General features: G+C 44.1%; 1 protein-coding gene and 1 pseudogene across 1 annotated transcript; both read left to right on the top strand.

Annotated features, from left to right (window-relative positions):
* The first annotated feature begins 14,335 nt into the window (after window positions 1–14,335).
* On the top strand, window positions 14,336–52,770 carry LOC148519706 (protein kinase C delta type-like). Its single transcript, XM_088476198.1, has 9 exons — window positions 14,336–14,648; window positions 26,587–26,684; window positions 31,924–32,094; window positions 32,851–32,942; window positions 35,007–35,069; window positions 41,771–41,900; window positions 43,981–44,136; window positions 44,826–44,954; window positions 52,716–52,770. Exons 1-9 carry the CDS (start codon window positions 14,336–14,338, stop codon window positions 52,758–52,760), a joined length of 1,197 nt encoding a protein of 398 aa, XP_088332324.1. The 3' UTR covers window positions 52,761–52,770.
* A 5,013-nt stretch (window positions 52,771–57,783) lies between these two features.
* LOC148519705 (uncharacterized) lies at window positions 57,784–58,699 on the top strand (annotated as a pseudogene).
* Window positions 58,700–72,089: the final 13,390 nt, after the last annotated feature.

The raw sequence follows: 72,089 nt of genomic DNA, 5'->3' as shown, positions 1-72,089 counted from the left end.
TCTCCCCGTAAGCAGTGCCCCCAGTATTGCCCCTCATATAGAGCCCCCAGTAGTGGTCCCCCTATGCAGTGCCCCTAGTAGTAGTCCCCCCCTTATAGCGCCCCTAGTAGTAGTCCCCCCCTTGTAGTGCCCCTAGTAGTAGTCCCCCCCTTGTAGTGCCCCTAGTAGTAGCCCCTAGTAGTAATCCCACCTTTGTAGTGCCCCCAGTAGTGGTCCCTCCCAGAGGACACACACGTAATAAAAAAAAAAAAAACACTTACCTGAATCACCGATCCTGCTCCGCCACTGCCATCCGCTCCTCTGTCCGTCCTCCCAGTCATGACGTCTCTCCCATTACCCACTGCGGGAGCCAGAAGATGGAGCTCATGAGTGAGCTCCAGCCCAGCTCCGGCAGTGGGCGCAGACTCTCATTAGCTGCTAATTAAAGCATACACTGCTGCTGGTGCCGGCAGCAGTGTGTTTGTCACTCACTGTGTAGTGCTGACCGAACTCCGTCCAGTCAGCACTACATGCACGGTGCAGCTGTGTCATAGAGATACAGACTGCCCGCGGCCCGGGACAGTATATGGCACTGCGGCCCGGGGGCACATGGTAACCTGCCCCTCGGCCCAGCCCGCCTCTGCCCTCTACATAGAACCAATAACAATAGCTTAACCCTTCTGTATAGAACCAATAACAATAGCATAACCCCTGTGCATAGAACGAAAAACAATAGCATAACCCTTCTGCATAGAAGAAATAATAGCATAACCCCTCTGCCTAGAACCAATTAGCAAAACCCATCTGCATAGAACCAATAACAATAATAGCATAACCCCGCTACATAGAATCAATAACAATAGCATAACCCCTCTGCATAGAACCAATTAACATAACCCCTCTTCGTAGAACCAATAATAATAGTATAACCCCACTATATAGAAGAACCAATAACAATAGCATAACCCCTCTGCATAGAACCAATAACAATAATAGCATAACCCAGTGGTTCCCAAACTGTGCACCGTGGCACCCTGGGGTGCCTTGGGAGACATGCAGAGGTGCCTCAGGTTGGTGGTCCAGCACAAAATCAAATTATGTATCGTCGGTGTAATGTAAATATGTGGACAAACAGAAGCTCAAACCTGTCCACCACCACATAACTCGAGCCTAAGTATGACAGGTAAGCACAATTTAATTCTCTTTACTACATTTTTTCTGAATTCTTAATAACAAACTTTTGGCTTAGGGGTGCCATGAAAACAATGCTGATACTCTAGAGCGCTGTGATTCAAAAAAGTTTGGGAACCTCTGGCATATCCCCTCTGCATAGAACCAATACCAATAATAGCATAACCCCTCTGCATAGAACCAATACCAATAATAGCATAACCCCTCTGAATAGAACCAATAACAAAAATAGCATAACCCCTCTGCATAGAACTAATAACAATAATAGCATAACCCCTCTGCTTAAAACCAATAACAATAGCATAACCCCATCTGCATAGAACCAATAACAATAGCATAACCCCTCTGCATAGAACAAATTACAATAATAGCACTGGTTGGAGCATTGCTAAGTACTATACATAACAAAATATTGTTTTATTTTACTGTCTAATGCTAATGACTTTCTATACAACAGAGGGGAATGAGACAAATCAAGTTTCTTCTTCTTACATGTCCCCCTGAGATGGCTGTTATTTATTACTGTTATAAGCAATTACAGAAAGGTTTATGTCCACCCAATAGTTTTTTTTTTGCCATAATTGAGATATATTAAATTTATATGTTTTATACAATGCATCTAATTATTACCACTGGTTGAACAATAGCATTAATTATGTTCCTAGTCCTCACCTGTTAAGTCTATGGCATTCAGATCTTTAATATGTATTTATAGAATCTATGCCGAGATTTCACCAAACCATCAGATGCCGAAGCTTTTCTATATTAGGAATTTGCGGCCAATTCTGCTGATAACGCTAAAGTAGAAGAAACCTGAAGATGCTTTGTTTTGGAAAGTAGGACTTTGATCTACTCTTTATCAATGCTAGTGCTTTACTACTTGCGATTATCCATCAGAAGATTTCATGTCTAAGCTGGCCACACACTAGACCAACTTTCATCCAACCAGCCAACTAGTTGGATGGTTGGATGTAAATTGGTCTAGTGTGTGGCCAGCTTAATACGGTTTGATATTTCTAGCATATTTATTGTATGCTTGACTTATTGTTCTTATTTCCATTAAACTTTTACTTACCCATAACACTGTGAATCACAAACAACCACCACAATTTGTTCTCCCAAACACAATGAGGATGATAACATTTTTGCATTTAACTTTTTGCACATGAAGCCGTCCGTTTATCTTAACGTGGTTATCTTCTAATGTCAAATTTTTATCACTTGCTCAAGGGCCTGAGAGCCTATACCAGCTCCTATTGTTTTTCTTGTATTACAAAATATGTTTCCCGGTTGTCTCTTTCTCCTATTGATTCTATTAGTGATGATGTACAGTCAGGTGCATAAATATTGGGACATTGACAGAATTTTCATATTTTGACCTCTATTCACCACAATGGCTTTGAAATGAAACAAACAAGATGTGCTTTAACTGCAGACTTTCAGATTTAATTTGAGAGTAATTACATCCAAATCAGGTGAACGGTGTAGGAATTACAACGGTTTCTATATGTGACTCCCACTTTTTAAGGGGCCAAAAGTAATGGGACTATCAACTCAAAAGCTATTTCATGGACAGGTGTGGGCTATTCCCTCGTTATTTCATTATCAATTAAGCAGGTAAAAGGTCTGGAGTTGATTCTAGGTGTGACATTTGCATTTGCAATCAGTTGCTGTCGACTCTCAATATGAGATCCACAGAGCTGTCACTATTAGTGAAGCAAGCCATCATTAGGCTGAAAAATCAAAACAAACCCATCAGAGAGATAGCAAAAACATTAGGTGTGTCCAAATCAACTGTTTGGAACATTCTTAAAAAGAAAGAACACACCGGAGAGCTCAGCAACACCAAAAGACCCGGAAAACAAATGTGGTGGATGACAGAAGAATTATTTCCCTGGTGAAAAAAAACCCCTTCACAACAGTTGGCCAAATCAAGAACACTCTCCAGGAGGTAGGTGTATATGTGTCAAAGTCAACAATCAAGAGAAGACTTCACAAGAGTGAATATAGAGGGTTCACCACAAGATGTAAACCATTGGTGAGCCACAAAAACAGGAAGACCAGATTAGAGTTTGCCAAACAACATCTAAAAAAGCCATTACAGTTCTGGAACAACATCCTATGGACAGATGAGACAAAGATCAACTTGTACCAGAGTGATGGGAAGAGAAGAGTATGGAGAAGGAAAGGAACTGCTCATGATCCAAAACATACCACCTCATCAGTGAAGCATGGTGGTGGTAGTGTCATGGCCTGGGCATTTATGGCTGCCTATGGAACTGGTTCCCTTGTATTTATTGATGATGTGACTGCTGACAAAAGCAGCAGAATGAATTCTGAAGTGTTTCGGGCAATATTAAATGCTCATATTCAGTCAAATGCTTAAGAACTCATTGGACGGCGCTTCACAGTGCAGATGGACAATGGGACAATGACCCAAAGCATACTGCAAAAGCAACCAAAGAGTTTTCTAAGGCTAAAAAGTGGAATATTATGCAATGGCCAAGTCAATCCCCTGACCTGAATCCGATTGAGCATGCATTTCACTTGATAAAGACAAAACTGAAGGGAAAATGCCCCAAGAACAAGCAGGAACTGAAGACATTTGCAGTAGAGACCTGGCAGATCATCACCAGGAATGAAACCCAGCGTCTGGTGGTGTCTATGCGTTCCAGACTTCAGGCTGTAATTGCCTGCAAAGGATTTGCAACAAAGTATTAAAAAGTGAAAGTTAGATTTAGGATTGTTTAATTTGTCCCATTACTTTTGGCCCCTTAAAAAGTGGGGGGCACATATAGAAACCGTTGTAATTCCTACACCGTTCACCTGATTTGGATGTAATTACCCTCAAATTAAATCTGAAAGTCTGCAGTTAAAGCACATATTGTTTGTTTCATTTCAAAGCCATTGTGGTGGTGAATAGAGGCCAAAATATGAAAAATCTGCCAATGTCCCAATATTTATGCACCTGACTGTATGTTTTGGTATACCAATGTGATTATTATGCTATTGATTCCTACTTATCTATACACTCCAGAATGTTGCTAGTTAGCATTGTAAGTCGCACAAGAAATAATTACTCTTCAGACTTTGATTGTGTTTCCAAAGCACAAAAAGATATTATTCACCAAAAAGCAGATAGTTACAAGCTGTGATCTAAATACAATTAACGCAAACAAATTATACAATCACAAGGTAGAGTCGTTACATATACATGCGCAGATTCCGGCATTAAAGATGAAGCCTCCGTCAACAGCAAAGAAATTATGACTGCCATCTAGTTTCAGAGAGCTTGCATATATACCTTTACAGAGATAGGCAATACAATAGAACAGGTTGGCATGATTCCATTGGTTCTTCTTCCTGGTTCTTCTGTTACAGTACAGTTCATAGGTCAGTTTGTATGATCACAGTCCAGCCTCCAACAGCTCTTTGTGTCCATTTTCCCGCTGAATAACAAGTCTAAACTGGCTGCATTAGAGAGTGCATTTTAAATCCTAACTCTCTATGATCCATAATTTGCAGACACATGTTGCGATTTCCTCACCAATGGAACCGGAAATCTGCAAATACACAGTAGTTTAGAATTATACCAAACACGGTCTGCTTATCATGTACTAAACCTCAGATATCAAATAACATGTAGTAATGAATAAAACCTTAAATATTAACCTTCATACTAGTGAACTTTTTAAGGAAGTGTGCAGTGTGTAAGTATTGGGATATTAAGAAAAGACGCTAATTAGCGTTGTGTGACTACGTGTTTGTGGAGTACACCGTGGTACGTGTTCTGCAGGGTTGGTCATAGTATATGTTTTAGTAAATGTATGTATTTATATGATGAGGACTATTAATATTGTTCTATTGTGTGGAAATCGCACGACGCTGAATAATAGTATCGCCGTATGTACTTATGTGTGAGATTCGCTAAAATGGCGCTGAACGGCCATCGCAAAATGGCATCTTGCGGCCATTCACAAAATGGCGTCGTGCAGATTTTAATTTTAGCAGATTCAGTCTCAGCCAATTATCCGGCTTTGACAATGCTATAACGGAACTTTTTCGGCAGTCATGATTGTGTATGTAATTAGCTGCTATACCTGGTTTTTACATCACTTTACCTCAGACTACCTTTAACTTTTACATATGACGCAACTTAAGATTGGTTCCCTGAATGTATGGGGCATACATTCCCCAATTAAGAGAAAGCGGATTTTCACATACTTAAATAAACTAAAGATAGATATAATATGTTTGCAGGAAACACACCTGTTAGAGCTTATAATTTCTAAACTTAATATGCATGGCTGGAAGGTGATGTCCTCAGCTTCATATTCATCTAAGTCTCCCGGAGTAATACTCTTAGCACATCAATGTCTCCAGACACTGGTTAATAGTTCTTATAGTAATCCAGCTGGTCACCTCCTGATTATAGGCCTGCGTATAAATGACACACCTTATAACATATGTAAAGTATATGCTCCTAAATTATATAATAACGCATTATTTTCCAAGGTTTGCTTTCTAAATGATATATACACACATCTTCCTCTTCAATAATAAGTGCGGACTTTAACTTGGTTTCTTCTTATATCTAAATCTTCAATCCACAGCAAAGAAGGTTTCTCGTCCACCTAAACAGGGTGTACCCTATCTCGGAGTACCCGCTTTTCCTGTCTCAGGCTGGCAGGCCGCAGGTGTGCATGCTGATTGCTGGAGGCGGAGCCCAGAGCCATGAGGTGCGACTCACTACTCCTATCACCACAACGGTCCATGGTGCAGCAGCCCTCCTGCGACCATTACTTAAAGTCCTGAATAAGCCTCTGCTCATGCGCAGAAGATCATTCTGGTTATGTGACTGTCACAAGCCGCCGCACTGCGAACACTGTGCGAGGTGTACACAGGGCAAGTGTTCACTGAATCTCCGCCTACCTCCTGTCCATCATTCTGTGGATCACTCCAGATTGGCTCCTGCATCTATATCCTGCTGGCGTTAATGTTGCTCCGATGCCGGTGATAGAGTTTTCGTGTTTACGGTTCTGGCTTTGTCTCCTGTCTTCCAGTTGATCTCCAGTTTTCTTGCCTCCAATAGTATAATGTTGTTCTGCCGATTGTATCATCCAGGCGGCACAGTCCTGCATATTATTTACCTGTCGGTTGTGTCATCTAGGCAGCATGGTACGCAAGTTTGTCCCTTTGCCGTTTGTGTCATCCAGGCGGCACAGGCCGCACTGCAGCGTCAGCTGCTTGTGTCAACCCGGCGGCACAGGCCGCACTACGGCGTCAGCTATCTATGTCAACTTGGTGGCACTACTGCGTCAGTTACTTGTGTCAACCCGGCGGCACAGGCCGCACTACAGCGTCAGCTGCTTGTGTCAACCCGGCGGCACAGGCCGCACTATGTCGTCAGCTATCTATGTCAACTTGGTGGCACTACTGCGTCAGTTACTTGTGTCAACCCGGCGGCACAGGTCGCACTCCAGCAACATTAATGCGCAGTCCCACGGGCTGCATCCAGCCAAGTTATACCAGCCCTCAAAGCTGCTGCACGGCCCAGAGGCCACTTCAAATTCTACAGCCCACTGGCTGCATCTAGCCAAGTTTTCCCAGCCCTCAAGGTTGCCGCACGGCCCAGATGCCACCTATTATTCTACAGCCCACGGGCTGAAAGTTATACCAGCCCTCAAGGCTGCTGCACGGCCCAGAGGCCACTTCATATTCTACAGCCCACTGGCTGCATCTAGCCAAGTTATACCAGCCCTCAAGGCTGCTGCACGGCCCAGAGGCCGCTTCATATTCTCCAGCCCACGGGCTGCATCCAGCCAAGTTATACCAGCCCTCAAGGCTGCTGCACGGCCCAATGGCCACAACCAGCCAAGTGATACCAGCCCTCAAGGCTGTGGCATGGCTCAAATGCCACTTCATCATCTACGATCTAAGGCCTTCAGGCCCAACAAGCCAAGTCTTCCTAAAGCTCTCAAAGCTGTTGTATGGCCGCATCTAGCCTAGAATTCCAGCTCTCAAGGCTGTAGCTGGATTATACTCAAAAGAGTTACGCATGTGCCCTAACAGTTACACCTCCGAGCCGGCCCGGCGTTAACCACTAGCCACCGTCCAGGTGCTCCACCCCCGCAAACTGCCGCCAGCTGTTCCTTCGCTGCCCGCTCACTGTTTGCTGCTGCTGTTTGCTGCTGTTCTATCAGAGCTGTCAGCTGAGCTCCGATCGTGTAAGCAGCACAGTGGTAGTAGCAGCTGCCAGGGTCTATGCCCAGCTGGCAGCAGGTGCCCCGGCCGTGCCTGCACCAAACCTCCACCAGCCCTAGGCAGGCTTGAATGCCTCTAGGCATTCCAAAAGCCCATGGCATTTGGTTAGTTTGTCTATGCCTAGGGCCGTCTCTGTGCTCAGCCCAAAAGGCCTATCTAGCTCCACCTATGGACAAATGTATTTCCACTCAGGGATGTGTCCTGCTGTGGCAGGTGAAAAGTGTAGTACTAAGAGCAGCATGGGCAAGGTACATGGGTATGGAGGGGCAGTAGAATGCTAGTAGCTGATCTTAGTAGTATTTTGGTGTAATAGTGTAAAAGGGGGCACCAGAAGGGTCATTACAGTGCCAGCAATGCATCCTGCAGGGTAAGGTGAACCCTAGCATTGGTGGGAGGAGGGTAAAGGGGGTGCAGGAGGGAGCTAACAGTTAGCCTCAGTATATTAGGCTGTAATAGTGCAACATGGGCACAAGAAGGATAATAGTCACAGGTGCCACCACTGCCTCCTGCTGGGTGAGGTTACCACTGGTATGTGGGGGGAGGGTTAGGTCTAGAATTGGGTACTGCAAAGGACCTCTAACATCACACCCACATGACCCGCTACCACAGAGGGAGGGGTAATGCTCAGAACGGGGACCTGAAGTGTTCGCTCGCCACTCTTCGGGCACGGTGGCTCGCTATGCTCGCCACAAAAATATATTCCCCCTCTATGCCCACGTGGATGGTAACACTGGAGCAGTCCGGCCCTTCTCCAGAGGTCACGTGGTTGTGACTTCACACAGGTTCATTCTGCAACTTGGAAATAGCAGCAACCATGGGGGCAGGTGGGAGTAGGCTGACTTTCAGTGGTAATTACAGCTGACAGCAAGGACTCCTGCAATATGAGGTGACCCTGGCAATGGGGAGGAGAGGCAGTCACACACATATATACACAAACTGTTTAGGGTCGTATCTATAATGCATACATGCCTACCCTCACGGTTTTCGCGGGAGGCTCCCAATTTTTCGGGTAACCCCCCGCACCCCCGGAAGGGTAGGCATTTCTCCCGCATTCTGCCCACTTCCTAGTGAAGTGGGCAGAATGAGAATACCCGCGGCGATCGCGGGTCTCCGTGTAGGGGCGGGGCTTAAAACATGATTCTACATGAATCATCTCATTTGGCCCCGCCCCTATGCAAATTCTACCCTATCGCGGCAATTTTACCGCGAGGGGGCAGGGCTTAATGACGCTAATCATCAGGCCCCGCCCCCATCACCCCCTTCCTGCTTCTCTTACCCGGGCTTCTCCCGGGAAGAGATCTGAAAAGGTAGGCAACTCTGTTATAATGGTGTGTGTGGTGCACAAACGTCTCCGGGTCTAGCGGGGCCCTGCACCGCATTCCCTGCACCCATGCTTTGTATTACTTACCTCTTCGAAGTCCTGCATCAGGTCTCCCAGCGCTGTTCAAACGACGGAAAATGGCCGCCAAGACTGACGTCTCTGCACTGACACAACAACGGGAGCCTCCCGCGGTTGACAAGCATGGCCTACACTGAATGACTAATCGTTCAGTGTAGGCACTGCAGGGGATGGGGAATGACGGTACGATTATGATGTTATAGTCGTACTGTCTTTCCTGGGTTGCGCAGTGGATACGCACCTGTAGATAAAAAACCCAAAATAGCTATAGATAAAACATAAAGGTAACATGTGATGGAGGATTGGGGGTTCCATGTATATATAACAGCCTTCTCAGCAGCAATCTGTTTTATATATATCTCAGACTGGTTTTTAAACAAAGACAATTACACTGGTAATGAATTAGATTCCGCACTAACAAAACCCTTTTCTCCAAGTGCTTTACTCCATGCTTCTCGTTCCCTTATTCCTTCCTCTATTCTATCTGATCCCTTATTTGCAGACACTTACAAAGCCTGGTTATTTATAAACCGCAAACTGAAAAGACGGCAACATAGTTCCATTTACACCACTTTTTAGGGAAACCTGCTTTTTTGAACGAGCCTTAAGCAATGTTTTGTCTCTGACGTGCAGAGATAGGGGCATCATGGGAATCAAAGATTTATTTGACCCAGGTGGACATATTGAGATCATTTGCTGTATAAAGACCCCCATACATCTGCGACGGATCACCGCGATGTAACGATCCTGCAACCCAGCATTGCACGATTTCTGAAAATCAACATGGTGGATATCACAGATATGCCGATCATGATCAAAAAATTATCGTGAATAGCAGACCGGTGAAATCTAACATGTAGAATTTCTCTGATCCTTCGATGGATCGTGCAACATCGATGGCCGATGGTTGGCATTACCGACCGGCGTATGCGATTCAATCACAGGATCGCGCAATCCGCCGGCAGATGTACAGTATGGGGCCTTTAAATACTAACTTTGGCACATCACACAAACAGTACTGTATGTACTTGCAGATACGTAATGTTATTTCTTCCTCACCACCAACAATGTCAGTAGCACATTTACCTGACCCTATAACAACACTCCTTACTTTCCTTCATCAAAATTCATATCAGACTGCATATCTTTACAAGGAACTTATTACAACAGATCAAGAAAAGCTGTGGATTCTTAGGGGTAAATTTACTAAGATCCGAGATGGTCCCGATTTTCAAAGTGATTTATCTTTCTGGTAGGGTGATTTAATCCCTTTTTTTTGTAAATTTACCAACCGGCGATTTGAGGCTAAACGAGTTTGCCGATGGTGAAGCAGAGGGAGATATCTCTCCCGAGTAACTCATTTTGCAGGAGATTTTCTCTCTGCAAATCTCTCCCGAGCTAGCAGCCAGCACATATCAGTGAGATATGTGTTTGCTGCTTGTGTGTTAAAAGTTGTAAAAAATAAATAAATGCTTTTAAAATAAATGGCGTGAGGTCCCCCCTAAAACACTAACCAGTTCTGGGTTTGCAAGCCTGCCCTGGTTCTTAATTTACAGGAAAAAAAAATGTGTAGGGTTCCACTGTAAATTATGAACCAGCAACAGGCAGCAGGGACAGAGCTGGTTTTATATATACAGAGAAAAAAAATTACGTGAGGTACCCCGTATATTTAAAACCAGCTGATGCCACAGCCAGGGGTGCCCTTTCGCCGAACCCCCAGCCACAGCATCAGCCCTGACCGTTAGTCAGCCCAGACCAGGGATCCCTGGGGAGTTGGGGACACCCCCAATAAAGGCGTCACCCTCTCCAGGGCACCCCTGGCCTAGGCTGATAGCCCGGGGCTATCCAACCACCCATTGGGTGGTGGGTGGCGGGTTGATAGTGTTAGTTGATAGTGAAAAATTTGATTTTTCATCATTGTCTTTACAGAGGAACTACAGGTCCCAGCAAGCCTCCCCCGCATGCTGGTATTTAGAGAACAACAAGTACCAGCATGCGGGGCATTAAGGGCCCACTGGTATCTGTAGTTCACCTGTAAAGAAATGGTTAATAAAACACACAACACACCGTGAAAATAAAGCTTTATTGCATCCATAAACACTTACACATACTCACCTGTTTCCAGATGTTCATGTCCCTTTGTCAACGTAAAGTATCTGTACGAATTACCTGTAAAAAAAGATCCAATACTCACCTTTATGTCCCTCGATGTTCTCCGCAGAATTCCAATACGTGGGGCGGATACAGTGTAACAACATGCTTCTGCATGGTGTTACACTGTGTTAATGTCTGCCAATGAGTGGCTTCTCCACGTGGGTCCCAGCCAATGAGCGGCCACTAATGTTAGCCGCCGCTGATTGGCCGGTGGCCCGGGACTGAAGTCACGAGCAGACATTAACACAGTGATCCCTATTTTCACCATTTATAGAAAGAATGATTTGTGTATGTTTCTGACCATCTAGCAGCTCAGGGGGTTGAGAGTTTGCTCCTATCTCACCCAAGCTCGTCATCCCGATTTTTGGTAAATTTGAGAGATGTATGTTTTTGGTGAAAAGTACTTCCGATTTGGCCCAATGGTGATTTGATTCGAGATTGCTATCTCACCCGAGTTTTATGAGTGAGATGACAGAAATCTCTCTCTAACTCACCTGACTTTGCCTTTAGTAAATTTGCAAGCAGCGAAAAAAAATCAATAAATCACCCAAGATGGTCATCTCGACCTATCTCGAATCTTAGTAAATTTACCCCTTACTGCTAATAACTGGGGAAAAGATATCTCTACTTGTTCTTCTCACTCTGACATTTTATGCTATTTTATCTCCATAATGAAATTCTTACATTCTGCAATGCTATAGGAAGTTCATTTTAAAACTATCAATAGGGCCTCCTGTATATCTCTCAACTATGTGGAAAACATATGGTATCAGATGAAACTGGTCCATGTCCATAATGCCATTATCATTCTGCTTCTTTTTTCCATCATTTTTGTGAATGCACAATAATACGCAGGTTTTGGAATAAAATAACCAAGTTTATTAACTCACTATTCGAGATATCAGTACAACCTGAGCCCCTAGCCCTCATATGTGACAATTTAAAAAATTGGAACCTAGGTCAAAAGAAAAAAATATATTCTCCCATTACTTACAGCCATTATCACTGTGGGAAAAAAGGCTATTCTCCGGAAATGGATCTCTAAATCTGCTCCTATGCTTACAGATGTAACAGTCTGGTTACTGCAATATTTATATTTTGATCGCAGATCAGTTATGTTTCATATAGAAAAAGAGATTTAATGACAAATGGGGGGCATATATTTCTCAACTGTAACCTCAAACACAACAACATATATTTAAGTTATTTGAACATACTGAATGGTATTTACCTCACCAATTATTGGCTTCTGCATAACTCTCTATCAATAAGACGCAGACTTTTCTTACTATGTTACCGTAGATAGTGGGATACACAATGCCAAATATCGTATGTTACCTATAATCCGCTTTCAATGTAGAGCGCTGATAGTAGCAAAGTAATTTAAATCTAAATTTAATCATATTAAATAAAAAACCCCTGATATAAAATTTATATTTAAATTACTTTGCTACTATCAGCGCTCTCTTTGTTTTCTTTATTTATTTCTATGTACTAGATCAGGAGGTTGTGAGTAGATCTCCTATATAGAGAGCTGCAGATTTAGCACATTTTGTTTTTTTCAGTTGTGATTTTTATTAAGATTAGCGCCAGGTTATTCTGTTTGTTTGTTCTTCTTTCTTGAGGGGGTTTCCAAATGTTTGATTTTAGATTGAGTGTGGTCAGTCCATGAAGAGGGCATAATTATTACTTAATCATCTCTGCGTCATACAAAGTGTATTGTTTGTCATAATTCCAGCATATACAGGACCAGCGATCACAGTAAGCCATTAAATGCAGCAGTAAGGTCCATCCAGCCTGAGCTGAATGGTATTATTTTAGATGTGGGCACCATTCCAGAGCATTGGAGTAAGTCCAGGAGTCTGGGGGAGCAGCAGAAGAACCTAGCACTGCCCTAGACCTATGTGTACATATTGGTCTCGTTATGCACTGGATAGTGTATTATTATACAGTATTAATAATTAAGCCTATAAATGGTCTATAGCAGTGCACCACTAACAGTGCATGTTTTCCAGATCTCCTAGTTGTGGCATAGGTGTATTTATTACTGACTGACACATGTTAAAAGATCCACAGTTGGTGCTAATTTCATTTCATTTGTGATACTGAGAAGAACATGCAGCACTAGTAAAATTCTATAATATTACTATTTCTATTGTGGTCACGGTGTATGTTGGGGAGGGGGGGGTTCAAGGCATCTTGGAAACCCCCCTGTGTTTACCTAATTGACCCTACACTCTCTCTTTTATTTTTATTTATTTCTGTTCTATAAATGTATAACAATAATGATATATATTTATCTAGCAGATTTATGAATGGTACAATTTTTCACTTATTGGAAGATTGGACTATTTTCATGTCTGTCCTTACTATACAATACCATATATCATTGGAATCTGCTATCTGTACATTCTGTTTCTTTTTTTAAAATGTTCAATGAAAAGATGTATGAAAAATAAACAAACAAGAAACAAGCGTTTTTAAAAGATGCACTATGTGACCCAATGGTGCCATGGGGCTGACGGCCTATGGAAAAACTCCCAGTGAGGCCTACGGTCAATCCACCTCTGTACCTGAGCCTGGGAAGAACCAGGATCATAGAGCTACTATAAGTTAGAAATATGTCTCTTGATCCTCCATATATGGCAAATAATTTTAATCCATCAATCACCTGACAAATTGGTCTATTGTCTATGAATTTGGCATGCATCCCCCATGGGGTATATGACTAGTTTTTTACATGAGAGGTGAGACACTTATGAATATCAATAAACATTATCATTCTTGGTACCTCCTTAAGAATAGCCACAACCTCTCCAATACAACTTTCACTGTGTGACTGCAGGTTTTGCTAATTCATTTTTCATTGTTTCATTATCCTGGAAAATTAGTTACAATTTATAATATATGTACATTTTGGCCTATATTCCACTATTGCAAGTTATAAAAATATAAAAATAAAGTAGGAATATGATCATGGGAAGCACTTCCGGTAAGGCATAAATAATGTGCGACTTACACTGAGTGCAAAATACTAAAAAAAAAAAAACTTTCCATCCACAAATTTCTCTACCAATCAAACACGTATCCTCATGGATAATATATACATTACAGTGTATTTGAGAGAGCAGCAAGCAGGTGACATCACATGAAACCATGGCCTGACCTCATGCACCTGTAGTCATGGCAACAGAGTTGTTTACTTTCAAAGTTGGCAGCGGCAGTTAGAAGATCCAACTGACGTTGGTGCAGAAGACGGAGCCCAGTGGGGAGAAGCAGGACCCAGCGCAGAAGAAAGAGAAGACAGTAGGAAGTAAGAGTAGCAGAAACAGGAGCAATAAGGAGACCATGGAGCCGGCACAGAGGAAAGAGAAGATGGCAGGAGGGAAAAGGAGCAATAAGCAGACTTTGGAGCCGCCACAGAAGAAAGAGAAGATGGCAGGAGGGAAGAGGAGCAGAAAGAGGAGCAATATGGAGCCAAAAGCGAAGAAGCCATGTCCTGAAGATGGTCAAGAGAAGAGGAGAGTAAAGAAAAGCAGGAAGAGAAAACACAGATCGGGGGAGTCTCTGGCAAAGAAGAGGAAGAGCGCAGCGAGAGAGGCTGAAGAATTTGATGGAGATCAGCCAAGACCAGGTAGAGAGGGGAAGGAGGTTTTATCAGGTAAAACGATTCTTAGTATGGGGCAGTTGTAGAACCGCAGCAGTATCAGAGGCACAAAGTGTAGTTGGAGAGTTGTTATATTCAATTCATTATTTTACATTGACAACACTTTATCTTTAAAATGTTACTATATAATCAATATTTGGTACTTAAGTATTATAGGGACTACTTGTCTAATTGAGGGATTATAGGTGCTTGAGTATTAACTGTCATAAGTATCAGAGTACAATAGGGACTACCTGTGCTTATTATCTTTCTTACGTATGATATAATTGGATAAAATGTTGCATTGTAAGAAACATGTAACATATGAGCTGCCATAATGAAGGTCACTTGTTGCTACATTTCTTTTCTTAATGCTCCAAAACTGTCCCCATAATTGTTGATTTTTATATAATGAAATGATGTAAATGATAACTACTTATTCCTGATTCAGTATCATTTTATTAACAAATATGCATATTAGTTAATAAAACCACCAAGTTTTACTGGTAACAACGTTTCATTAATTTTATAAACGGCTATACTGCTGGTAATGACCGTTTCATACCAGCTACATTGTATATATATTTAAGTTGTGTATCATGTGTAAACATTGTGTATGTGAAATAAGCTGGGTACACACCTTTATGATCAGCGGCTAATGGAATTAATCTCTCCTGATCAGCCGTGCAGGGTGTACCCAGCGTGACCCCGTCAGATGTCTGCAGCCGCGGCCAGTTGGTAAATTTTTGATATTTATAAAAGCCGGCCGCCGGAGCACTGTATTCCGATCTTTCCCCCAGGGTGACCATCAGGGGGGTACTGCTGTACTAATGTACCTGGCCCGCAGACGTCTCAAAGTAGTTTGGTAATAAAATAAGTGGTGCGCTTCGGGCCCCGTCAGTCACTGTAACTACTGGCTAGCATAGCAACTGCGGGACGGGCCCCCTTCTCATAGAAGAGCAAAGCAGAGGAGAGCGTGGCTTTAGTCTGTGCTGTGCTGCAGCTGCCGGGTCTGTCCATCCTTCTCCTATCTGCAGATGATCTCCTATCTGCACTGCAGCTGCTGAATTACGTTCCTTGTCCCTCCCCGTGTCCCCGCCCCCTCATGCTCTGCCTGGTCTGTCCGAGTCCCCGTCCCTCCCTGCCCGGGCTAGCTATCCTTCTCCTGGGGGATCTCCCTGCAGAGTCCTGACAGCTTCCAGTGTGTGAGGGAACAGCCACCTACAATGCTGCAAACACAGGTAAGGATGGCTCTGTATCCATGTTAGGTGGGGGTGTACACTTCTATTATATGGGGGGAGGTGAAATGTATCAGGGGGGTTTAAACATACTTTCTGGGGGGTGTGGTGGGTTCGGAGGGAAATGTATCAGGTGGGAGAGGTGTGTTTAGGGGTATAGTAATGTATCTGGGGTGTATAGTAATGTATCTGGGGGTGTATAGTAATGTATCTGGGGGCTATAGTAATGTATCTGGGGTGTTTGGTGATGTATCTGGGGGTGTATAGTAATGTTTCTGGGGGGTACAGAAATATATCTGGGGGTGTATAGTGATGTATCTGGGGTGTATAGTAATGTATCTGGGGGGTATAGTAATATTTCTGGGGGGTATAGTAATGTTTCTGGGGGGTACAGCAATGTATCTGGGGGGGTACAGTAATGTATCTGGGGGCTATAGTAATGTTTCTGGGGGGGTTTATAGTTGTATCTGGGGGTATAGTAATGTTTCTGGGGGGGTACAGTAATGTATCTGGGGGGTATAGTAATGTATCTGGGGGAGTATAGTGATGTATCGGGTTTATAGTAATGTATCTCGGGGGCATAGTAATGTTTCTGGGGAGTATAGTAATGTTTCTGGGGGTGTATAGCAATGTATCTGGGGCAGGGCCATAACTAAGGTGGTGCGACCTGTGCCCTGGCACAGGGCACCACAGGGCAGAGGGCGCTGTTAGGCCTGTCAATTTTCCTATTTATTATCATTCTCACTTGTAGCTTCCTCATCTTTTATCCCCAGCATCTCCTGGCCTCCCCTATCTCTTCCCTAGCCCTTCCCCATGAGACCATGGCCTTTTTTCAAGTGTACCATCTTATTTCCCTATTTAAATGCCAATGCTCTCTCTGGCACAAGGCACCAAGAGTCTAGTTACGGCTCTGATCTGGGGGTGTATAGTAATGTATCTGGGGTAAATAGTAATTTATCTGGGGGGTACAGTAATGTAAATGAGGGGTATAGTGATGTATCTGGGGGGTATAGTAATGTTTTTGGGGTGTATAGTGATGTATCTGGGGGGTATAGTAATGTATCTGGGGGTGTATAGTGATGTATCTGGGGGGTATAGTAATGTTTTTGGGGTGTATAGTGATGTATCTGGGGGGTATAGTGATGTATCTGGGGAGTATAGTAATGTATTTGGGGTGTATAGTAATGTATCTGGGGGGTATAGTGATGTATCTGGGGTGTATAGTGATGTATCTGGGGGGTTTAATAATGTATCTAGGGATGTATAGTGATGTATCTGGGGTGTATAGTGATGTATCTGGGGGTGTATAGTGATGTATCTGGCAAGGTATAGTAATGTTTTTGGGGTGTATAGTGATGTATCTGTGGAGTATAGTAATGTATCTCGGGGGTATAGTAATGTATTTGGGGTGTATAGTGATGTATCTGGGGGTGTATAGTGATGTATCTGGGTGGTATAGTGATGTATCTGGAATGTACAGTAATGTATCTGGGGGGTATAGTAATGTATTTGGGGGTGTATAATGATGTATCTGGCGGGTATAGTAATGTATCTGGGGGTGTATAGTGATGTATCTGGGGTGTATAGTGATGTATCTGGGGTGTATAGTGATATATCTGGGGTGTATATTGATGTATCTGGGGGATATAGTAATGTATCTGGGGGGTATAGTAATGTATCTGTGGAATATAGTGACGTATCTGGAGGGTATAGTGATGTATCTGGGGTGTATAGTAATGTATCTGGGGTGTAGAGTAATGTATCTGGGGGTGTAGAGTGATGTATCTGGGGGTGTAGAGTGATGTATCTGGGGATGTATAGTGTTGTATCTGGGGGGGTGTAGTGATGTATCTGGGGGGGAATAGTAATGTATCTGGGGGTGTATAGTGATGTATCTGGGGGTGTATAGTGATGTATCTGGGGTGTATAGTGATGTATATGGGGGATATAGTGATGTATCTGGGGGTGTATATTGATGTATCTGGGGGTATATAGTGATGTATCTGGGGATGTATAGTGATGTATCTGGGGGGGTATAGTGATGTATCTGGCGGGTATAGTGATGTATCTGGGGTTGTATAGTGATGTATCTGGGGTGTATAGTGATGTATCTGGGGTGTATAGTGATGTATCTGGGGTGTATATTGATGTATCTGGGGGGTATATTAATGTATCTGTGGGATATAGTGACGTATCTGGAGGGTATAGTGATGTATCTGGGGTGTATAGTAATGTATCTGGGGTGTAGAGTAATGTATCTGGGGGTGTATAGTGATGTATCTGGGGGTGTATAGTGATGTATCTGGGGATGTATAGTGTTGTATCTTGGGGGGAATAGTAATGTATCTGGGGGTGTATAGTGATGTATCTGGGGGTGTATAGTGATGTATCTGGGGTGTATAGTGATGTATATGGGGGGTATAGTGATGTATCTGGGGGTGTATAGTGATGTATCTGGGGGTATATAGTGATGTATCTGGGGATGTATAGTGATGTATCTGGGGGGGTATAGTGATGTATCTTGGGGGGTAATAGTAATGTATCTGGGGTGTATAGTGATGTATCTGGGGGTGTATAGTGATGTATCTGGGGTGTATAGTGATGTATATGGGGGATATAGTGATGTATCTGGGGGTGTATAGTGATGTATCTGGGGGTGTATAGTAATGTATCTGGGGGGTATAGTAATATATCTGGAGGGTATAGTGATGTATCTGGGGGAGTACAGTGATGTATCTGGGGAGTATAGTGATGTATCTGGGGTGTAGAGTAATGTATCTGGGGTGTAGAGTAATGTATCTGGGGGGTATAGTGATGTATCTGGGGTGTATAGTAATGTATCTGAGGGGTAGAGTAATGTATCTGTGGTGTATAGTGATGTATCTGGGGGTGTATAGTGATGTATCTGGCAAGGTATAGTAATGTTTTTGGGGTGTATAGTGATGTATCTGTGGAGTATAGTAATGTATCTCGGGGGTATAGTTATGTATTTGGGGTGTATAGTGATGTATCTGGGGGTGTATAGTGATGTATCTGGGGGGTATAGTGATGTATCTGGAATGTACAGTAATGTATCTGGGGGGTATAGTAATGTATTTGGGGGTGTATAATGATGTATCTGGCGGGTATAGTAATGTATCTGGGGGTGTATAGTGATGTATCTGGGGTGTATAGTGATGTATCTGGGGTGTATAGTGATATATCTGGGGTGTATATTGATGTATCTGGGGGGTATAGTAATGTATCTGGGGGGTATAGTAATGTATCTGTGGGATATAGTGACGTATCTGGAGGGTATAGTGATGTATCTGGGGTGTATAGTATTGTATCTGGGGTGTAGAGTAATGTATCTGGGGGTGTATAGTGATGTATCTGGGGGTGTATAGTGATGTATCTGGGGATGTATAGTGTTGTATCTGGGGGGGTATAGTGATGTATCTTGGGGGGAATAGTAATGTATCTGGGGGTGTATAGTGATGAATCTGGGGGTGTATAGTGATGTATCTGGGGTGTATAGTGATGTATATGGGGGATATAGTGATGTATCTGGGGGTGTATAGTGATGTATCTGGGGGTATATAGTGATGTATCTGGGGATGTATAGTGATGTATCTGGGGGGGTATAGTGATGTATCTTGGGGGGTAATAGTAATGTATCTGGGGTGTATAGTGATGTATCTGGGGGTGTATAGTGATGTATCTGGGGTGTATAGTGATGTATATGGGGGATATAGTGATGTATCTGTGGGTGTATAGTGATGTATCTGGGGGTGTATAGTAATGTATCTGGGGGGTATAGTAATATATCTGGAGGGTAAAGTGATGTATCTGGGGGAGTACAGTAATGTATCTGGGGAGTATAGTGATGTATCTGGGGTGTAGAGTAATGTATATGGGGGGTATAGTGATGTATCTGGGGTGTATAGTAATGTATCTGAGGGGTAGAGTAATGTATCTGGGGTGTATAGTGATGTATCTGGGGTGTATAGTAATGTATCTGGGGGGTAGAGTAATGTATCTGGGGGGTATAGTAATGTATCTGGGGTGTATAGTGATGTATCTGGGGTGTATAGTGATGTATCTGGGGGTGTATAGTAATGTATCTGGGGTGTAGAGTAATGTATCTGGGGGGTATAGTGATGTATCTGGGGTGTAGAGTAATGTATCTGGGGGGGTATAGTAATGTATCTGGGGTGTAGAGTAATGTATCTGGGGGTGTATAGTAATGTATCTGGGGTGTATAGTGATGTATCTGGGGGTGTATAGTAATGTATCTGGGGTGTAGAGTAATGTATCTGGGGGGTATAGTGATGTATCTGGGGTGTATAGTGATGTATCTGGGGTATAGTAATGTATCTGGGGGGTATAGTGATGTATCTGGGGGTGTATAGTGATGTATCTGGGGTGTATAGTGATGTATCTGGGGATGTATAGTGATGTATCTGGGGTGTATAGTGATGTATCTGGGGGGTATAGTGATGTATCTGGGGTGGTATAGTGATGTATCTTGGGGGGTAATAGTAATGTATCTTGGGGGGTTATAGTAATGTATCTGGGGTGTATAGTGATGTATCTGGGGTGTATAGTAATGTATCTGGGGGGTAGAGTAATGTATCTGGGGGGGTATAGTAATGTATCTGGGGTGTATAGTGATGTATCTGGGGTGTATAGTGATGTATCTGGGGGGTAGAGTAATGTATCTGGGGGGGTATAGTAATGTATCTGGGAGGGTATAGTTATGTATCTGGGGTGTATAGTGATGTATCTGGGGAGTATAGTGATGTATCTGGGGGGTAGAGTAATGTATCTGGGGTGTCGCCACTCGCTCCGCAAAGATAAGGGCTGAGCTGCGCAGCATGAATCAAATCACTGCGCAATCCTATTGCTGTATAAAATCTCACTATGGGCCAAATGCAATTTGAGGCGAAAAACCGTGATGTCATTTTCGCCTGTTAATTATACCCGTATTCAATTACAAAGACTTTTTGCAGGTGCGAAAAATCCTTGTAAAAAAATGGGATTAAGTTTTCACCATGTAATACATGGCGAAGAAAAATGCAGAATTAGGGTTTAGGGGTGCAGGCATAAAAAAAAAATAGCCTACACTCCTGTAATGTGTGTCAAAAAAAATGTTTTTAAAAAAAATCGGACACCCCAAAAAATTAAGTTTAATTTTGGGGTTAAAAAAATAAATAAATATGGGGGACAAAATCCTAAAGTAGCGAAATTTATTCCAGAGGGTTTTTCAAATATGCGGCAGGTGTTTTCTTCATTGCGGGTGATAGAGGCAGGTGCATTTTTGAAGAATTTTTAAAAAGTGACTTTATGGACTTAAAAATATGTTTGCACCCATTTTCATGTACACCAAATTTCATTAAAATAGTTATTTCAAAAAAAAAAAAACCTAAATGCTATTTTTCACCCCTTCTTCTAAAGCCGCATTTATGCACCTGCCGCGGCTATTAAAACCCCCCCATTTCCTTCAGCAGGCAAAAACGGGGGCACCCATAGTGATCCCCCAAGTCAGGACATCTTTAGGGGGGTGCCAGGATGAATTCTCGAAAATTCCCAGGATTTTTTCGATACTTACCTTTCCGCTGGCACCAGTTTTTGCTGATTCCTAATTTAATGCGGGGATAAGCCGCCACACGCCAGATACTTTATCCCTGCATAAAATGGCGATGATGACGAAAAGTCCGACCTCTGACTTTTCGCCATCAAATTGAATAATGGCCTATGACGGGGATTATTGCTGCAATAATACCATATCATGGGTGGGTAAGGGGACCCAGGGAATTGCTTTGCCCAGGGCCCACACTGCTATAAGACAGCCCTGATGCCAATAGCATTATTTCCCAGCATCGCTGCTCCCTGATAGAAAGCAATGACCAGGGAAAATACTTGTAATCAGCGCCACATTTTCCCATTTACTAGTGAATCTCTATATTCTCAGGGAGGGGACCCTCAGATTAGGAATAGGCAGCACAGCATGGTGATTAGGAAGTGCAGTCAGAGACCCTTATTACGTTGTACTGTTTGTGTCCTTATCCTACACTCTGACTTGTAGCGTCCAGAAATATTGCATCACAGTATGGATAAATGACGTGAAAGCAGGGTAACTAAATGATATCTCCAGCACCAGGGGGTGGGTGATGCTTTTAGGCTGGAAGGAGGAAGAGGGGAGGATTTATGGTAACTGAGGGGTCTGTTGGGTGGACTGAGCCAGGTGTCTGCTGGAAGATTAGTATACAGCAGCCGCCGGGAGGCTCCTCTGACACTGTCACATCAGATGCGACTGTGTCAAAGAAAGTCCCAACTGGTGTGGTCACGTCTCATGGGACCACGCTAGACAAGTGATTACACTGCCCATGCATATCATTGTTAGCCTGAAGATAAGTGGTCTGTCCTGTACTAAATTTTTGGCATTCTAAAAATATAGGATTTCCCCCTTACTGAAAGTGAATGCAGGAATGGGCATTATGCCATATTGTAGCTTGGCACATGTGTTCTCTGGAAATACAATGTAAAAATATGCCAGGCCAAAATAAATATGCAAATTGGCAATTGGTTCTAAGGGAGTCACCTTACATTCATAAGCACTGTTACATGTAATTACTGCTGGTATGAAGTGATGACCTATGATTAGATTACACAAAATCATCATCATCATCCATTCCTGGAATCAGACCCACCTTAAGTTAAATCACCAGTGGCCGTATACCAACCAACCAAGCATTCATCAGAACAATTAAAGCGTCACGTGTCCGGTATGGATTGCCAGCAGTCGGGATCCCGGAGGTCAGATTCTCAACACCGGAATCCCGACAGGGTTAACATACTGACGCCTGTTGGTTGGTATGAAAACCCTTCTCCTCTCCCTACCCTAACCCTCTGTTTGTGGTGCCTAATCCTAACCTTCCCCCTAGTGCCTGAACCTAACCCCTCCTCCCTGCACCTTAAACCTAACCCTCCCCCTAGTGCCTAACCCTCCCCCGAACCACCCATACTTACCTTCGGGATGCCGATGGTCTGTATTTTCGATTCGGGATCCTGACTGCTGTTGGTATTCCAGCGCCAGTATTTAGACCGCGGGCATCCCGTCAGCCGTGAGACTGACTATGGACCTGATTCAGACCTGCTCGCTAAGGCGCAATCGCTCGCCCTGAGCGATTTTCGCCCATCTGCGCATGCGTATAATTCGCAGTGCGTGTGCGCAAGCCATTCGTTGCAATCTGATTTTGGTAGCTCGTAAGCCACTATCAAGTCGCTGCTTTGAGTGACAGATAGTGCTGTTTGTGGGAGGTAACAGGGGAAGGTGCTTGTGAACGGAGGAGTGGATGTGCGAACGCAGGCGTGTCCGCCAAAACGCCGTTTAAAGGGTGTGCATAATTAGCAAAGTAGCGTCATTGTACACGTCACCTGCATGTATTACAGCCAGCGCTGATCGCTGTGCTTGTGGCAGGTTAAGGCAACCCCAAGGGCTGCGAGCAGCTCCGATGGCTCACGATGGTCCCGATTAATCCTTCATTTCCCGGAGATGACGTGTGTTGCAAGTGGCAAGGGGGCATCATTAGACACTTGCGAGGGCAATTTGCCATAGCTCGCTAAAACATATTGGGCGTTCTTACGCGACGCAGTGCGAGCACTAAATATCCGGCCCCTTTTTGCAAGTGAGCGACCACAACTTGCGAGCGGGTCTGAATGAGCTCCTATATCCCAAGTGTCACATTTCCTTTTCCTTCATAATGAAATTGTATAACACACAATGCCACAACGGACTAAAGGTGCTTACACACGTAGCGATTTTTTGATCGATTTGTCGATAATGACGTCATTATCGTTAAATCGTTCAAAAAAATCATTTCGTTTATAACGATGACCAATAATCACAAATGCGCTTATAGTTATTGTTCATCGTCCATTTCAGATTTGTCCAACATGACAATTTTCATTAAGGGAAGAATGTTCATTACACTTCAAAAAATCGTTCACTTTTTCAAGGGAAAATCTGACAGCAGAGCGTTGGTTACAAAATCGTTACGTGTGTATGCACCTTAAGTATTAACATACAGATGTGTCATCATACACCTAGCCTCAATATGCCATGCGGCGTGAGACGCCAGGTCCTGTGCTACTCCGTGTGCGCCAAGGATTTTCTTAAAAATGTTTTCGCTCAAAAAATGACAAAACATTCCAGGAGACTGCACTGATTTATTTTATATGTGACGCTTATATCTGTGTGCGACTGAATCTGTATAGGAACCACAACAGGCCCTGGCATGGAAGAAAGCCGCGGCCGCTGCACTGTAGCACTTATATACAGACACAGACACACACAGATATACAAGCGTCGCATATCAAATTAGTCTGTGCAGTATCGGGAAGCGGGTTCTCACATCTTTGCGACTATAATGCATTTTCAGGTAAAAAACCTATGAAAGAGACGCACAGCGCAAGCCAAGTAAGACGAGACCTGTCACGCAGAAAAGGGCAATTTGGCACATCTGAAGCAATAGTGTATGACTCACAGCAACTAATCACTTGATCAATTACCAGTGCTCATATATCAATTAACTCCTCAAAATCAGGACCTATAAAGACATCTCCCATTTCCAAAATAACATGGAATGGGCAGAGGCTGGCACACTCAGCATGGGCAGAGAACCTAGTAGACTGAGCATGGGCAGAGAGTCTGGCAGAGACTGGGAATAGGTAGAGAGGCTGGTACAGACGGACAATGGGTAGAAAGGCTGGCACAAGCAGGATGGGTAGAGAGGCTGGCACAAATAGGCAATGGGTAGAGAGGCTGGCACATACAGGATGGGTAGAGAGGCTGACACAGAGAGGGGATGGTAGATAGGCTGGCATAGACAATGGAAAAAAAGAGAAACTGCCACAGACAGAATAGTAGGTAAGGCAAGAAAATAAATAAAAGACAATGACCAGAAAGATACAGGAAGATATGAGATACTGTACAGGTTGTGTCTCCCATATCCAAAATGCTTGGGACCAGGGTAACAGGGGGGACCGTTCAGTCATCTTGTGTCTCAAGCTCTTGTGCACTGGGGCCCACCGGGGCTTACTAGGGCCGTTATAGCCACACTTAGTAATCACCTGGACGGTATAATGAGCTATATTCCATAATATGACAATAAGTGGTGACATTATTGTGTCTCTGTGTTACATCACTGTCAGCATAGTTAGGTCTGAGGTGGCTGCTGTGGCTTTATATGAATTGATAGGTGATGAACTGATATGAGACCCATCTACATGTACACACATAGGAACTGGGAGGTTATAATAGAATACATACAGATGTGTGTACATACGTCTATCCTCTGTGCGCTACAAGTCACATTACATAAAGCGTGACAGCAGTGAGACTCGGTAGCTGTTTTCTTTTTTCGTGTGACTTTTTACCTTCAAATGCATCTTATCCGCACAGCTATGCATACGGGACACACAAGCAGCTTTTACTGTTTACAATGATATGCGGCATCCCTATGTTCTGTGTGACTGGGGGTGTACCTGCATGCAAAATGCTATGTTACACTGTCAGCCCAAATCTACCCTTAGGGGCCTATTCATCAACACTAAAATAACGTTTTTAAGGACATTTTCCTTAAATAACATTATTTTGGTATTCATGTAGCCACTTAGCACAGGAGATATCACAGATATCTCCTTGCTAAGTTCCCCTGCGTTAATTTCCACTCTCCCCATACATTAGTACATTAGTATGGGGATGTGGAAATTGTGGTATTCATCAAATTCCGAAAATTATAAATTTTCGGAATTTGATGCAGTTACTATTTGCCACTGTGAGGTGGCGAATAGCAGGTGAAACTTACCTGTATCTGCGTGTGCAGGTCCCCCGACGAGTCCCTCCGGCGCTCTGCTCCGTCCTCAGGCTCCGGAGGCTGGTCGGACATGTGTGCTCCCCAGCAGAGCACAAGAAAGTTTAGACAAAAAAAAAAAAGTTTTTTTTTTTTCTAATCTGTCATGTGGTCTGCTGGGAAACCACATGACAGACCAGCAGGACGGAGCCGGAGGCTGCTGCGCGGATAGGTAAGTCGGGGGGGGGAGGTGAGCGGAGGGGGGTGGGAGGGGGTCGGGGGGGTACACAAACTTAACGCATCTGTAGGCAGTGCTGCGCATGTGCTGGTTTTACAGATGTAGCAGCGCATGCGCAGCACTGTTTCCAGATGCGATAAGGTAGTGTAGGCAGGGAAAAGTATCTATTTCCCGAAAAGCTGTCATCGCAAAAATGACAGCTTTTCGGAATAGATAATTATGGAGAGGTGGAATGATGAATTCCACCTATAATTAGGTAGAACTCCAGGCGAGTTCTAAAGCTAATTATCTCCAGAGAATTTTTAGGTTTAATGAACAGGCCCCTCAGTCATTTTAGTAAACTTACCCTCTGGTGCTTCCAAGTAACTATACCGGGTAATGTTACTAAAGGTCCATTTTAATCGATTAAAATTCAATCAACACTGATGTTGTGTTTCAGGGGCTAAATCACACATTTAATAGCACCAATAACACAACATCGATGTTGATTGATTTTTAGCTGTAAAAGAGCCCTATAATGCATTTTATTTAGTGTTCCCAATGATCCCAGGGCAGTAATTATCACCATCACCTTACTGTGTCCTTATTATAGTTTTGTTAAACAATAAATTAATTATCTGTCTCTTATTTTATTCCCCAAGAACCAAGCAGCGTCTCACCAGCCTGCCCCGGTGACGCCTCTTATTCCATCAAGAGATTTAAGATCAGACGTGAGATCGGCCGGGGCAGCTTCGGAGTAGTAAGTTTCATGACGTTACTATAGTATATGTAGTATCTTAATGCAGATGCAAATAGATACATTATTCAGTATATAATAAAATGGGAAACCTGTAACAGTCATTTTCTCCCAATCAGAAACCATCTAAACCTTCTGCAGATATGTGATTTTTAAACCAATGCATTACTAGGTAGATCTAGCTGTACCATACTTACCTGCTCTCCCGGGATGCCTGGGAGACTCCTGAATCTCGGTACAGCAGTAATATCTGCACTATACACTGTACCATAAAGGACAGCTCCCTATAGGTGACTGTAAGACAGCTCTTTACCTACAGTACAGCAGTAATATCTGTAACTATACACTGCACCATAAAGGACAGCTCCCTATAGGCGACTGTAAGACAGCTCTGTACCTACAGTACAGCAGTAATATCTGTACTATACGCTGCACCATAAAGGACAGCTCCCTATAGGTGACTGTATGACAGCTCTGTACCTACAGTACAGCAGTAATATCTGTACTATACGCTGCACCATAAAGGACAGCTCCCTATAGGTGACTGTAAGCCAGCTCTGTACCTACAGTACAGCAGTAATATCTGTACTATACGCTGCACCATAAAGGACAGCTCCCTATAGGTGACTGTATGACAGCTCTGTACCTACATTACACTGCCTGTGCACATGTGACTACGGAATCCATATCATCTAGCAGTTTCTTCAGGGAGAATCATTGTAAAAACACTTGTCTGTATATGTCATTGAGGCTGATTCTGAGCAGGACTCAAGTGGTAATGAGGATATCAGCAAACTGTGCCTGCATTATCCACTTATCTGATTCATTTATTTCATCAAATTAGCTCAGAAAATGTTTATTTTTTTTATTTTTATTTAATTAAGTTTAAAAGGTGTTTTTTTTAAATATATTTAAACTTTTTATATACAACAAATGTACATAGGGGTAGTTTTGCATCCCCCCCAACAACCGTGTCCGTGGGCCTCCATTGTACTTTTACGTCCCATCACCATCAAAATTAGCCCCCCCAGTGTCACAATATCCCCAGCAATAACAACTTCCCCCCTCCTAGTGCTAATAGGGCCCTGTGGCAAAGCCCCACCCTCGCCCCCAGGGACATTCGGTGCCCAATTTAGTTTCGCCCACCCCATGCGTCTCTGTATATATGTAAAAAACTAATTTAGATAACTCCGTCACCCCCAGCCCCAAAAAATATTTTAGTTGCCTGCATAACCCACCCTCCCCTCAGATCCAAAAGATGCCCCACCCCCCACCTGTCAACTAGCCCCGCCCCCCTGACATTTGCAGAGCGCAGTGGAGCGTCAGGCAGGGGGGACTGACTATCAGTTCCCCTGCTGCAGATGTCATTTAGGTCCCTCATCAGTCCCTCTGCACATACAGAGATCAGCATACTGGCGCTCCGAGGGGAACTATGGGCCTGATTCAGAGACGGACGCTCTGAAAGAGCAATCGCTCTGAATCAGGGCATTTGGTTTTTTTGGAGCGGCCTCCTGGCTGCTTGTGTGGTAACCTTGACTTTACGTGGTAAGTAAAGAGTTTACCTTGTGTGTTGTGGTTCAATCTTCACTCGACTTACGGAGAGGTGAGAGTAATGGAAGCACATGAAGGGGTGACGAGGCAGCTTGTGGTTTTTATTTTGTGAACACAGGTTTATTAGAGAGTCAGCAGGGCACTTGCATAAATAACACACCTCACTCAATGAGGCAGCCTTTGTATTGCATCAGTGGGAAAAAACATCAATAATGAGATTACACATAAAAACAATGGCATTTGTACGGCACTATACGGATTGGTGTAATAATACTTCGGCAGTATGACCATACAATGTAAGGCAACTTTTACGTTACTATTCACAGTTGAATTCAGTATTGAGCATACATTCTTATCTCAAACGGTTGCACACTACAAGAAAACAATTCAGCAATGATGTCAGTACTAAACTAACAGTTTCAATGTCCAGATGACCTTAAACACAAAACACTGTATTCCTACCCGTCTTCGCTGCTGCAGCTGGTGGAGCTCTTATAGATCAGTTTAAGTTGACCATGGTACTAGTCCCACTTAGTGTAGCATTTGTTAGTATTAAATCTGGGAGGGAAGAATCGCCAATGTGTATATGGAAGTCCTGTACACAGTACAGCAATTCAGTCACTGAATGTTAATTCCACTTTTCTCTCTATAAGCACATTCAATTCTCAGGCAATCAGGTTATTCAATATTCCTAAACAACTGTTACTGTAAAGTGTCCCGCAGTTCTATCCCAGGTTGAAGGGCTATATTATCTCCTTTCAGTAGTGTATTCCAGCTTTCAAGTATCAAGGACAGTCTTGGTGTGATCCGGAAAACATGCAGGGTAAATATTGGTGAGCTTGGTCAGTGAAGCAGATAACTCCTATATACTGAAAGTGAAAGTAACACTGAGGTTCTGCTATTTGCAACAAGGTATGAGAAAGTCCAGTACTACTGAGTGTCAGTGCAGCTCTGCCTGTGGTGCAATCAATCTTCCACTCACCACTCCTGTAGCTACCTCTGGTGCAAGGCTATGTAACTTTTCCACTGCTGGAGCTGTATGTCTATACTGCAGTAAATCGGTGGCCATCTTGTGGTTGGCAGCATGGCAACTCAAAGCAATTGTTGCTGTTGGCCTGCGGCCATCTTGTGGTTGGCAGAAAAAGTTATAAATCACAATAGGACAGCGACTTCTCTTATAAGTAGTATAACTGAAATGAGGGTGCTTTGAAGTTACCCTATGATGGCTGCTGCTGTGGTATGGGGCAGGGGGGATGATTACCCTGTACTGCGTGTTGCCACTGTGGCTGTGTACCTCCACGAGCGGCTCTTGCTGCTGCGCTGGACGCCTTAATGGTGTGCTGCTCTTCGTTGCTGTGGCTCACCTGACCCGGTCTATCTTCCGCGGGTCCCCGGCGTCCACGCTCCCGGCTCAGCTGCTCCACACTCCACTAGAGCTTTGCAGCTTGGCGGTCTCTGCCCGCTGTCCTCGTGCTGCACACCACACTTCTCCTCAGCTCCTGGCACGCCCTCTATATTTCACCCTCTTCTTCGCGGGCACCTGACCACACCCCCCAGCTTGAGAGACAGGACAGGCTCATCCAATCAGCACCAGCTGTCCCCTTGCTTCACACATGCTGGGGAGACATGTATTAACTCCTTCCTTGCCCAAAGTGGTATTAACCCCTCACAGTCCTAGGGGTGTCCGTTTCATGGGTGTCACACTCGCATAGCTGTGGGTAACCACCCACAGCTATTGCGAGTGGCCAGGATGATGATAGCGATGGTCAAGACCATCGCGACCATCGGGCTTGCGACGAGACCCTTGTGGTAGGGTCTCGTGGCCGCAAGCCCCAGAGAGCTTCTGGCTCTAACAGAGCCGGAAGCTCTCCCACTGACATCACTGGTGATGTCAATGGGGCCACCCACAAACGGCAAGCGTTCGCATGGGTACGCCTCCATTTGTGAAGCCACCCCCCCACCACGCCTACAAAATGGGGCGAGCTGTCGATCAACATCGACAACCGCCCTTATGTAGTGAGCCACGGAGCAAGAGATTTTCTCTCTCGCTCCGAGGCTTGCGAGTGGGTCTGAATCAGACCCTATGTTCCCTCCTTGCACTTTTACTTTCGACCCCTCATGACCTCCAGTGCACTGTTCACAAGGCATTCTGGGGTGTGATTCTGGCAGTGATGTTGGCAGTCACAGACCACTTGTGCAGAACGTATCCCCCCTGCTGAAGTCGGGGGAGGGCTGGTGTGGTCACATGATAATGCAGCCCTGCCAGATGAAGCACTTCTGGCTCAGTCACATTACATGCGACCACACCAGTTATTGGTTATAGAAAGAAACTGGCAGCTGCGCATACAGCTAATCAGACTAATAACACATAGACGGAGGTCAACATTATGTACAGAATGATCCATGCTCAGACAAACTACACTAACCGTGAGATAGGTGTTTCTGGGCAGTGATGTTGTGTATGTACGAATCTGATCGTTCTAGTAGGATCATCATGGGAGTGTCATGGCCATTCCACAAATGACATGGCACAATATTATGTAACCTGGTATTTACAGTGCTGCTGTGTACAATGTACTAGCATCTATGTACTCAGACCCACTGCACCACACAATACACAATCCTAAATTACATCACAGTGCAAACAGTAGCGTAACTTGTGTTTTGTTAGTCAGTCTGATAACAAATTATTACCACTCTGACACATAAAGTAGCATAGAGCTGTACAAATAGTGCAATATACACATTTGGTTTGATAAAACACAGCAAAGTAGAAGGAAGCAGAGATATTTCAGACTTGTATTTGGAAGGTAAGTAGCGGGGCTGGGGGTAGGGTTAGGCACTATGGGGGGAGGGTTAGGCACTATGGGGGAGGGTTAGGCACTATGGGGTGAGGGTTAGGCACTATGGGGGGGAGGGTTAGGCACTATGGGGGTAGGGTTAGGCACTATGGGGGGAAGGTTAGGCACTATGGGGGAGGGTTAGGCACTATGGGGGGAGGGTTAGGCACTATGGGGGGAGGGTTAGGTTTAGGGTGTGGCGGGGGGAATAGGTTTAGACACTAGGGGGGAAGGTTAGTTTCAGGCACCGGGGAAGGAGGGTTAGGGTAGGAAGAGGGGGGAGGGTTAGGATACCTAACAATAGGTGTCGGTATCCTAACCCTGTCGGGATGCCGGCGTTGGGATTTCGACCGCCGCAATTAGCTTAAGTGCCTCACCTAAGTAATACAGATGTGCGGGAGGCTTCTCTCCCAGCAATAATTATGCTGTTGAACAGATAGTGCAGCTGTTTCTCACAACAATGTTCCTCCTGCCACTGCCAACACTTATATTCCTTAGAAAGAGCTATGTGGTCAGGGATATCCTGCAGACTGGGCTAGTTATTCGCACTACAGGCATTAGAGTCACTGTTCAACAGATGGAAACAGAGATCTAGGTTGAGAGTCCCTCTTGGTTGGGCGTCTTCCTCATAGGTAACGTTATGAATGTGGGCGGGACTGAAGGCAGCCTATGTAAGCAGCTGATGTCACCACCTGCATCACATTTAGGAGCTCATTTTAGTGTCTAATATATGGAAAGTATTCACAGTGCAAATAGTCCTCATTAATTATATTCATAATATTTCATTATACACTGGAATGGCCATTTGTGCTCCCCACCCTGTAATATATCTATATCTCTGACACATTCAGGTCCTGCTGGCATACGACAGGGTGGCACAGAAGAACGTCGCCATGAAGCTCCTGGAGAAGATCGGGATGTCAGGGAGAGAAGTGGGCAGCGCAGAGATGGAGAGGAGAGCTCTGCAAGCTACATCAGGAAGCCCCTTCCTCATGCACAGCCTCCTGACATTCCAGACCGAGGTATTACCATAATACACATCAGAACAACGTGCAAATAACGCGATGGTCACTCCACTTTCCCTACATCCCCGAACAAGCAATAAATACCGTACACACGATGCAATCTTCCAAACGACAGCACAATATATCATGTCAGAGGATTGTATCCAATTAGTCTTTTCTCCTGCACACACTATGTGATCATTGTATAGATACCTGGTAGTTCAGGTGATGTCGACAGAGGAAAGATTGGACCAATATATCTTATGGTCTTTTGGATGGGTGTACACACTGCACGATTTTCCTTAACATCGTTGAAAATATCTTTAACGTCCCAATGTCCCTTCATCCCAGAACAAACAATACTGAGTGTACAAACTGTGTAATCCTTCAAGCGAAGAACAAATTAATGTGAGGTTTGTATATGATTTATCGTTGCTCCTGTACACACTAGAACAACCAGGCATCTTCAGAAGCCAAATCGGAACGACATATCCCCTGGTTGCCCGGTTGGTCGTACACACTACACGATGCGCACCACATCGTTCATGATATCCTCTGACTGACCATACAGCACGGCCAACAGCGATCTGTACAACATATCGTTGCAATATGCCTCAAAACGACATATCATACAGTAATTGTCACTGTGTAATATGGTGGAGAGTATGGTACCTGCTGTAGGCTCTGGGCACCCAGACCAGGTAAATGGAGAATAAATGACTGTGCTAGAGTAAATAGCACATATGTGACTGTTCTGTCTGTGTCCTGGGATAGGAGCATTTAGGTATCATCATGGACTATGCCAGCGGAGGAGACCTACTACAGCTCCTGCAGAAAAGAGGCCGTCTTGAGATGGACGCTGCAAGGTAAGATCCAGCAATGAGCTGACGTGAGCCTCTGTGTAATTATGTGCGAGGGACAATGTGAGACATAGGAGCTTACAGTGTGGGGAATGAGATACATTATGTAATACATGCAGTGGCAGAACAGTTATCATACGCTGCCTTCATTACATTTACCCTGCTGACTATACCAGCACTGGCCACCACTGATCACCACATTGTGTGTTCCATAAGGTACAACCACATTACAGATAGAAAAGAAGAAATAGGACAGAAACCACACACAGCCACACATGTACACACACACATGTACACACACACACACAGCCACACATGTACACACACACACATGTACACACACACACCGGCACACATGTACACACACACAGCCACACATATACACACACACAGACACACATGTACACACACACAGCCACACATGTACACACACTCACACATGTACACACACACAGCCACACATGTACACACACACAGCCACACATGTACACACACTCACACATGTACACACACACAGCCACACATGTACACACACACAGCCACACATGTACACACACACACATGTACACACACACAGCCACACATGTACACACACACACATGTACACACACAGCCACACATGTACACACACACACACAGCCACACATGTACACACACACATGTACACATATACACATCCACACATGTACACATACACAGCCACATGTGTAGATACAAAGCCACACATGTACACACACATACACACTTGTACACACACACACATGTACACACACACATGAGCAATATATGTTATCCCCTCCCCACTTGTTGGTCACTCATCATTTAATCTCTCACTCTCTCCTGCATACACTGTCCTTATTTCCCTTCTCTATAGCTCCCTTACACTCTCCCCATCCCACAATGTGTCTCTCTATCCCCCATATACACAGTATGGGGCTGAGTCAGTCGCACTCTTCTGAGACCGCATTACCATCTTCTGCCGTAGTTGCGTCTGCCACTTTATACTAATGCTAGTATCATCCCTTCCCCTGGTGTACAAGCCTATGTCTGACTGTGATGTACAGTTTGTGTGTATGTAGATTCTTGTCCCATGCTAGGAGCCCATTCTCCATCAGATTATGGCCATCAATGTAAGCATTTAAGCCTCTGAGTGTATGACCAGTTATGTGACACTCCCATCAGACAGTGTATCTCCTACATCTGAATAGCCACCTCCGAGTCACTGCCCAATATATATCAGAGACCGTGTAATAACTACTGCACCTCTTTATGTACACACTGCGGGACCAGATAGGAGGAGAGCCTGGCCATGGGGGAGGAAGTAAGCAGATTGGTGCTATAGTAACTATGCAGTGGCTGTCTGGTACATTCACACCACCTCCTTTATAAGGGTCTTATACCTGTGACTTATGGTCCCATAAATATGGCACAACCTGTACTGCACTGATCCCATTTGCCACCCATGACCCCCCTCCCCCATCTCCTGTTGGTACTGCTACATAAAAAAAAGGATCAGCAGCTGCTCTGATGCGGGGTTGAGTGACGGGAATGGCTTGCTGTGCCACCCCCAGCAGGTGGCGCCCCTATGCACGTGCCTACTGGGAAATCCACTACACTAAGTATTGGTGCATACACACGGTCAGACTTGCTAGATCAACTATATGTGATTTGAACGATTCTACCAACGATTTCATGAACGATTTCTGACAATATTTAAATGAATGAAATCGTCCAAATCTGACTGCAATCACAGTTGATTTCAGATATCGTTATCTGACATGCGGGCACGCGCATCGTTCATCGATGCATGTCAAACATGTCAACGATATGAATGATATAATGATTTTTGCAATCGTTATTGTTCATATCTTCCAGAAAATCTGACCGTGTGTACACCCCATATGTGTGAGATAGAGAAGAGATGTCAGAGGAAAACCAGACAGATAGCAAATCTATACAGTCCTCACACTTATTATATATTCCATGTACACACTAATTCTGTATGTAAGGAATCCTCATGGAGAACAGGATCTGGGACATTACAATAATGTTACATTTCTATTGTTACAGATTCTACGCTGCAGAGATCGTCTCCGGTCTCCAGTACTTCCACATGATGGGCTTCATACATCGGTAACTACCTTTCTCTCCTCATGTCATTATGTATAGAAGAAATGGCACTTTTGGGATTCCCATGTTCATACCATGATACCCAGAAGTAACTGTTCTTACAATGTTAAATGAATGAAAGTAATTACATCCTTAGAAAAGAAAAAAAGGTGAAAAGCAGCGATCGGCGAAAAGATTTCACCGATTTCAGCTTTTCTCCTGTTTTCAAAGTATCTCCGTATTCAGTTCCCGGGAGTTGTCACCTTGACGAAAACTTCATAGGCAAAAACAGGCGAAAAAGTTTCTCCAGCAAAGGACAGGAGAAACGAAGCACAAAATCCATATTTTGGGGTACAAATGTGGGGACTTGGTTCAGAACCCTGAACACCCTGGACACTCCCCTAATGATTAATTATGCAAAAAAAAAAAGTTACATTATCTTAATTCACCCCCCAAAAAACGTAATTTTTGGGGTGAAAATGTAAAAAGTGTTGGAAAATGGGTAAAAAGCAGTGGGCCTAGTATTTGGGGGGCTATAAGGTAGAGACAGGTGTATAAGGTTGCAGGAAGCTGCAGGAGGTGTATTTTTTTGAGTTTTTAAATCTTCACTTTAGAGACACCAAAACATACGAGCACCCATTTACATGTACCCCAGATTTACCTGCAGTACTTATTTTGCTCAAGAAAACATTGCAATATATCATTTTTTCACACTTATGCAAACATACATATAACAGCCATTTGACTAAATTTTAGATCACTCAATACTTATTAGGGCTATTAATACTCTTCTGTATTGATTTCAAGGGTCAGTGAGGCTTTTTTTGGGGTACAGACTGATTTCTCCAAAATATGCTGCCCTTTTTGCTAGTGTCATTATTAAATACATTCGCTGCTGCTCAGAGTATACTAACGATGATCCGAGGGGCAATACTACAGATTCCACTGCACTGTGGGAGACATCATGACAACTCTCCCCACACAGCATGGAAGCCAAGAGGGCACAGGTTGCGGTGGTGTTACCTTGGGGGAAGAACATGGACAGATCTGCCCCCAGGGCAACCCTCCCTGTGCCATGGCACCATTCAAACTGCCTCCTTATTGCCCTCCCTCCCAACACTGAAGGTGTAAAGATTGGGACAGCGGTGTGACCATGTAATGGAGTGGTGTGGCTGGGTATCAGAAGGGCATGGCCACACTACCATGGTGTGGAGCAGTAGGCTTACCCTTATGTCTCCCTCCAGTAGACCTACCACCCTGTCACTGCTGCATGCACCTTTGGTAGAGCACAGCAGAAGGGAATATAATACCTCCCAACTATCCCACTGACATTGGGCACATGGGAAGTACTGTATGCTATTGGTGTATATGTGGGGCTGATAATGTTTGGCTCCCATTAGCGTGTTGTCTTATACTGAATAACTACACAAGTGCAAAGTACAAATATGCAAGGAAGGCAATACTCAGTATTAACTACCGAAAGGAGTAATATGATCCATGATCAGTATAATGATATTCTATATGAGCCACAGAAAATACAGGGAAGGCAATACTCAGTATTAACTACCGAAAGGAGTAATATGATCCATGATCAGTATAATGATATTCTATATGAGCCACAGAAAATACAGGGAAGGCAATACTCATTATTAACTACAGAAAGGAGTAATATGATCCATGATCAGTATAATGATATTCTATATGAGCCACATAAAATGCAGGGAAGGCAATACTCATTATTAACTACCGAAAGGAGTAATATGATCCATGATCAGTATAATGATATTCTATATGAGCCACAGAAAATGCAGGGAAGGCAATACTCATTATTAACTACAGAAAGGAGTAATATGATCCATGATCAGTATAATGATATTCTATATGAGCCAGAGAAAATGCAGGGACGGCAATACTCATTATTAACTACAGAAAGGAGTAATATGATCCATGATCAGTATAATGATATTCTATATGAGCCAGAGAAAATGCAGGGACGGCAATACTCATTATTAACTACAGAAAGGAGTAAAATAATCCATGATCAGTATAATGATATTCTATATGAGCCACAGAAAATACAGGGAAGGCAATACTCATTATTAACTACCGAAAGGAGTAATATGATCCATGATCAGTATAATGATATTCTATATGAGCCAGAGAAAATACAGGGAAGGCAATACTCATTATTAACTACCGAAAGGAGTAATATGATCCATGATCAGTATAATGATATTCTATATGAGCCAGAGAAAATGCAGGGAAGGCAATACTCATTATTAACTACCGAAAGGAGTAATATGATCCATGATCAGTATAATGATATTCTATATGAGCCAGAGAAAATGCAGGGAAGGCAATACTCATTATTAACTACCAAAAGGAGTAATATGATCCATGATCAGTATAATGATATTCTATATGAGCCAGAGAAAATGCAGGGAAGGCAATACTCATTATTAACTACCGAAAGGAGTAATATGATCCATGATCAGTATAATGATATTCTATATGAGCCACATAAAATGCAGGGAAGGCAATACTCATTATTAACTACCAAAAGGAGTAATATGATCCATGATCAGTATAATGATATTCTATATGAGCCACATAAAATGCAGGGAAGGCAATACTCATTATTAACTACCGAAAGGAGTAATATGTTCCATGATCAGTATAATGATATTCTATATGAGCCACAGAAAATGCAGGGAAGGCAATACTCATTATTAACTACCGAAAGGAGTAAAATAATCCATGATCAGTATAATGATATTCTATAATAATAGCCACAGAAAATGCAGACTTGTACTGCATACAAAAAGTATTGCACCTGGCACCAATTTTAATTAGTACAATTTACTGATTGCCTGCTGCTTTCCAAAATAGCGATTAAAGTGCCCATACATCAGCGACTGATTGTCGCGATCCGGCGATGCGATGGGAAATGCAGAGTTTCCAGGTGGAAATGCCGGCCGGCCACCATCGCTGTTCAGCGTTCCGTCACCGGATTGCTGAAATTTTACATTTTAAATATCCCCGATTAGACAATCACAATAATTTTTTGATCGCAATCAACAAATCAAGAAAATCCAACATGTTGGATTTCTGCGATCCCGGGTTCCAGCATCGCAGGATCGCGGCAATCTGTCTCTAATGTATGGGGCCCTTAACTCAACCCATACAAGTAAAGGTCCCCATACATCAGCAATCTGAAAACCACAATTGAACAATTTGAAGATTTATTGCCCGATTTTAGGATTTCCCAACCTAGCAATCTGCGCCCATACATTACAGATCTTTTTCAGTGATTTGCAGATCGATTGCAGCAAATACAGATCTGCCAATCTTGAAAGGCCCATCATTTTACTAGTAACGGTCTGCAAATCTGCTGATCATGTCCATACACTAGCAATCTGCAGCCCCAATCCATCTGTGAAATCCAACATGTTGGACAATCTGATATAACAATTCCAATCACTTTTTGGTTGCAATCTGCGATCTGTGAAGCTCATACATTGCAGATTTTTATACACAATCGATTGCAAATTGCAGAATTGCCACAATCGATTGCTGATTTATGGGGGCGTTAATTAAGAATACAAATCAAGATGAAGGAAGTGCTAGCAATCAGCATTTATTATCACAAGCGTATTCAACATAAATAACACGCAATATGGAAAATTACACCAGCCGGTATTCATATAATTATCACAATATATATAAACTGGTTTATAAGAAAACACAGCACATAGGGCCTGAACGCAGTTGCCAATACGCACACAATCGGTTGATTAATTTGCATTGCGCATGCATTGCGAGTACGCGAACTAGCAATTATGATGGGAACTGTGCTTGCAGAGGCTACGCAGACCCATGGCAGAGTGATTGGCAGTAAGCGCCGTTTGTGGGTGGTGATGGGGGGGGTGGTCGGGCGAACGCAGGCATGCCAGTGCATTGCAAGGCCATTGAAGGGGTGTGCATAAATGATCTACTTCGTGGCCATACGCAGCCTGAGGCCTCATAGCGTGTGCTGAAGTTAGCAATTCCTGAGTGAGGTCTGACCTGCCCTAACTGTGCGTATGGGTCCGATGTTACTCGATGTTACTGATTATTTTGCTAAGTTGCCCAAGTATATGGATGTGAGTAAGGGGAAGTGGGAGCCCTTATGTCAGGCTGTGATCGCAATGCGATTACAAATAATCGATTTCACAGCTGATATTACGCATGCATAGCGTGCGTATTAACAGAATAGCGATCCTTGCTGAATCAGGCCCATAGTTAGCAGCCCTAGGGATGTCCAAGACCATGTAATGGTCTATTCTGTTAGTGAAGCAACATTAATGGGGGTATCCAATTGCGGGAGGGAAATTTAAAAAACTTGCGGTGCAAGGTTTGTTACGCAGCCGCTGCATTTTGCTTTTCAATTAGGGGACTAAAAATGGGACGCAGTAAATCACAGCATCTATTTTTCTCGCACCTCCAGAGTAAAGCTGGCCACACATCTAAAGATTATCTGTCCAACCAGCCAACTAGTTGATTGGTTGGAATGAAAATCTGGTAAGGTATGAAAGCAAATGACAATCAGCAATTTTCATCATCGCAGGTTTTTCATGGATAAAGTATTGGGCACGCGCCCGCTTTATGCCCGTATTCAATTAGGATCCAGCGAAAACGGGACCCGGCGGAAAGGTAAGTATTAAAAAATATAGGGAATTTTCGGGAAATGTTCCTGGCACCCACCTAAAGATGTTCATACATGGGAGTTCACTATGGTTACCCCCGTTTTTGCCTGCAGAAGGTAGTCGGGGTTTTAAAACAGCCGCGGCAGGTGCATAAGAAGGGGTGAAGACTAGCATTTAGCTATTTTTTTGGGGAAAAATAACTATGTCTATCAAATTTGGGGTACATGAAAATGGATGTAAGCATATTTTTAATTCCCTAAACTAATTTTAAAAAATGCTTCAAAAATGCACCTGCCACTACCACCCGCATTCTTGAAAACACCTGCCGCATACATGGAAACCCCTCTGGAATCAATTTCGCTAGTTTAAAACTTTGTCCCCCATTTTTATTCACCCCCAAAATTAAAGTTAATTTTTTGGGGTGTACTAATTTTTTTGTTCTTACTTTTTTTGACACACATTACTTTTAAGGGACATTCCCAGGGGTGCAGGCTATTTTTTTCAAGCCTGCACCCCTAAACCCCGATTCTGCACTTTTTTTTGCCACCTATTCAGTGGAGAAAACTTATCTCCTTTTTTTTCAAAGACTTTTTGCACCAACAAAAAGTCTTTGAAATTGAATACGGGATAATTGAAACAGGTGGAAATTACGTTTTCGGCGATAAATTATCGCCGATAACTGGTTTTCACCTCAAACTGAATACGGGCCTTAATGTAAGTTGCTTTACTTGCTGAGTTATTTTATATTTCTTCCTGGCCAGGAAACTTTGGATTAGTATAACTCATCAAGAACTGGTTAGTAATGTATACAATGGTTACTCTACCTGGTCATTCTCATAGGGATTGTGGGCCTGATTCAGAGCCGGGCGCTCGTTCTAAAAAAGGGGCCAGATATTTAAATTGAGTGCTCACTCTTTGCGGTGTGTTGACGCCTCTATGTCTGAGCGAGCGTCCGAAAAATGCACTCGCTATTTTGTAAAGACGCCACTTTGCCGTTCGCATCACACGTCATCTCCGGTATTTATTAAATTAATCGGGAACATCGAAAGGCATCTGAACTGCTCGCAGTGCTTGTAGTAGGATTTACTTACCGCTATCACTGCGAGCAGTTCAGGTTGAAAGACAACCAAGTGACGTGGTCGATGATGCTCCTTTACTAATTATGCACTCCCATTAAACGCCCTTTTGACCGTTAGGCACGCCTGCGCTCGGATCTCCACTCCCCCGTTTTCAAACACCTTCCCCTGTTACCACCCACAAACGGTACATTCTGCTAATCAAAGTAGCAGCCCTTCGCTGTCTTACGAGCGCACGATTTCTGACCGCAATGACTGTTTTGCGCAAGCGCATTACGACCCATACACATGTGCAGTTTTGCGAACATCGCTCAGAGCGAACGAGCGGCCGCTTACGAGCGGCTCTGAATCAGGCCCTGTATGCGGTGTCCTGATTCAGCACCTCCTGGCTGCTGGTGTAGACCTAGAATGCAGCCATACCTGGGGGAGCAGGACTCCAAGTGCAGCAAACTTCCAGGGCACAAATAGGTACCACTTGGTGTCATTTAGCGGCAATAACACATTTCCCTGCCTCCACAACTTGTCAGCGGCTTCCTCAGCATTCTAGGACTATACCAGCAGCCCAACCACACTACAAGGCGCACACCCATTTCATCAGGGCTGTTATAGAAATCAGGGAACCTGTGTGCAAGATATTTGCATGGGACCCTCCCCCCAGAGAAATAAGGTGCTGGCGCCTGCACAGAAGACAGATGTGCAGTAGGTGGCACTGATGCCAGAGGGATTGCTCCCTTCTGCCCAGATGCACTGCCCATCACAGTCCTTGGTACTGGCCTCATAACATGGACTGCCCTGATCCGGCCAGGTGTAATAGGCATTTATCCTCTAGGTGGCGCATGTTTCCACAGTCACAAATTAGCCTTACTCACTTATAATACTTTGTATTTCTTCATTGAGTACTTGGTATTTGTTTGCTATGACAGATTATGATCCACATTCTAAATGCAAAATATCCCTTTTACAGAGATATAAAACCAGAGAACATACTCATTGATGACGCCGGCCATATTAAAATAGCAGATTTTGGGCTGGCGGTGACCACCTTTCATGGAGCCACGGGCATTGCAGGAACAGCAGGGTACATTGCCCCAGAGGTAAGGCTATAATATTATACAGATGGTACATCACTACCATGCAGCATGTGCAATGATCAAATCGCCCAATCTGATGATTCCCAGTGTGGCCGTAATAGCGTTCCCGCTAGGCGGTTTTAGCGGGGCGCCTGCCAGCCTGCGGGTTGTCTCCACCCGCAGTTCACAGTGTCCTGCGGGTAGTCAAAACGGCGGCACAGCAGTCACCATGCTTGGGGGCTGCCTGGCATGTCCGTAAGTGCCGGGCACGCCCCCAGGAGTGACGAAAAGGGGACGCGTCATAAAGACACGCCCCCTTTTCTTTGGTCATGCCCCCTATTTGGGCACGCACAGAAGTGTCCTAGCTCTAGGTCCGGCGCCCTGCCCGCTGCCGGACCTAGAGTGAACACTACGTAATATGATTCAAAACACAGAAACACCCAATTTACAGATGTGGAATGTGTTAAATCCTATTTTATCACTGGGTGATCATCCTCTAACGTAGTAATAATAAAAGATGAAAGATTCTCATAAGAAATGAGCAACCTGCATACTATGCACAGTCACTGCTTAATGATCTAAATTGCATCTAATAAGGATTTCCCTTCATGCCAGCCAATCACAGGCTTTTTCCCATTCCTGGTGGCTTATGGGCCTGATTCAGTGATGGACGGAATTGCAGAGCGCACACAAGCGGCTGTGCAATTCCGTCCATTTCAAATGCAAATAAAGAAAGTGGTGTCAGACACGTCCTTGCTGCATCTGCGTGATCCCAGCGCTGTGACTGAGGTCGCAGCCCTGGTCACCATCGGAACAATCACGACCATCAGTCGCAAATGTTGTCACAGACCGTGGCCTCATCCCTGCCTCAGAATCTGGGCGACACCCCCCAGTTTCCGGGAATGCTGCCAGGGAACGTCCCCGCTCCGCCTCCCAAACGCTGCAGCCTGTCAATCAGACAGAGAACTCGCAGGCAATGGGCTGCAAATGCGCAGTACACCCACCATCTTAGATGTGCGCTAACCATTGGGTTAACGTACATCTCTGAATAAGGCCCTATGATTGGCTGGCTGTAAAGCAGAACAAGGTAATAAAAATATATATATTGCCTGTGCATACATGTACTAAAAGAATGACAGAACCCTGGCCATGGTAGTAGGTGTGCGCTTATCCCAAGAAGAATTACCACCCTAGTGACTGTCATACAATACAGGGAGCATCCAAGTGACCACCATATTATTATCCTTTATTTATATGGTGCCACAATGGTTCCGCAGCGTCTTACACAGTACATGAAAAACTTAGCGAAAAAGAAAACAGTGACTTACAGTACTAGACAATACAGGACAAGGACATAGAGCTGGAAGCAGGGGCGTTTCTAGTGAGGTGAGGGCCCGAGTGCAGTCTCCATCACGGGCCCCCTCCTCTCTGTTCGGCAGCGCTCTGATCTGTGCCCGGCCAGCGCCGGAGTTATAGACTCTGGGCATTTTCCCTGCACTGCACATGCACAAACAACGGGATGCTATGGGCAATATCTCCACTTCTAATAACTCTCAATTTAGTAAATGTACCCCTATGTCACCAGTGCTCTGCTCCACTGTCTCCTCCCCATCATTGCCTCTGACCGTGTCTAAATGGGTTCCCACCCCGAACTCCTGCTAGCTTCAGCGAGTTGCCCTACCCTGGCCCCTGCTTACTGTCTGTCCCAGTCTGTGGTGTGATAGTAATATTTGGTACTTTCTCTATGTGCTTATGGTACAGTACGGTCTGCTATGGGTGGCTTCATTATGTAATTATCACTGAATCGCATCATTGTGGTGCCATCCTCGCTGTACAATGCCAGGAATTGCAGCACTGCATAGTGAAGGAGGGTCCACAATGTTGAAACTGCTGCACCACACACCCCTCCTCACTTCTTGCTGCCCCCTCCCAGAGGCAGCAGCCAAAATATCAGCAGGTATGATACCTTGTACTTCCATGTAGTATGAAGTACTGTCCCTCTTTGTGTCCTTTATGTGACTATTGTACAGTGCTCACGGCTCAGTTGTGTTCTCCTATTTATAATACCGTCTAACCTAGTGACCTGTTTTCCTCTTACTGACAGATGCTCTCAGGACAGCAGTATGATGCCGGGGTAGATTGGTTCTCCTTTGGGGTGGTACTATTCCAACTGACCACAGGAAAACCCCGGCTCTTCTGCAAGCTCTCTGTGTTGCCGGACTGTCACCTAAGTCCTATTGCAGAAGACATCCTTGAACAGGTCAGTGTGAGTAGATACTTGGGACTCAGCACTACCTACAAGAATATCATGAACAATGTGTCCCTATAATCAGTATGTTATGTTCATACACATTCCATTCTCTAGTACCTGTCTTGTAGTTATTCTTGCTATGAACGATCAGTCATCTATAAATGGAGAACTTATCTGTATTATAGCGTTTCCGCTAGGCTGTTTTAGCAAAGAACGCGCCCTGCCCGATTTTGAAATGCTAAAGTGTGCCCAGCACTTATGGTGGCACCCCTCTGAAACAGATGGACGGCTGCTGTCTAAATTCACGAGCCGCAGTGTCCCATGGGTGGGAAAACTTATGTTGAAACAGTCACCGTCTTTTCACTCTGGGCCCCCTGCAGTGATGAAAGGGGGGGGGGGGGGCTTTAAGGCCACGCCCCCTTTTGAGAGGCCACGCCCCCTTCACCTATCTAACACTCATATACAAGTGGTGACTGAAGAAGACTCCAAGCCAGATCTATCAGTGCTGCAGGAGTCACTTTACCACTGACATGTTCTATCCTAGTTTTAGTGTAAATTAGATGCACATCCTCTGATTAGGGTAAAAGATTAATGCTTTCTTGTTTGAATTAATTATATAGCTACCAAATATGTAGTTATAAGGGAACAAATTATAGCTGAACTGTCATTTCAGATGCATTTTTTTTTGCTTTTTTCAGCTCCTGTGTACAGATCCTCAGATCCGTCTGGGAGTAAATGGAGAAATTTGTTATCATCCTTTCTTCGCGGGTATGGATTGGTTGGCGTTAGAAGATCTGCGAGTACAGCCTCCATTCATACCCGGCAGAGTAAGTGCATACAATTGGAAGGTACCATATAGGAATCTCATCATGTTCACCTGCTAATCACAACCCTCATTAGATTATGGGAGTCATGGGAGGGATAGTCTAAAGTACAGGTTCTCAAACTCGACACTGCATGTTTTCCAGGTCTCCTCGCAGAATCACCAGTGAAATAATTAGAATCACAAGTGAAATAATTAGCTTCACCTGTGGATTTTTTTTAAATGTGTTGGTGAGTAACGAATACACCTGTGCACCTGCTAGGTGACCTGGAAAATGTGAACTGTGTGGGGTTCTGAGGACTGAGATTGAGAACCACTGGTATAAATCCTTTCATGGGGAGAGGTGTTGGCATTATGTTGTGTTACCAGACACTGGGCATTTTTTTTTAATTATAGGTTCTTAGTACATTTTCAAATAGACACTGGGCTTTTATCACCACTCGTGTTTGTTCTAATTATAACAAGACAAACATCAGCACGTAAGGGTTAGTCAAAACAAAACCATAAGGTCATCTAAAGGCACACATCCACTAGACCACAGGTTCTCAAACTCGGTCTCCAGGACCCCACACAGTGCATGTTTTCCAGGTCTCCTCATAATCTAATCACAAGTCAAATACTTAGCTCCACCTGTGGATCTTCTAAAATGTGTCAGTGAGTAATGAATACACCTGTGCACCTGCTGGGTGACCTGGAAAATGTGAACTGTGTGGGGTCCTGAGGACCGAGTTTGAGAACCCCTGCACTAGATGACAGGCAAAAGACTGCACGATTACGACATTGTAATCGTGCAGTCGTTTGTCTGTCTGTGATGTGCCTACACTGAACGAGCAGTGAAGTCACATCAATCATCTGCAAACATGCTGAACCTGACGTTATTGTCAGGTTGTACAACATATTTGTACGATGATAGCTTTCTAACTCACCAAAGATTTTCAAACGATTATCTAACAATATTGTTATCGTTCAATCACTCAATTTAATCGTCTAGTGGATGTGTGTCTTAAGAATGACAAAATTCCCTCATAATTGTATCTCGCACTGCCTATTTAATACCCATTTCTGCCACCACTAATGGTGCGTACATACTTGCCGATTTTACTGAGCGATTGCACGATTACGACATAGTAATCGTGCAATCGCTCAGTAATCGTGCACAAGTCGTGCACTTTTATGTGAGAAACGACCAGCGATGCGCACGCCCGCTCGTCGTTTCCAACATTGTCCATCGCCTGAACATGCAGGTGAATCTGCCGATAACTACAGATTGGCATGTTCAGGAATGATGGACCGTGTCTGCACTGAACATCTGAACGTTCAGTGCAGACACTACAGGTGATCAGGAACGACGGTACGATTACGATGTCGTAATCGTACTGTCTTTCCTTGATTGCCCAGTGTGAATGCTCCTTAAGATTTGCCTGGAGAGCTAACTCTTTAGGAAGTCTCATCCCTGACTTATCTCAAAATACAATATCAACCTCATTTCATAAGAGTTATTGTAAACCTAATAATCTGCTTAAATGTAGCAGTAAAATAACAAAACCTAATGCACATGCAACTTCTTTAAGGACACAAAGACGACTCACCAGGCTTATTAAACAAGAGGATAAAATATTGACATCCAGATAATTGAAAATAGTTTATTAAATTAGGAAAGAATAAAAACCTAAAACTCAAGTACTTTTCTTGTTCTGCTGCCTGGGGGAATGCTAGAAGATGGACTGTACCTCATTAGCGGCTGACCTCCAACACTGACAATTTCCAACAGTAATTTCATGTTTTTTAAATGTTCTCTTCCTTGCCTAAAACCAACCCTCTACTTGTGAAATTATACAGGTGGAGTGTTGGTATAGACTTTTAGTATAAATATATATTTATGTATTAGCCGTTATGTATATAGCACACATATTCCACATGGCTTAACAGTATATTTCAGTAATTCACATCAGCTCATGCTCCAATATATGCTCCCTATCAAATGGACACACACACACACACACACACGGGTCAGCAATGACTAGGAATTGAACTCATGACCTCAGTGCTGGGAGACAGTAGTGCTAACCACTATGCCATCCCTGCTGCCCAAGGATGATGTAGTGTGTCCTAAAAATAACAAGTGTTAATATTAGTATAAATAAACAGAATATAAATATATGCACGTAGGCATATGATAGACATATGGAACATGAATAAGTTAGATAAATTATTTGGGTAGATACTGGGTGCCTTGTGAATAAGTTTGGTACCCAAGCACGGCACAAGTCATATGACTGGCATATAAATATGAATATAGAATAGAATATATTCTACTAGCTACATTGATATCAGAGAAAAATGTATTATTAAAATGATTGATTTGACGTATGCTGCTCCCTGTATAATACATAATGCACTTGGAGGGATCACAGCTATTCTTCTCAGGATTCACAGCATCCGGACAGGCAATTAGCCATAGGTGACATGCTGATCTTATCTTGTAGCTGGGTTCCCGGCCTCAGTGTACAGCAATACCTCCAGCACCGCTGAGTACTGCTCAGTGTACAGCAGTGGTGTCAAACTCGGGCCCTCCAGCTGCCGTGGGACTACATATCCCAGCATGCCCTGCCACTGTTTTAGCATGCCGTAATAGCAAAAGTCTGGCAGTGCATGCTGGGATGTGTAGTTTCACTGCAGCTGAAGGGCCCGAGTTTGACACCACTGGTGTACAGCAACATCTCCATCATTGTCTTTTCTCCAGTTCCACTAAGGCCTGCTCAGTGTCCAGCTGACATACCACTAGTCCCAGTCCAGTATCCAGCACCAGTGGTACCAGCCCAGTGTCCAGCTACAGTTCCACTGCTACCACAGCATCAAGTACCACCGGTTCCAGCCCGGTGTCCAGCTCTCGTCGAATGGTTCTAGCCCAGTGTCCAGTTCCACCGGTTCTGGCCCAGTGTTCAGTTCAAGTGTCACCAGTCCAGTCTGGAGTTCAGTCCCACCGGTATCAAACCAATATTCAGTATTCCCAATTCCAGTGTTACCACTTACAGCCAGGTTATTTGTCTAGCTCGTTACCCCCAGAGTCTACTCCAGCAATAAGCATCATTAAAGCACTCGCCAATTTCAACACAGCTTCATCTACAGCCCAGTGGTCCCAGACCCTGTGCCCACAGACATATACCTTGGATTAGAACTGGTCAGATACAAACAGCTGTTACAGGATAAAACAACTTATATCATTGGGAGTAATCAGAAACGTAGTAATGACAATGCATAAGACAGCAATAATGTCACAGCTGTAATTGATTATGCTTCCACTACAGGGAAGACAAAAAAAGTAGACTTATGGTAAAACTTACCTTGGTTAACTCTCTTTCTTCGAAGTCCATAGGGTCTTCACTGGGGTATAGGTGGGACCTGGAGGACCGGACACCAACAGCAAAGCTTTTCAATCCCAGGATGCTCCGATCCTCCCCCCTATACCCCGCCCACAGCCTGAGACCATTTCAGTTTTGTTAACAAGCCCAAGGCAGGAGCAGGATAGGAGAGAAGGAAGACTGGTACAATGATGAATCACACTCTCACACAGAGAATGAAACAAGTGACCAGGAGAAGAAAACCCAAGACCAGAAGACCAAGTGGCTGCCTTGCATAGCTGTTCAGCTGAGGTGTCATGCCGGGCTGCCCACGAGGGACCTGCAGAGCGAGTAGAATGAGTAGAGACTGTAGTCGGGACCGGAAGGCCTGTCTGCGTGTAAGCCTGTGAGATAGTCATGCAAATCTATCTGTTTGTTAGCTGGCCATCCTTTCATGTGGAATCTATATAGGACAAAGAGGGAGTCCGGTTTCTGGATGGAAGCAGTACGTCCACGTAGATCTTTAGAGCACTGACCACATCCAAAGAGGCCTCACCAGTCGAGAGGTCTGGTAAATTAAAGGCCGGAACCACAATTTCCTCATTCAGCTGGAAGTGAGAACCCACCTTGGGAAGGAAGCCTGGTGTATGTTCGAAGAACAGCCCTGTGCTGATGAAATATCAAAAAGGGGGAGCATCATGAAAGTGCCCCTAGATCCGATACCCTATTGGCAGATGTTATAGCCAGAAGAAACAGAGTCATCTCAGTGAGCCACTTGACATCCACTGATTCCAGGGGTTCAAATGGAGGCTCTTAAAGTGCTTGGAGCACCACTGACAAATCCCATGGAGCCAGAGTAGGGACAAAGGGAGGTTGTATTCGTAGAACACCCTGCATGAAGGGTTAAACACCCGGCATAGGAGCAATTCTGCACTAAAAACCAAAAAGACAAAGCAGAGACATGCACTTTCAGAGATGCTAGGCAGAGGGCTAGATCCAATCCAGCTTGAAGAAAGGCAAGAATTCTAGAAACTAGGGATGTGCAGGCTTGGATAGGTTCGAATTTGCACGCCGAGTTCGGATTTTTCCCTCCAAAAAACGGGACTCAGAAAGAGACAAGTCCAGGAATGATGATGTTTGTCCATGCAAGATGACATTTTGCCTCTTTCTGAGTCCCGTTTTTTGGAGACAAAAATCCGAACTCGTGGTGCAAATTCGAACCTATCCGAGCCTGCACATCCCTACTAGAAACCTTAAACACCTGAAGGTCATAGTTTCTGGAGCACACCATTGGAAATATGTATGCCATATTCTGTGGTAAATCCTGGCTGAGGATGGTTTACATGCTTTTAGCATAGTCTGGACCACAGAGCTGGAAAAATCCTTAGCCGTTAGGAGGGATGTCTCAAGAGCCAAGCCATTAAAGACAGACAGGTTAGGTCCAGATGTAGACATGGACCTTGAGACAACAGGTCTACTCATAAAGGAAGCTGAATAGAAATGTCTATGGAGTACCAGTGATGTCTGGGCCAGCCCAGAGCTATTAACATGATTATGTCTACCTCCTGTCTGAACTTTCGAAGCACTCGAGGAAGCAGGGATAATGGAGGGAAGAGATATGCTAAATGGAAGTTCTATTTCACAGACAATGTTTCTATGAAAGGCGTGTCGTGGTCCTTTGTTCTGGTTCCATAAATTGGAAGTTTGTTGTTGTGTCTGAAGGCCATGAGATCCACCTCTGGAAGACTCCATTTGTCCACTAGAAGCTGAAAGACTTCTGGATATACTGTAGAGACCATTCTCCTGCATGCATGTCTTGACGGCTGAGGAAATCCGTCTCCCAATTGAGAATCCCCGGGATGAACACTGCAAAGATGGCTGGGAGATTGCGTTCAGCTAAAGTGAGAATGCGGGAGACTTTGCTGACTGACTTCAAGAGCCCCCTTGGTGATTGAGGTAGGCCACAGCCGTGGCGTTGTCGGACTATACTTGTACTGGCCTGTTTTTCAGAATATTCGGAGCCAGAGTGAGAGCTCTGTTGATGGCTCGAAGTTCCATGATGTTGATTGACAACACTTCCTCGACTGGGGACCATGGGCCCTGGAAGGAGTGCTGGCCGTTTACTGCGCCCCACCCTCGGAGGATGCATCTGTGGTGAGGACAGCCCAGTCCGGGATCCAAAAGGGACAACCTTGGTTCAAATGGGAAGTCTTTAGCCACCACGCTAGGGACAGGCGAACCTCTGGGAGGAGGCTCATCATCTGGGATTTCAGCAGAAGGGGTAGCCCCATTCCACCTGCAAAGGATCAGGTGTTGGAGGGGCCTGGAGTGAAATTGGACGAACTCTACCATGTCGAAGGTGGACACTATTTATCCAAGGCCTGCATTGCAGAGTGAATTGACACTCTGCGATTGTGAAGCAGTCTGAGTAGTCCGTCCTGTAGCACTGAAATCGTGTTCGCCGTCAGGAAGATTCTCTGAACTTGAGAGTACAGGAGGGCTCCCAAATGTACCATCCTTTGAGAGGGTGTCAGGGAAGACTTTTTCCAGTTGATCAGCCAACCGTGCATTTGTAGAAAGGCAATGGTTACCTGCAGATGGCTATGGAGAGTCTCTGGGAAGCTTACCAACAGAAAGCGATCGTCTAAGTACGGGAACAGTTTAATCCCTTCACGACGAAGAAAGGCCACCATAACTGCCATGATCTTGATAAAGACCAGAGGGGATGTTGAGAGGCCAAACGGCAGAGCCTGGAATTGGTAATGTTGCTGCAGTGTAGCAAACCAGAGATATTGTTGATGAGAAGGCGCTGTAGGTACATGTAGGTAAGCGTCCTGAATGTCTAGGGATACCATAAAATCTCCAGGCTTCATAGCTAGGATAATAGAACAGGGGGATTTCTATACGAAACCTGGGCACCCTGATAAACACGTTCAGAGACTTGAGGTGGAGTCAATGAGAACCTTTGGGCTTCTAAACTAAGAAAAGTGTAGAATAATAGCCCTTGCCCCGTTGTAAGGAGAGGACCCGAATTATTGCTCCTGAATTCAGTAAGGACTGAATGGCTTTTTGGAGCAGCAGGGCCCTGGTTGAGTCCAATAGAGGTCCTGTGCAAAAGAACTGTTGGGGAAGGAGAGGGCGTATCTGTGGGAGACCACTTATCTTACCCAGGCATCTGACGTAGTTTAATGCCAAACTTGGGTGAATTGAAGAAGGCGGCCTCCCATCCTGTGAACCCCCATGGAGAGGCCCTCCCCGTCAGACTGTAGGCTTGTCCTCAGACTTGGCAGGTGGATGTTTAGTAGCCCAGGCTTGTTTGGCCCTAGGCTTGGAAGCCTTGGCTGATGTTTGTTGCCGTGGAAAGGACTGACCCTTGGCTTTGCCTTGAGGGTGAAAGGACCTAAACGATGACAGCAAAGAGCAAAGAGCAGGAACACCATCTTGTTAGTCGCCAAAGTAGTCACAATTTTATCCAATTCTGGAACAAATAGGATGTCTCCTGCATAAGGCAGAGACTCTAGAGCCTGTTTTGATTCTGAATCTGCTTTCCAAGAACATAGCCAAACAATACGGCGGGCCACTACCGAAGTGGCAGATATTCTGGAGGCCAGGAGAGACATATCCATAGCTGCTTCACCTAAGTAGAAGGTTGCATCTCTAAAATGAGATCTGTAGGACAGCTGTTCCCTCAAAGCATCAGGGGGAAAGTCTGTTCTAGGGCCTCTGCCCAATTCTCAATGGTTTTCGCCACCCAGGCCGTAGCCCTAGCAGGACGAGTAATAGCTCCTGTAAGAGAGTATATAGATTTATGACATGCTTCTATACGTCTATCTGTGGTCTCCTTCAAGGAGGTTACAGTATGAATCAGCAAGGTGGCATTTTTAACCGCCTTACCTTTACCCTGGATTCCCAGCTGCAGACTGGGTTTCAGGGAGCCTGCTGGCTAGTCCCCCTTGGAGCCCCACTGGGAGTACCTAGCACAGGCTTGGTGTAACGGCGCTGCGGAGGGGTGATAGGGCACCAGCACAGACATCTGGAGGAAAGCCTGGTGCTGCTCGCCCATTTGGTAAAAAAAAAATAAATAAATGAAATCATAAAATTAAAGCTTGGGCTGCTTAATGCAGCCCTCTGTTATAATGGTGGTCCAGCTCCTACCGGACATCAACGAAACTGAAGTGCCCTCAGGCTGTGGGCAGGTTATGTGGGGAAGGACTGGAACATCCTGGGATTAAAAAGCTTTGCTGTTGGTGTATGGTCCTCCTGGTCCCACCTACACCCCAGTGTCCCCCTGTGGAGCCCTATGAACCCTGAAGAAATTAGACTTTTTATGCAGCACTAGTTACAGATAGACCTTAGTTATCGTATCTGTCCAGAAGATTTCCCTCACTTCTTTTTTGTGCAATTTGTCTGTCTTTTACCTGCAGCCACCAATGAAGGGACCTCCACCTCCCCAGATGCTGGAGGAATAAATATCAAACACAGGAGTGGGCAGCCCTCCATTCCATTCCATTGATAAGAAGCTGCAATACAAGATCAGCCTGCTTAAGAACATCCAGCTCGACCGTCAGCCCGACTTATGAAATGTGGCAAACATCGCCTATCATCAGTTAACATCCATTCCATTCATAAGAAGCTGCAATACAAGATCAGTCCGATAAGAACATCCGGCCCCACCGTCAGTCCGAGTTATGTAATGTGGCAAACATCGCCTATCATCAGTTAACACACTTATGTTCTCCAAAGCTCTGAAAGTACTGGAGACAGAGATTGAGGCACTCACAGCATCTAATTAACTAAGGTAAGGTCAGTTAATAAACAAATGTAAAAACTCTTCTTTTCCTAGACAAAATATTAATACAAATAGAAAAATACTAAATAATATACTAAGCAAAAAATAGTAAAATAATAAAAATAGAAAATAAGTCTTATTTAAATTTTTGGTTAATATTTTCAGATGTGCATTTTTAATCAACTTAGTTGCATAACTTGTTATATTACAATTTAAATGTTTAAATATTTCAATTAATAATGTAAATATTATATAGTGAGACATATAATGAATAACATCAGAGGAGTGAGACTGGCCGGCTAGTTAGGGGAGGTGGAGGCCGGACCCTTAACCCTTCATTAATATGTCTCATTATATAAATATGTAATAATAAACAATAAAATAAATTCTAAATTTGGACAAAAGAAACTAAATAAATAACATCAAAGGAGTGAGATTGGCCGGCTAGTCAGGGGAGGTGGAGGCCGGACCCTTAATTAAAATGTTTAATCGGACCAATTTGTTGTTAATGTTATATAAATATTCAATAGCAAAATACTATATTGTAAATAAAACAATTTCTATATTTAGATAAAATAAACTTAATAATAAAATAATAAATATAATTATTTTCATTGTACATGTTTTGCAAATATTTTTAGACATGCATATTTTATTTCATTAAGATTTTATAGTAGATATTAAAATAGATTAAATATTAAAATAATGAAAATATTATGTAGAAAGTTAAATAATGAAAAACTTTGGAGGAGAGTAAACTTATTAAATAACATCAGTGGAGTGAGATTGGCCGGCTAGTTAGGGGAGGTGGAGGCCGGACCCTTAATTAAAATGTTTTATCTAGACCAATATGTTGTTAATGTTATATAAATATACACTAGCAGAATACTATATTGTAAATAAAACAATTTCTAGATTTAGGGAAAATAGACTTAATAACAAAAAAATAAATAATAGTATTATTTTAATTTTATATGTTTTGAAAATATCTTTAGACATGCATATTTAATTTAATTAATATTTAATAATAAATATTAAAATAGTTTTAAATATTAAAATTGATAATGAAAATATTATGTAGTAAGCTATATAATGAAAAACATCGGAGTGAGACTGGCTGGATAGACAGGGGAGGTGGAGGCCGGACCATTAACTAAAATATTTTATTTAGGCCAATATTTAGGACAAAATAAACTTAATAATAAAATAATAAATACAAATAATAGTATAATTTAAGTATGTTGTGCAAACATATTTTAAGCATGCACATTTTATTTAATGCACGTTATATTAAATATTAACATTAAAATTAATAATGAAAACATAATATGGTAAGACATGTAATGAATAACATCTGAGGAGAGACTGGCCGGCTAATCAGGGGAGGTGGAGGCCGGACTCCATTTAGGCCAATTTGTTATTAAAATAATATCTATATTTAGACAAAATAAACTTTATTTGAGGGACATTAAACCATGAGTGTTTTTAGTGTTGCCAGTGTAATATGGTGTTGGTTAGCGCCCTTCTAAGATTAGGTGGTCTTAGGCAGCCAATGAATACTCATAGGGGGGTGGTCCAGGGGTATTTAAGGGAGAGCTTCATGTAAATCTGTCTAATTCTTCCAGTTTTTTCCAGGACAGAGAAGTGCATTTACAGTTTATTCTACTGATAATATTTAGTTCTTTCATTCAATTCTTTCTTCTACTCTATATTGATTCTCCTCCTCTCCTCACTCTCCCTGTCATTGTTAATATCCCTTTTATTCTCCTTCATCCTTCCTATTTCTCCTGTCTGCCATGCCTCGCCCCCGACACATTTCAGGTCCCCCTGCCCCACTGGCCACATACCTTCTGGATGGGAGCTCTGCGGATGCAGGACGACTCGGCGACACCTGCGTCGCCTCCGGTAGCACCTGACTTGTTGTCCTGTTCCCTGGACTCTAGCGAGGCCATGACTGCACTACGTACGTTGTCATCTTTGGCGGGCGCGCTGACTCCTTTGTTGTCAGCCACGTCGGTCTCTCCTTGTGCTTGTGTAACACTGTCCTCGTCTCCGCCATCTCAAGTGCCTGCACAACCGGCCCCTTTGGCTGCCCAACTCCTTTCTGCTTTAGCATACAGACCCCCATTCTATCGCCTCCTCTGGTTTCTGCTCCACCTGTACCTGTTATATCTCTTGCAGCACCTGTGTCTTTTGGTGTTGCTGTTGTTCCTGCAGGTACCTCTTCCACATCCATGACAGACGTGCCTGTTGCGGCAAACACTGGATTGGCTGCTGTTGCCTGTTCCGGTCCTCCCAGTGAGTTGTTTGCGCCTGCTCGTAAGGGTGGTAAGCGAGCGTATTCTTTGTCCTCGCCATCCAGCTCAGACACTGTTAGCTCGGGGGATAGGGGTAGGAAGCGGTCGAGTAGACGCTGTCGCCATTCCCTCCGTAGGTCTAAGAGGTCACACTCCTCTAGTGAGCATATTTCAGTTTCTCCAGGGGCATCTAAGGGTGGCGGGGTGCACTGTGACAATACGGCTGTGCTTAGAGGGCTGCGGCGGAGGATCCATGACAACATTAATAGGGGAAAATATGTCAATGTTTTTACCCTTACGGCAAAAGCTAGGAAGGTACTCAGGGCGGTAAAACGCCACGGGGGTATGGGGGAAGAGACATATTGCTCGTACTTGAATTGGCAGGCGGGTTTCTTTATATTTGCTGCATCTGGAATCCCGCCCACAGGAACACTTTAATGCCATTAGGTATCTTCACTTGATGCATTCAATGTTCCGTTCTGTAAGTAACTCCTCCTGGAGGACATATGATTAGGAATTCCAACGTAAGCAGTCGGGTTCCTCGATCACTGATTTTGGTTGCAAGGACGTGGAGGTCTGGCTGGAGGTGACTCAGCCGGTCCCTGCCCCTTCGGTGCCTCCCCCTAGGCGCCCACAAGCTGCCTTCGAGGGCCCCCCCATCGCTTACTACTGGACGGTGCTATGCCTTCAATGGTTCCAGCTGCACTGCAGGAGCCCGTTGCAGGTTCCGGCATGCTTGCCTTCGATGTGGGGTGCCTTACCCTGCAAAGGATTGCTTCCGTGCCAAGTCTGGTACCGCCCACGGCCATCCAGCTGCCAGTGCCGGATCTATATAAGGCGACATCCCCTATACGCCTGAGTCGCATGCTGTGCTGGCTGTGGCTTTATCCCCATAGGGAGGTGGCTGAGTTTTAGTTTTGGGGTTTTTCACAACGGTTTTCGTTTACTTCTTTCTGGCCCTGTGTCTCTTGGTTATCCCAAGAATTTGAAGTCTGCGTCGTAGTTACCACAAGTTGTGCTCGCGAAAGTCATGAAGGAGGTAGAACTGGGACTGATGGCTGGTCTTTTCCTGACCCCCCCTTTGTCGGGCCTGGTTCTCTCACCTGTGGGCATCATCCATAAGAAGGAGTAGAGTAAATTTAGGCTCATTCAGCACCTGTCTTACCTGCATGGATCCTCGGTTAATGACGCTATTCCTTTGGAATTGTGTCACGTGCAGTTAAAGTCCTTCGACCAGGCTTTGGAGCTGGATCAGGCATCTGGCCCTGGGTCCTTGTTGGCTAAGATTGATGTTGAATTGACATTCTGCCTGTTGCCACTACACCCGGATACCTTTAGATTCATGGGTTTTCGTCTGCAGAATGGTTTCTACATAGACAAATGCTTGCCTATGGGCTGTTCCATATCATGCGCCTTTTTTGAGTGTTTCAACACATTCCTCCATTGGTGTGTTATTGCTGGCACAGGAGAGGTCAGGGTGGCCCACTACGTCAATGATTTCCTGTGTATCGGTCCAGCTGATTCCCCTCGCTGCAGTAAGCTACTTTTTTCAATGCAGTCATTGTTTGTGTTTTCAGGGTCCCAGTCACGAGCGAAAAAATGGAGGGTCCAGTGATGCAGCTCTCCTTCCTGGGTATTGAGATCGATACCTTGGCTGGTTGCTGCCGTCTCATATTGGATATGTTGCGAGGGTCTATTGTGTTTGCATTAACCGTGGGTATACTCACCCTGCATCAGATGCAGTCCATGCTTGGACTTTTCCACTTTGCCTGCAGGGTCATTCCTATGGGGAGGATCTTTTGCCGGAAATTGGAAAGGTCTATTGCTAGCATCCTTCGCCCTCATTATTTTGTCCGTTTATCAGCTGAGATCAAGCGCGATTTGCTTGTTTGGAATGTGTTCCTTGCCCAGTTTAATGGTGTAAGTATATGGCCTGTCCCACCGCGCAGTAACACTTAGCTGCAACTATTTACAGGCGCGGCTGGCGCGACTGGCTTTGGAGCTTACCTCAACGGTCTGTGGTGTGCTGCACCTTGGCTGTTGACGTGGGCTGCGGAAGGGTTCACTAACAATATGCTGTTGCTTGAGCTGTTCCCCATTGTAGTTGCTCTAGAACTCTGGGGGGACCGCTTGAGGAACGCTAGCATCACATTTTGGTGTGACAACCAGGGTGTAGTGCATGCGATCAATCGTCAGAGTTCATAATCTCTTCCGGTTGTTCGTCTGCTAGCGAGACTGGTGCTGCGTTGCCATGCTGCTGAATGTCCATTTTGTTGCCCGTCATGTGCCAGGTGTACAAAATGCGATGGCGGATGCTTTATCACAATTCAACTGGCACCGGTTTAGGGAGTAAGCTCCCCAGGCTGAGTTGTCTGGTGACCTGTGTCCTCATTATGTTTGGCAGATCGTCAGGCTGGCATGGAGGAACTAGCTTTAAGGGCAATTGCCCCCAGGACTTTGCGCTGTTATCAGGTGGGTTGGCTGGAATGGGAGCGTTTCCATGTGTCGGTGGCCCAGGCAGGTAAGAGCTTGCAGCAAGTCATGCTGGCTTTTATTTGTGATCTGTACTCACAAGGGCGCTTGCTGTGATGTAGAGTATAATGCAGGCGTGTCGTTTATCTCTGGGTTATATAACATGCCCGATCCCTCAAGGTCCTTCTTTGTCTCGTTGGCTTTGAGGGGTTGGTCCAGGTCGACCCCTACAGCAGTCGACTCCAGGCATTCCATTGACATTTCCCTGTTGCATCGCTTGTTGGCTGCGGTCCTTGCAGTTTGTTTTTCACAGGTCGAATGCCTGTTATTTCAGTTGGGTTTTGCCATGGCTTTTTACGGAGCGTTTCGGGTCTGTGAATTAGTTGCCCCTTCTAAGAGGGCTGACCCACCACTCACTGTTGCGGATGTGATTGTACGTCCAGGCGCAGTCCTTTGCCTTATAGGACGCTCCAAGACGGACCAGGCTGGTAGAGGGCGCTAGCTTTCCCTTCAACCATGTTCCATTCCTGCGGTATGTCGAGTGGCGCTGGTGCGCGCCTTCGAACATGTGCGTGGTGAACGAGATGGGGCATGGTTGATGCACAAGGATGGGTCCCCCGTTACGAAATACCAGTTTTGTCATGTCTTGAAGCGTTGCTTGGCATCTTTAGAGCTCGAGGCGGGTAAGTTCGGCACTCACTCATTAAGAAATGGAGCTGCTACAACTGCAGCTTCTGCTGGTTTATCCGACAGGGATATACAATCCCTGGGTCGGTGGCGCTCTGCTGTGTTTCGTCGCTATATTCGTCTGGGTTTATCTGTGTTCCAACATAGCTCACCGGAGGCCTAACCATTCGCCGACATACTGCGGGAGTCTATGAGGAATTTTATTTTTCCCCCAGGGTCCAATTGGATTCTCAATTACATGAAATGGCGTGATTAATAGTTTACTCCGGGGTTTTTTAGTTTTTGCCTCAAGTCCGGTTGGCTACGTTGTTCCCCTTCCCCTGCCCTTCTTTATGTTATGCTTCCATGTCTTGTTGGTATGGCGTGTGTGTGTTTTGGCTGTTTTGTATGTTTTTTCTTTCCATGTTTACCTTTCTTTTTCACATGTTTTCAGGTGGATTTTATGTTAAGGCGATCTGGGTGTTAGGGCATTCCTATATATTCTGGGCTGCTCGATCCCCATTAGCTTATGATACTAGCAGTTTCTCTCAGCTGCATTTAATTAGGTGGTTAGGTTTTCAGGGGATGTGCTGGGACTGTCTTTTATGTAGGTTTGTCTGCTGTGTGGTCTTATGGGTTGCCTAAGGTGATAGTGTTGCATCTGGGTGGGAATGACTTAGGTAAGCGAACTGCTCTAGATTTGAGCTCTGTTATCATCAGGGACTTTCATTTGATTGCGGAAACTTTGCCTTACTGTAAGTTGGTGTGGTCCTTCATTGTCCCTAGGCGTGTGTGGAGGAATGCTGAGTCTGCTGCGTGACTTGATGTGGCTAGAGAGAAAGTCAATACTGCAGTGGGAGGGTACATGCTAGAGACTGGTGGTGGTGTGGTAGAGCATGTATTAATACAATTTCACGATATTCACTTGTATCGGGGTGATGGTGTGGCTATTTTTCTGGAAGGTATTTTCTGCTGGATACGGTGTTTCTGTGTGTAGGTTTGAGGTATGATGGTGGCGCATCAGTTTAGGCCTCGCTTGGCAGAAAAGAACTGCACTTGGTTAGTTATGTTAGTAGTTATGCTTAGTGGGTGCGCTCTCCTTAAAAGTGGAGTAAGGTGCCAGCCAATTGTCCTCTATGGGAAATGGCTATACCACCCGGAAGGGTGCTAAGAAGAAAGGCGAGTTGACCACCAATGCTTGGCTTTTGTGTGTGTGTTTGTTTGTTTGATCTGTTTGTGGTTATTGTCTTGTGCGTTCTTTTTGTGCCGTCACCAATATTAACTTATAATCAAAATTTTTAGTGTTTGTCAAAAATAAAATTGACAGATTTTAAAACGCCAACACTGTTGTCCGTGTATTTATTTTAGCAGTTAAGTTGCATTATTTATAAGGTATTATAAGGGTACACGAAGTTACTAGGCTCCCAGGATCACACACCCCCAACCCCCCCCCCCCCCTTGGTGTGCAGATGATAGGATTAAATGGACTTCCAATTCTATTAAATATCTTGTAATTTTCCTTCCCAAAAATATACATAATTTATATAGTTTGAACATACAAAAGATAATTAAAGAAGCACTAGGGGAATTGGAGAAAAGGCAACATTTAATGTTATCCTACCTGGGACGGGTACATATATTATAAATGAATACATTCCCAAAAATCCTTTACCCATTTCAGATACTTCCGATTCTGCTGTCTGTAGCGGATACAAAATGAATAAACTTCACATTTAGAAAATGTATCTGGCAGAATAGGAGACCACACATAAGTTAAATCAAACTACAACAGCCTATAGACAATGTGGGGGGATAAATCTTCCAGATATAAAACTATACAGTATAACCAGGCAGGTGTCCCCGATACATCCGAGACTGGATTCACGGTACGGATCATTGCACAATTTCTGATATTGATCAATCCTTCTTACCACAACAGCACCTCTTATTGTTCTTACACAATCATCAACAGGAAATAACTCCCATAGTATATGCAAAATCCTCTCCTGATGTCTTCTTGGATGGTTTGGCACACCACCAGACACACAATGGGTCTTAATAGCCATCACTCGCTATTTCTTCCATTGATAGCCAACCCCAAATTCCCAAATGGCCAAGCAGCGCAACCTTTCCTTTCCTGGTGTTCTAAAGGTATATCTCAGGTTACAGCATTAGTAGATCACACATCTCATTTAACTCTTCATATACAAGTAATGGCAGAAAAATATACCTAGCCCAAATCACACGCTCTAGCTATATATCAGCTCAGCATTATGCTAGCTCGATTGTGAGACATCTCTCTGCAAATGATTGGTACAACCCTCTCAACGTCACACTAACTAGACCATCGTCTGATGGAAAGGCCATATCTACATACTACCAAATATAACATGACCCTCTGGATCTCACAAAAGCAAAGGCAGGTTTATTGATTCTCTATCAGGGGACCTAAAAAATCAATTACATAAATGTTTTCACTCCACAAGTTGGTACGAAACCAGATTGTTATTGGGAGATGCACCAAAAACTATGCAAACAACGGTACTTTAGATTTTATTTGGTTGATGTGCCGGCCACGCCTATTGGCTTTGATTTCGATCTCTGATTTTATTACGTCTCTCTCACTCCTTTTCTGTATTGAGAAGTACTTTTGTTCTTGATTATATACATTATCTACTTTATTTCTCAATTATATAATGTTAATTGTGACACTGTTGAAGAAAACATTTTTGTGTCATTTTCCAATGTTCCTTACTGAAATAAAAATAAATAAAAATAAAAGAAAGAAAGCGTAAGGTGCCAGCCAATTGTCCTGGATGGGAAATGGCTATACCACCCTGAAGGGTGCTGAGCAGAAAGGAGAGTTGATCACCAATGCTTGGCTTGTGTGTGTGTGTGTGTTTGTCTGATCTGTTTGTGGTTATTGTCATGTGCGTTCTTTTTGTGCAGTCACCAATATTAGTTTAACTTATAGTCAAAAATGCAGGGGGAGACATCCCCCCTCCCACTGGCATTTACAGGCAGCCAGGTATCTCTGTATGCCTGCCGAAATCCCCCAAAGGAAATCATAGCCAGCTGAATGGCTTGTGACACCACAAATGACTATGAGGGGTTAACAGTGTCTGGTTTTATTGTCCCGATATGCTAAATCCCCTTGTCAATGTGATGGAGTAGCCTTTGTCCTAAGGGGTCTATGCCAGACACATGGGCACCGGAATCCTCACCTCTGGAGTGAGGTAAGACATGACCACTAACTTCACCCAATAGGGCTCAGGGGTGACACCTCATGGTGGGAAATGGCAAACTGAGGGTTTTGCAGGGAGTTCTGATCTGAGATCTGAGTGGAGTTCCTAGCCGGAGGGGCAGGATACAGGCAGGGCTGGGCACAGGAGTCGGGAGATCCTGCCATCCACAGACCTGGCTATAAGGAGGAGGTCTGGCGAAAGATATGCAGCCAACGCGTATGCTACCACCGGAGCGGTCCCGAGGTGTGCGGCTGGTGTGCTAGCTGGAGCTAGGTGACTGGCCAGCACGCCCTGCTCTTGGTGAGCAGAGGACAATCAGGCCGGGAACAGTAAGTCAAGGACGGAAAAGCCATTTCCCTGAGAAGTGTGGAGTCACACAGCAGCCTCTCTCGAGCATAGTTTTCCCCAGCCAAGGTGGTTATGCAGGACACAGTAACTGTACACATTTCTACACTAACAGGGGCCTCTGCTGTAGGTACATATGTGTGGGGTCCCCAAAGTGTAGCTAATACTACTGGCATTTCTGTATATATTGTATAATAGTTTGTAGTTGCTGTTTTACATGTAGAATTAGTGTGTATGTAAATAAAGGTAACGTACCTTTGCTATTGCCTCATTTCCTGTGCGATCTAAAGGGACTCTTTAAAGGAACCGGGGTACTGTACAAGGTGGTGAAGGGCGATTAGGTGAAAATAATGCACGCATACACCCGGTATCCTCAGAAGTTGCATTATTTATAAGGAATTATAAGGTTACACGAAAAATACATGTTAGTGAGTTTAGTGAATCTGCCCCAAGATCTCCCTCCACCAACTAGCTCAGACATTAAATCAAAGGCAACCATGTTGAATATATATATACTTCCTTCCCCACAAGTAATGTTTAATATTAAATTCATAGCTTTCACATTATATAAACACACTTATTTCCCTCCAACCAGCCCCAATATCAAATTAATAACAAATAAAAAAATCTTATTTTCCTAAAATGCACCAACAAAACTGTATAACCCAGCATGTAATAGTGATCCCATATTGCATCAATAGTGTCTACAATATGTTCATGGTACCACCAACCCATTACATTAATAATTACATTTTTTACAAAAAAACTTTGATACCACCAGTAGCCTGACATTACATAAATAGCCCCCCCAGTGTCCACATAAAAGTAACATCTGGACAGTAGAAACAAGTTGACTATTAAAGTGTTTGGAGAACACAGATTTGTCAGTATGGTAACACAGACTCCCTCATTTCCTTCCAATAACCCACCTCAAAGTGTAACCAATTGCGCTACATATAATACCTTAATAGGTAAAGCTACTGCTATTATACTGTAACTATTTTTATCTGCAGTATTTGATACATCACTATGTAATAAGACTGTATATATTTACAAGTAACAGTTTTCTTCCATTGTCTTCACTAGAAAGTACAGGGTGATGCTGAAGAGAGGAGCAATGAGATTAGGAACATTATAATGATAAATGTAAACATTTGGTTAGATATTAAAGATTTAGGGCCATATCCTATTAGCCGCAATAACCCGTTTTTCCCCCATTTCATATGTGAGAACTTTTTGTAACTAGTGATTATCGTGCAACCCAATTAGCCGCGGTGTCAAGGGGGTGCGACAGAGTCGCTTTAAGAGAGGAGGGGCCTGTGTGCAGGATCCAATCGGGCTCCCTCATCTCCGGCAGTGCAGTAGACTCTGGCATTGTGCATGTGCAGGTCTCCGGGAACATGGCACCCGCGTCGTGGAGAGGTAAATATATGGAGATGTAAGTATTTTAAATTGGGTTTCATTGGGTGCAGGGTCTGCGGTGTGTGGGCCCCCTGGTCCCAAGGCCTCGTGTGCACTGCATACCTTGCACCCATTATAGATATGCACTTGGGGAGTGAATTCTCCATAGCGTTATGATGCAAAATGTTATCACCACCTTCTGAGTAGGGGATAAGTTGTACAAAACCCCTATTTTTGGCTAAAAATGTAAGGACTTAATTCAGAATAACTGGGACACCCTCCTAAATGACTAATTAGAAAAAAAACATGCAACCACTCCGCCCCGCTGCTTCCCCCGGCTTTTGCAGAAGACCCTTTTCCGCACATGTGCATAACGGATCTCCTCTGACACCCCAGAAATGACGCGGCTGTCTATGACCACTGACATCACTTCCGGAATCGTGCCCCAGAATGCCGTGCGAACAGAGCTCTGGGGCGCATGTTCCGGGGATCGCACTGCGAGGAGGGGAACTTCGATCCCCTCCAAGCACTATTTAGATGATCTCTGTAAGTACAGAGAGCAGCTTCAGCAGGGGGGACTTATGATCGGTTCCCCCTGACATACGCTCCGCTTCACTTTGCATATGGGGGTGGGGTGTATATGCCTCTGGGGGATGGGGCTAACTGGGGGGAGGGGGATCTAGCATCAGTGGGGGTGGGAGGCTAATAAAGAGAATTTGACTCTGGAGGGGGGAGTGGGGCTTAAATAAAAAATAAATACTGGTCAGAGGGTAGGAGGAGGAGGTGGGAATAGAAAAATTGTCTTTTTATAGGGTGGGTGTGGTTTAAAAAATAGGGATATTTATTACTACTAATGGGGGTGTGGAGGTATTATTATTAGGATTTATGACACCTGGGGGTCTATTATCTATAGGGGGTGGGCAGTTATTGTATAGTGAAGGCCTATGGACACAAAGGGATGGGGGGTTGCAATACACCCGATAGATAGATAGATAGATAGATAGATAGATAGATAGATAGATAGATAGATAGACTTTTATTTAAATATATTGTTAAAAATAATTTTTAAACTTTATTAAATAATAAAAGAAACCGGACCATTTCTGAGTGGTTTTCTGGGAAATTTTTTTAGTTAAGTGGTTAATTTCCATTATTGGGGTGAAAAGTAAAAAGTGTTGGAAAATGGGTAGAAGACAGAAGCAGCCAGATGAGTTGTGAAGTGTATAAGGGATACGCTCTCTGCTCAGAGTCAGACAAATTCAGCAATATTGATTGGATGGTGCTTCACACAGTAGAGATGGACAATGACCCAAACATGCTGCAAACACAACCCATTTGTTTTTTGAGGCGAAGAAGTGGAATATTCTGCAATAAACGAGTTAATTACCTGATCTCATTTCACTTGCTGGAGTCAAAACTATAGGCAGAAAGACACACAACAAACAATAACTGAAGACAGCTGCAGTAAAGGCCTGGCAAAGCATAACAAAGGGGGAAACCCAGCACGTGCTGCTGTCCGTGGGTTCCAGACTTCAGGCTGTCATTGCCTGCAAAGGTTTCTCAACAAAGTATTAAAAATGAACATTTTATTTAGAATAGTTTTGAGCCCCTGAAAATAAAGCACTGTGTATAAAAATGGTTGCAATTCCTAAACATTTCATACAATATTTTAGTTCAACTCCTTATATTAAATCTGAAAGTCTGCACTTCAATTGCATCTCCATTGTTTTATTTCAAATCCATTGTGGTGGCGTACAGAGCTAAAATTATGTAAATTGTGTCATTGTGCAAATTCATATGGCCCTAACTGTATTGAATGCTCCACTTGACTCATTCGACTAATATCAACACACAACAAAGAATGAACCCCCTAGACAAGACCATACACAATCTAGGTGTGTAGTTACAGAATTACAGAAAGGAAACAATACCAATCTTGAAACAATAGCTAGAAACAGATAAACAAGAGGAGAACATATCATAAACATTAATAGATCCATATTTATCAAGAGATAATTTTAGTATCAAGAATACAGCCAAGAATAGAAAGACCCAGCACTTGGTGGGAAACCCAACAAACCCCTTACCTTACTCACACTAGATCATCAGGGAGTACCCATGAATACTGAGAGGGACAGCAAATAGGGGAGGGATACAGGCACACAATCACTCAGACAACACAAGCCTAGCCCGAAAAAAACACTGGTGAACAAGACCATCAACCATAAATATAAATCAAACACAGACCAAGTAATTATGGAAGACCCATTTGTTATATTTGTGCTCAGAACTAGTAGGGACACAACTACAACCCCAAACACTCACAAATGATAACTAAAAGTATTAGAGAAGAATGTAGGGGAGGCCAAAAACAGTATATGCACCAACTCTAGTACACAGAACCAGGTCAACTCACTGAAGGCTCTCAGATTTCTTCCTAAAATGGCCTTAATATATAAGAAACCTACCTGGATATACAGAGGTCTGTCAGGAAGATGACATTGAAAAAGAACTTTTAGGTGAAATGTGTTGGTGGAAGTAGAGGATACTGTGACCACACTTAAAGGATTCTGGGAGTGTTGAGAGTGGAGGTCTGTACATTTCCGGATTAACAACTTTAAAGGACTTAATTTATGATATGCACTGACCCCATTAGGATCTAATTTCATTAGTGATTTCCTATGAAGCAAGATTCCTAAAGAGGTTGAAGTGATGTAACACAAGAGATATGATCAATTTCTGGAACCCTGAAATATTAACTAATTATTGGGACACAATCATTTTGTGGATGTACAGTATACTGGTATTAAGAATCTCTGAAAGATTGTTCCAAGTTTTTCTCCCAAAGTGAGTGCTGATGCTTTTATGTATGATTTTCCATCACTGACCATGACCATAAAACTTAAAATAATTTTCTATCCTCAGACAACACCATAGACCTTAAGCTGAACCACTTCACAATTCATGGAAGAGTACATTCTGAATTATAAGATTTTCTGGCTTTAAGGAGAACACTACTTAAAAAAGACAGGGGCAGTGGTGGGGATCAGGATTACACCTAGCTATGCAAACATATTCATTAGTAGGTGGGACGACACTATAATCTGGACTGGGCATAGTTATAGGTTAACCTGGTCCTATTGAAGATGACCTAAAGACCCATCACTGAACGATTTTATTCTATACAGTACACAAATAGAAAACCTCAAATTCAGGAGTCACTGGTCACTGCAGTAATACCCCAATAAATTTCCTAGACTTATGCTGGGTACACAGTGGACGATTTTTTGGATGATATGGCGAATTGGGCCAATATATCATCCGAATCATCTAGTGAGTATGCACTATGTGAGCTCACGCACGGCAGATGCTGGTTCTTCCCGAGGGAGCCAAGGGAGGATTGGAAACATAAAAGTGACCTGGAAAAATTTCTACAACTGGCCTCATGTGGGTGGCACCAAATCAAGTGTAGGCGGAGCTAAAAACAAAGTAGGTGAGATTAGAATAACATTACACCTGTGTAAGACCTTAAACTGAACCACTTCACACTTCATGGAAGAATACATTCTGAAATATAACATTTTCTGGCTTTAAGGAGAACACTACTTATAAAAGACAGGGGCAGTGGTGGGGACCAGGATTACACCTAGCTATGCAAACATATTCATTAGTAGGTGGGACGACACTAACATCTGGACTGGGCATAGTTATAGGTTAACCTGGTCAAAACCAAAGTAGGGGGGATTAGAAAAACATTACACCTGTGTGAAGCGGTTGATATCAATATGCTTGGTAATGTAGTGGCCCCAACACTCACCAACCTTTAAGCTGCAGTGACAAACCCCAAACTTCCACATTCCAAATACCTTCCCCCCATGATACTAACACAGAATCCCAAATTTCCGGCAAATATACACACAACAGTGCGGAACAATCACAAAAACCCATATGCTAAGCAGATTGCGACCCATGCGGTGTACGTAAACATAAACACAGGTTTCCAACCTTGGTGTTAGCAGCTGGACGCCCAATTCATACTTTCTGTGATAGGGCTTCTTGTCTTGCTGTGCTTGTGCCAGTTGTCCCGTGAGATACCTGTGTCATGGAACAGAAATATGCAGGTGAGCAAAGGAGCACAGAAGGCATTCTATCAGGCCAGATCCAGCGCTCAGCTCTTCATCACCACTTACAATAAGTCAGTCAGATGGGGTCCCCAGAAACAGGTTTCTGGATTTGCAGTGACAGTGGGGGTCACAGGATAGGGACAGCAACAGTCACTGGATTTGGGGGGACAGAGTGTATGGAGGTAACCTGGGCATATGGAGACAGAGACCATGGATGTGGGCATACAGGTGGTGCATTTAGGGTCTCTGGATGTGGGGGGCAGAGAGGGGGTGTCTGCAGGGTCCCTGAGTTTGCAGGCACAGAGATGGTCTTTTGATGTGGGGACACAGGGTGTGTGTGCAGGGTCCCTGGAGTGCAGGGAAATAGATGGTCTCTGGATGTGGGGGGACAGGTGGCGAGTCCTGGGTTTTAATATGTGGGGGAGCAGGAGGTGCTTGAGAGTTTACTGGATGTGTGTGTGTGGGAGGGGAGGATTGCAGAGTCTCTGGGAGGAGGGTGGGCATGTACCTTGTGTGTGTGGGGGGTCCACTCCCCATCTGTATAACATTACAGTGAAGCTGACACGAGCCGGCCACAGGGGAATGCTGCAGCGAGGTATGACCATGGAGCCCGGTACGGCTGTACTGCCTTCTGTTCCACGGTTTTGGACTTTTTTCAGGCACTCAGTGCCTTTCATAAGCAACGGCTTTGATCCGCTTTTTATGTGAGGGTTTTTTTCCTATTGGGCATGCGCAGCAGCAGCAGCACAAGCCCGGCCGGCAGAAGCCAGCATGTGTGAAATAGCCCTAAGGGGGCCTGCACTCTCTGTATCCATGGCTCCAGGTGTCCTGCACTCAGCGGAGGAACTTCACCCTGGTACAACCCTGGCTGGGATCTCCCAGGTCCTCTTTGGTTTCCCCTCGTGGTGATTGGGACCCTACAGCCAGAAATTACATGTCATTTTAAAAGAAAGAGCTGCTCAACACAGATCTGAATATGACTGGTGTTGAAGGGCAGAGATTAGTGGATCAGCCTGTGACCTGCCACTTTATAGCTCCTAGACATTTATTAGCTGTCTCTGACATATAAACTAACTAACTATGACCCCCTCTGGCCAGAGGAGGGGACAGAGACAAAAAACGAATTCAGCTGGAAATACATCGAATCTTTAATCTGACACTGTGGCTCCAATACGGCTAAATGAAAATCTTGGACAATCATGTTATACATAATAGTATGTTGTACAAATGTATATATGTATAGTCTTCAACAAGATTATTTATCTATCAATTCTTCTGTAAATATTTATATACTTGATGATTTCTTTATTGTCTGGCTTGCAACTATACTGGGAGTCTTAGTAACAACCTTCACCAGCTGACGTCCGATGTGCGTCACCATGCACACGCCCGGAAGCCAGGATGGGACCGCCGATCTGCACATGGTATCTAAGCTATATAAAGGTTACATGTCTTTTTTATTAACTACAATAGACAGGAAAGATATTTCAACCTGCGCCCTGGGACTGCTGCTTAGTCCACACTCAGGAGCACCACCCCTCCAATAACACAAACAAGTATGAGTGCTCCAACAACCGCAGTCTCCTGGAAATAATGTGTCTTCTCTATTTTGGTTGTTGTTCCTGCTGGTTCTTAATATTCTCAGAAGACAAAACACCTTGTTATTTAAATAGTCAATGTTTTCATTCCCAAAACGGAAATGTGATTTTTTACACTCACCTAATAGTGGTGAGATGCATACACACAGAGGTATTTTTAGGCTCCTCCTATGGAATTGGTATGACATACTGCCGGACATAAGCCCGGCGGTTGAAATACCGATGCCGAAAGTCCGGCAGATGAAGATCCCAACGGCGTCTGGTAGGTATCCTAACCCTCCCCTCCCATGGAATCGGTATGATTTACCGCCGGACCCATGCCCGGCGATTGGAATCCCGACAGTGGCATCCGGGCAGAGGAGGAAATCTCGATCAATAAAGGTTGTATATACTAACCTATTTATACCCCCTAACCCTCCCTTAGGGGTGCTTAACCCTAACCTTCCCCCCAGTGCCTAACCGAAATCCCCCCTCTAAGTGCCTAACACTAACCCCCCTTCCCCTAGCCTAAACCTAACCTCCCGGTGGGGGGCCTAACCCTAAGTCCCCCCCCAGGAACCCTAATCCTAACCCCCCCATGGCTATCCACGCTTGGCGCCCGGCGTCCCTTCCTCGGGATGCCAGGCGTCGGGCTCTAGGCGTATGTCTAATGACAGGCACCGGCATATTGATGCCTGTCTTTAGACCCTTGCCGGGATATGACAGTTGGGAAGCCGGCTGTCGGGATTAGGTCCGCCGGCTTCCCGACTGCATACCCCTCTCACCCCCCCTAACCCTCCGGGGGGGTGCCTAGCCCTAACCTCCCCCAGGGATGCCTGACCCTAACCCTTCCTTCCTCTAGCCTAATCCTTACCCTCCCAGGGGGGTGCCTAACCCTATGTCCCTCCGGGAGTCCGTAAACCTAACCCCCCTCGCGGCTAACAGGTCCCGTTGCCTGGCTTACCTACATTTGGTATTCCGGGCATCGGGATTTCGGCATGGGGCTGATGATAGGCGTCGGTATGTAGACGCCTATCATTAGTCCCATGCCGGGATTTCACAGTCAGGAAGCCGGCTTCCTGACTACATAACCCTCCTATGTATCGATCTCACTATTATGGATATCACATGTTCCTATGGGAGGGAACATAGGGGGCGGCAAACACAAATATATGGGCAAGAACACTCGAATGTTAAAAGAAAAGCTCTCAGAGTATGTAAGAAACATAAAAAGTCCTGGAAACACATAGGGGTTAGTTTGCACTATAACCTAAATAGGTGGATATTTATTTATTGTTATTAGGAGACATGGATTAATAATAATGGTGGTAGACAGAACATGAATAGTAGTACTCACATTACTATAGGTGCAATATATATTTTCTAAGTAGGAGCATAGCTAAGAATGTAGCTTAACATAAGTGTTCCCACTACAGCGAATGCTGCTTAGGGCAGCAATTGCAGTTATATGCTGTGCACCCTGTGGAATTTATCTATAGCACATGTATTCTGCCAATGTAAGTTAAATGCTCAGAATAAATAATACAATCTCTTTCATCAATTTATATCAATGATTCAAAGGAGATCACAGTTAGATCCTAGGTGCTATACTTAAATAAGGCAGTGTCAAAGCAGCAACCCATTAATGTCAGATAGTGCATCACTAAAGCGTTCTATTACACCAATAGGACCTCAATGCCCAGTAGAAAAACTGCCACTGTCTGCTTTTTCTACTCCTCTCTCCAGTATTCCCCCGCAGGCTGGTCATACCCCACTAGCTCAGTTCAGTACAGGGAGTGTGTGTGCAGGGGGGGGCGCTACACTCTCTACACTTTTTCCGTGTGCCATGGTCCCAACTGTGGTAATAACTGACGCAGTGTTGGGCAGCTCTCTGGGTCAGCGGAGCCAGGAGTGCCTAGCTCTATGCATGGGAGACTAAATAACTGCTGGCATAACTGTGTACTGTGGTAGTGGAGAGCCCACACACACGTGACCTCTGCAAAAAAAAAAAAATATATATATATATGTATATATATATATATATACACATATATATATATAGGAGGGGCCTGCTGTGCCTCCCACTTGGGCAATCCTAACAGCCCTTGTCTGTAAAGGGGACAGGGCTCAGAGGCAAATGCGTAATTTCTACAGAGGGGCTTTCAAATGCGTGATTGTTAACATGTTACCAGTAAGAGGGCATAAGCAGCACTGAAAATCAGCTATAACAGGCATCATACGAATATATGGAATGAAATAATTCTGGCATATACAGCCAGTACAAGCAGACACAGTCAGCAATTATATGTAAAAGTAGAGCCACCCCGTCTGAGCTGAATCTTTTTATTACATATGTGGGCTCCATTACAGATCATCTGAGCAAGTTGGAGAATTTGGGGGAGGGCAGAAAAAGAAACCGTGCATTGCCCTGGACATAGATGTACAGGCTGGTCTCTTTTGTACTGGATAGGGTATTATTCAGTATTAATAATTCATCCTATAGATGGGCTATATCAGTGCACCCCGAACAGTACATGTTTTCCAGATCACCTTGTTGGAGCACAACTATATTCATAACTGAGTTCCCGATTTATTTACTACTTGCTGCAACACTATATTCATTACATGTTTTCCAGATCTCCTAATCGTTGCACCACGTTATTCATTACTGGCTTTCCAATTTATTTACTACTGGCTGCACAACCATATTCATTGCATGTTTTCCATAACTCCTAGTGACACATTTTAAAAGATCAACAGGGACTGAAGTTTGCCAGTTAGTTAAATAGTGACACTAGTAAGAGGATCCTAATTTTCTGTGGCCCCTTATAATATGGGGCACTAATAGGGCAGACTGTGGTACCTGGGAGGCTGCCTGCCGC

Source organism: Taudactylus pleione, unplaced genomic scaffold, assembly GCF_031769625.1.
Source record: "Taudactylus pleione unplaced genomic scaffold, aTauple2 ptg000184l, whole genome shotgun sequence".
In the NCBI taxonomy this organism is placed as follows: Eukaryota; Metazoa; Chordata; class Amphibia; order Anura; family Myobatrachidae; genus Taudactylus; species Taudactylus pleione.
Note: the sequence above shows the minus strand (reverse complement) of the source record. Positions and strands in the feature narration are given on the sequence as shown.

Bases quoted from the DNA above. Each gene is read 5' to 3' on its own strand.
- LOC148519706 (XM_088476198.1), top strand. From the start codon at position 14,336: ATGGAGCCGGCACAGAGGAAAGAGAAGATGGCAGGAGGGAAAAGGAGC. The intron at 32,095-32,850 runs GTATTACCATAA...GTCCTGGGATAG, and splicing joins TCCTGACATTCCAGACCGAG to GAGCATTTAGGTATCATCAT. The intron at 44,955-52,715 runs GTAAGTGCATAC...TTTTACCTGCAG, and splicing joins CTCCATTCATACCCGGCAGA to CCACCAATGAAGGGACCTCC.